The sequence below is a fragment of the Dendrobium catenatum genome, unplaced genomic scaffold (genome assembly GCF_001605985.2).
Source record: "Dendrobium catenatum unplaced genomic scaffold, ASM160598v2 fragScaff_scaffold_542, whole genome shotgun sequence".
Classification (NCBI taxonomy): Eukaryota; Viridiplantae; Streptophyta; class Magnoliopsida; order Asparagales; family Orchidaceae; genus Dendrobium; species Dendrobium catenatum.
Window position 1 is genome coordinate 976034 of NW_021319004.1, and position 72089 is coordinate 1048122.

General features: G+C 34.5%; 1 protein-coding gene across 2 annotated transcripts; it reads left to right on the forward strand.

Moving 5' to 3' along the window:
• The first annotated feature begins 33258 nt into the window (after positions 1-33258).
• Positions 33259-57026, forward strand: LOC110097382 (homogentisate 1,2-dioxygenase). Of its 2 annotated transcripts, XM_020823739.2 has the most exons (10): positions 33259-33559; positions 33917-34147; positions 43343-43422; positions 44018-44185; positions 44275-44450; positions 55462-55531; positions 55720-55874; positions 56362-56445; positions 56527-56704; positions 56774-57026. In XM_020823739.2, the coding sequence occupies exons 1-10, from the start codon at positions 33330-33332 to the stop codon at positions 56788-56790; spliced, it is 1389 nt and encodes a 462-aa protein (XP_020679398.1). In that variant the 5' UTR covers positions 33259-33329; the 3' UTR covers positions 56791-57026. The 2 variants fall into 2 exon arrangements, with proteins under 2 accessions (XP_020679398.1, XP_020679396.1); XM_020823737.2 differs by having other exon boundaries at positions 33260-33559; positions 56527-57015.
• Positions 57027-72089: the final 15063 nt, after the last annotated feature.

Here is a 72089-nt window from a genome sequence, read left to right on the forward strand (position 1 = left end):
AGCACAAGTCCCAGGTTATCTACCTTCTCCAGGAGGGGGAAAAAGGAGTCTTGGTTTTATGGCATCTTTAGGAGGGAGAAAAGGGTTTTAGGTTCTCTGCCTTCACTTGTATGGTGAAAAAGGAATTCAGGTTCTCTGCCTCCATTAGGAGATTGAAAAAGGATTCCAGGTTCTCTACCTTCACCAAGAGGGGAAAAATAGATTTTAGGTTATATGCCTTCATCGGGTTGGTGAAAAAGATTTTGTAAGGGCTTCTCTTCCTTGCTGTAGGGGAAAAAGATGACACACTACTTTTACAGTAATACCTAATAAAAGAGGTTTCTTGGGAGTGGACATAGTTCAAGTTGAACCTAACCACTATTAATTTTTATGTGTTTCATTCATATTATTTTGCACTTTTTTTTGAATTTACTATATAGTTGACAAACTCTGGTTTTCTATTATTATGAAATTAATCTGCTTCAGCATCAGGGGATTAAGATGCTTATTTTCATATATTAAAAATGCTACAAAAAAATTCTTTTTTTTAATAACTAATTCACCCCCCTCCCCTCTTGGCTAGCCTCGGAATGTTTCTTTGAGGTTTAACAACCTTCATGAACTTTCAAGTGGTATCCAAGAAGGATTCAAAAGCAAAGTTTTTAAAAACATTTAAAAAATGATCAACGGATAATTTTAATAATCGTAATACTGAGAAAGTGATATTTTAATTTTCATAGATTATAGAATTTATTATAGCTTTATTATAATTTAATTTAGATTTTTAGGAGTTTTTTGTGAGCTATTATGGCTCTTAATAAAATTAGCCTCAATGTTGAGGCAAATTTTAGGCTTGTTTGATTAAGCATATAAATGAATTCTAATTGTTGAGAAATTAATTCCTAGGGTGTACAATGTCACTAATGGTACTATGTTTGGGTTTCATCTCTATTGGATGTTAGAGGATTTTCCTTGAATTTTTTTATGTTGTATAGATCATACCCTAAATGATTTTACCTAGATGTCTCTAATGTTCATCAAGGTTTGCAAATCAATGTATCACCAAGGTTATAATTTAATGATAACAAATTATGTTGTATTATGTTTAATTTCTTTTATAATTTTTTACTGCATATATTTTATCTGTGTACAAACATTTCATATTATGCATATACCAATCACTGCCAAAGGATCTGAGCTTAAAACTAACTAGTTTAAGATTGATGTTTGCAAGAGTCAGTATTTGTATCTTCTCTTAAGTTAATGTATTTTAAATAGTGTTTTGTAGCTTAACAACAATGCACACACATAGGGGGAGTGAAAATATAAAAAAAAAATTATAAATTATGTTATATGATTTTGACAGTATTATATGATCGGTTGCTACAAAAATTGATTAAAATATTTTATTTTAAATAAGAAAAATAAATTAAAATATAACTAATCATATAATTCTAACATCATATTGTACTGGATGATCAACCATAATTATAAATTCCACCTTTAAATCTAACTAACCTAAAATAGGCATATTTTAGTTTTGAAAATTGAACTATTGGCATTATACAAATCAATTTATACTATAGAAATCAATTCATATTATACAATCTTTTAAATAATTACCTAATTAGTTTGGTTAATTAAGCAATCAAATCAAATCTAATTGATTATGAATTGTATAGTATGATGCATGTATCATATTGTATGATTCAACCAAGGAGTCTCTGGATGAAGTTTTGTTCATCTAGTATGATCAAAAAATAATACTGTCTAAATTACTCGAGGACTCTCTAGTTGACTTTTATTCATATTATACAATTCAATCTTGAGTTGAACTAATTGTACTATATTATTATTCATCCATATAGTATGATCAATGAAGAATTGAACTAATTGTACAACACAAACTAGTAATCATACAGTACCAATTGGTCAAAAATGTATTAATTATTGTATGATCAATAGATCATATTGTATGAACTGTGATAGCTAAACTAAAAATTAGGGTTTTCTTAGTGTCTTTTATTTAAATAAATTTTCCTTCATTTTGAAGTGTCTTTTGGCAATTATTGGATTGTATCTTCTATGAAATAGTGTTGAAGAGAGGGCCTAGAGCTTGGGAGAGAAAGAGTAAAGTTTATGAGAGAGGGAGAAGATCCTTGTGGGTTCAAGGGAGAGTGAGAGGGAGCTTCATATAGTTGCTCCAATAAACTTTCAAGTTCATTTCTCTATGTATCAAGGATCACCTTGAGGGAAGCTTTGGGAAGAAAACCCCTTTAGTGTCAAAGGGACCAGCTACTACATCGTACTTGGGAAGGTAAAAGTGTTTTTGTTCTCCTCTACACCAGAGCAAGGTGAATGTGATTTGGTTCTCCATCTCACCATTGGTGAAAAGGATTCATCTACTCCATTGTATTGTAAATGAAAGAGATTTTGCTACTCTTCCACACTAGGTTGGTGGAAGATATGTCACAAGAGCCTCTTAGCCTTGTTGTGGGGGTAAAAGGAGAGACACTAAAGGTTAGTGTAGTATTGAGAGTGGTGGAATACAAAGAATGGACATAGGTTAAGGTTTACCAAACCACTATAAATCTTTGATGTGATTGTTCTTTTTTCTTGCATTTTAATTTATATGATTTATTATCTTGCATACTTATTTTTGTGCAATCTAGTTTGTGTTGAGAATTGTAATTGATTAAGATGATTTCTTAGCTGGAAAAGAATAAAAAATATTTTTGTGTGCCTTTCATAGTTTAAGTGGTCTAACATCCAAAATTTAAACTTTTAATCAATATTAGAGTAGGTTCTTTATAATTATTAGTTTAAAAATCTTTAGTAGATCCAATGGCTAAATTCAATGGTAATCATAATAGTACTAGAGGATACATAATTACTCGCCCACTAATATTTCATATTATTCCTTTAATTTTTTGGAAAATTCATATGTCTACTTTCCTGTAGTCAATTGACTATCGTATATGGCACATGACACAAGAAGAATATACTACTCCATATAACATAATTAATGGAAACAAAGAAGAAATTCCTTTTACTAAATGTATCTTTGAGGATAGAAACTTTGCTCAACTTAATGAAAGATACTAAAACTATTTTTTCTATGTTTTAAAGTTTGAAGATTATATGTGTGTTTCTTCATGTGCAACGGGCAAAAAAATTTGGTATCGATTATTATCACATATGAAGGAACCAGCAAAGTCAAACAACCCCGTCTGAACTTATAGCTGCAAGACTACGAACTCTTCTACATGAATCCTAGTGGCAATAACTAACATATACTGTAAGTTTACCAAGATAACAACCTCATTACGTGTAAAGAATTATCTAACTCTTAAAAGGTTAACAAGATCTTATGTTGCTGCTTACCTGATAATTTTGATGCTAAAGTCAATTAAATTTGTGAATCAAAATATTTGAATAGTTACTCTATTGACAATTTACTGTGCTAACTCATTTCTTATTAGTAAAATGTAGTCAAATATTATTAGTTGTAGGTGCATTAGAAAAGAGAATACCATGGTGTTGAAGGCTGATGAGATGGGCAACATAAGCTCTGGAGCATATATAAGAATTAGCAGACTTCTAATAATAAGAAAATTCAAGAGCTTCTTGAAGTGCAAGCACAAGCATCATTTAAATAGGAGAAAAAATAAATGGTTAAAGTAAAAAATCTTCTCCTAACATAGTTTACTATGAGTGCACGAAGCTTGGAAATCAAATATTTGAATTCCCCAATATTAAGAGCCAATTCATGAAACAAAATGGTAAAGACATGCCTAATTAAGAAGGATAAAGAAAAAAATCTCATGGGCAAACTTAGCCTCAAACTCATCTGAACAAGAACCTGAGGAGGAGCAAATAAATTTATGCTTCATGGAAAATGATTCAATTGTAAACTTTGATCAAGATGAGATAGTCAAGCTATCTTATAATGAACTAATTTCTATTTTTGAACAAATTCATAATTCACATAGGAAGCTAGAAAAGCAGCATATAACTCTTAAAAAGAAAATTTTAATTTTAAAAAATAAAGAAGATATTTTATTTAAAGAGCATTCTACTTTTAAAGTTGATCACATTTCATTAGATAAGGAGAATGCATCATTATAAGATAAATTTGATGATTTAGAAAAGACTCATATTAATTTAACCAAGTCACATGACTTCTTGCAAGCTGGGCATATTGAATTAGAGAAAATAAGCAATGAACTAGAAACTGGCATTAAAATTAGATAGTAAGGAGAATGAGCTATTACTTAAATTACCTACTAAGAAAACTACATCTGATTATTTATTAAACAAAATGAGTGAACTTCAATAGAACACTCATGAGTCTATGAATTCATAGCCATATCCTAAGACACAACAAGCATCACATATCCTTAGGAAGAGGCACAACCACTCAGATAGGTTAGTAAACCCATTGCCAGGTGTTATGTGCTAATCCTATGGAATTATAGGATATATTGCCTAAACTCGCACTTTAAACTTTAGATCATTCCTAGTTTGGAGGGACAAAGTAGCATAACAACATGGCATGCATACCCTTAAGCATAAGATGTGACCCATAGCCACTTGGGTTCGCAAATCGGATGTTTGATTAAGTGTGAAGGTATGCTCTCACAAGAGGTCTAGTGAGAGCAAAAAAAAACTTGGACAGCAAATGCATCGCTTAACTAGAGATCTAAAACACTTAATGTTGCTTAAGATCAGGAATAAAGGTGATGCTATAATAGGAGATTGAACTTCCAAAAAGGTAGCACATGTAGGTTTATTTGATGGTGCAATTTCGTTTCCCATGGGTGCAAGCCCTTGTGTTAATTATAGCTCGAGCATGGGCCCGAGAATACTCTCGATTAAGGATCTGATATTCTTCTTGAAAGCTCGTTAGGGATGTTAAGCCCTATAGAACTGGCCCAAGGCTAACCAAGAGGGGGGTGAATTGATATTTAAAATTTTCTTTAAGCAAAGCACGAATACAAACCAAATCACCACAAAAATAAGTGCGGAAGAAAATAAATGCGGAAGCAGTAAAAAATAAGAACACAAGGGTTGTGTTTATAGTGGTTTGGTCAACTCGACCTACGTCCACTCCCCAGAGGCGCCCTCCGAGTATTGCACTATAAACGTGACTCTCCTTTAGCCCCCACAGCTAGGCGGAGAAGCCTTTACAAACCTCTTTTTGCCACACCCGGCAAGGCAAAGAACCTTCCTCCTTTTGCTTCCTCCTGAAGAGGGAAAAGAACCTCGATTACTTGCTGAAACTTACCTCTCCCAACCCTACTAAGGACAAGAGACTCTAGGGAAGAAGAAGTGGAACAATGCTTGGAGCAACCCTTGTGAATCCCCTCACAAGCTCCCCCTCACAAGATCCTCTCTCTCTCTCCCTCTCTCTCTCTCTCTCCTTTAGGTTTTATCAGGTCAAGACAACAGCCAAGGATCTTCAAAAAGATGTTGAACAAGAGCTCTTAAATAGAAGAGCTTCAAAGGAGCTCATTAATTACAAGTTACTGACTATCTCGTCCAGGATGATATATAAATCGTCCTGGCTGATCAGTACAAATCCCATGAGATCGGCTAGAGCATCGCCCTGAATACAAACTAGACGATTAAAAATTGGCTTAATCGTCCCGGCCGATCAGTTCAAATCAGAGAAAAATTGTCCAGAGCATCGTCCTGAATTCAAGCTGTCCGATCCAGATCATCCAGCACAACGCCCTGAATTTGTGCTGGCCGATATTTATAGTCCAGGAGAAACTAAGGATTTTAGAATAGATCATCCTGGATGATCTTGAGATCGTCCAGGATGATGTGATCGTATCAATCATCCTTAATTACTTCCTTGATTCCTGGATTAATTTAGACATAATTGTGTGTTATCATCCTGGCCGATCTTACGATCGTCCTGGACGATTTCCAAAAATATAGAATACCTAAATTGATTATGTCAGCAAATTCTTTCTATATTAACCCTATCGTCCTGGCCGATAAAAGTATCATCCATGCTGATCAGTTAATTACGGCTGCCTTAACAAGAAATCCTGTTTAGAACTTCTGTTTTGAACTCGATCGTCCAGGATGATATTAATATCGTCCTGACCGATGTGAGTAAAAACAGAGATTCTAAATCTCTCAAGAGTGTGTAGAGTTACTTAATATCAGTCACTTCAAATATTTACAATTGACTCAAGAAAAGAAAAAAAGAAGATTACAGACTGACTCAACCCTAATCTACCCAATCTGTAGATGATTCTGATTTCCGTCCAATCTTTGGGTCTTTAAAAGTCAATAGAGAAAAAGGCAGTTGTAGTGAAACAAGATTCGTTTGCAATCATCAAAATCATAATCCAAAAACAGGTTTGTAATAATCTCCCCCTTTTTGATGATGGCAAACATATCAAAAATTAATTCTAAAATAGTAATGCAAAAACTAAACATGCTTTTAAATTTTTACCATAACATACTAAACAAGTACAAAGATATTACTCCCCCTTTTGACATCTCAAAAAGGAGGAGGAAACTTTAAACTAAAGAAACCAACTAAAAAAAACATAAAAGAAAGTAATCTAAAAAAAGGAACTAAAACTAAAAGAACGAGGGATCATAATCATCAGATGGAGGTGGAGGTGGTGGAGCCTGCTGAAAGTAGCCAGCTAGCGTAGTAAATTGAGCATTGAACCAGGCTATGTCATGGTCGTGCTGCTGCTGCTGGTGAGTAATATAGCTATCAAAATGGGCTAAGTCCTCTGTGCGGTGCTGCTCGTAGCGGGCCATGTCCTCAGAATGTTACTACTCCTGTGCGGCAACATAAGCATCAAAATGGGTCTCCCAATGATCAAATCTCTCCACTAACTGGTCAAACTATGAGTGCTGGTGAAGAGGAGCATGATCAAGAATGGGAGCAAGAGCCTCCTCCTCCTCGTCCCCCTGAGGTTTCCCATCCCCTGGGTGGAGACGAGTACTATGAAGGATATTGAAAGAGCTGTTTGAGTAGCAAGGAGGTTGAAGGTCATGACGAGCAAGATATTGGAGATTGTATTTAGTTTCAAGAATATAGGCTATGAGATGTCCTAAAGCAAGGTTGGGTTTCCTCCTATGGCCTGGATCACGAATAGTTGTTAAATGATCAATATATCAAAAGATTAGATCAGTAGCATTAAATTCTCTCTAGGCCATGATGAAAAAGGTAGTCAGAGAAAGCAGAGGAGTGATGTAGATTCGGTCCTCGGCTTTTGGAATAATGGAGGTGCGAAGGACATGCTGAATTATCCTAGCATCTTTCACTAAAGAGCTAGTCTCTCCAACATGAAAGGGTGTGTTGGTCTGACGAAGAAAATGGTTTTCTATAGACCAGTCAAAATTAGGATCTGAGACGATTATATGAAGCTTATCCCCGGTGGTGGATAGCTGCAATAGTTCAGCACAGTCTTGATATGTGATCTCGACCGGGCGTCGATTCACATAGGAGGTCAGGGCTATGAAAGTATAATTTATATGAATATTTGCATAAAATTCTAGCAGAAGTTTTGAGGAGAAAGGGACAGCGAGGGTAAGAATGAAACATAGAGAAGTGTGAGCAAAGAGATCCATTACCGGATATGAAAGGTGGGCAGGATTGATGGTTCTGGAAAGGGTGATGACACATTCTTTGTAACGACGATAAGCTGCTTGATCCTCCACTTCCCTGAATCGAGAGTCCAGAGTGGACCTCGAGGAACTTCCAGAAGCTTGTCGGACTCACTTCCCACCATCCATAGTAAGAAATCAGAAAGTAAACACAAGAGAAGAAGAAGGTTTAGGTGAAAATAATGGCTGGAATGGCCTGTATTTAAAGAAACGGTCATATTGTCCAGGACGATCTCAGAATCGTCTAGGACGATTAGGTTCAATAATTGCGTACAATCCGATTGGTCAAAAAGGTGATCTGATCGACCGGGCCGATTAGATATCGGCCAAGACGATTAGACACAAGCGATCATCCCAAGGAGTCAAGCCGGACGACCGTTGAAAAAGTAGATCGTCCGGGCCAATTAGGTGTATCATCCAGAATGATGCACAATAATTGATCGTATCGGCCGAAGTTAAAACATTTTAAATCTGTGCCACGTGTATCGTCCAAGATGAACAGTGGGTCGGCCAGGACGATTGTCCAATAATGGATTGTTCGGAGCCGATTTTAAGGATTTAAACGTACTAACACGTGGATCGTCCAGAACAATCTAGTGTATCGGCTAGGACGATGACCATAAATGCATCAGTCAGGATGAAAATTGTAATGGCCAAGACCATCAAAAAAGATTGTAGTAGAGTTCGATCATATCGGCCAGGATGATAAGTGATCGTCCGGGAAGATGAGTTATAGAAAGCTCAGAAAAGGTTCAGCATATGGAATTTTGAAGAGGAATTATCATATCGTCCAGGACAATAAAGGTATCGGCCAGGACGATGTGACAAAAAATTAAAAATCAAGGAAAGATGGAGATGATCATAGAAAACCCCTAACGAAAATGAATACAAACTAAAAATAGCAAAAACAGATAAAAACAAGAAAAAAATAAACAAAGTTTTTGGTTTTTTTTAATTTTCTATATATATATTTTTTGTTTTTAGCAAAGCAAGCATATGACAATTTTCCCAAATAATTAAATTTTAAAGATTTGAAAGATCAATGAGTTAACAATGTCACAATCTGAAAATGGTAGAAAATCCAATCAAGTTTACCCTAGCTCGGACTTCTTTTAGGATAAAAATTATCTTTTGAAAATAAGAGGTCTAACTCAGAATAAATTGGATAAAAAGAATATCCGTTCAAAACTTGGTTACAAATAAAATATCTTATAAAATAGTATACCAAAGTAATTTGTCTCTATCATGAAATTTGAAATCAAGCCTTTGAAAATATCAAATAACTCATGAGTCCTTCTAAGTTTTTAATGTTTTGAAAAGAGAGGATAGCTTGCATTTAGTGGGCTCATTTTATGCCTCTTGTCACTTTGATTGGCTCTTTTAATTTTTTGATACACTTTCGTGTATATAGATTTCTTTTTAATTTGGCGTCATTGGCCTCTCCCCCTTTTTTTATATTTTGCAAGCAAAAAAAAACTCTTTAACAAACCCTTTAAAAAAGTTCTTAGTTGTGATTATATCTTCTAGATATTAGAGAAGATGGGTTCTCTTTCTAACATAGAGAAGAACAAGCCACAAAACAAAAATCAAAGTCTTATGATAAGTGCAACGGCAAGAACGGCAAGATTTCTATTAACTTGAAAGATATATAAGAACTTTGGATCATATATATAAGATAGACTATTGTAGTAAGAAAAAGGATCTTAATTTCAAAAACCATTTGTTAAAATGAGACAGACTTTTTGTTTAGAAAAGAAAACTATATCACCAAAAGTGGTTAGAGGGAGGGAAACCATCAACGGTGTTTTCTCCCTTTAATCGATTTAGAAATGCTTATCATTGGCCATAAATCTCCAAAGTTTAAGAACAAGGAAAATCATCATAAGGAAAATAAAAGTAAAAATGATTAGAACAACTAAACAAAAATTATCTCAAAAATAAAAACATAACAATACTCAAAATGCAATTCAAGAATTTGTTTAAGCAGCAAATTTAAGCAGTTATGAGTTGTGAGCCTCCATTTATCCAAGTATCATATGCTCTCACGAGGTCTTTGATGAGAGCAATCCTGCAAGAATCAACAACTGTTAGACTTAGGAACCCAAATAGGTTTGGGTCCCTTCTCATAAAAAGTAGAGTGTAATGCATGTGTGCTATGCTGTGAATTATGCAATTTTAGTCTCCACACCCAATGTGTACTACGGTGAACAGTGCAAGTGTGTGAGATGTGTCCTAGCATGCCACATGAAAAACATCTAACTCCAGGAAAATGATTTCATAAATGACTTGGGTTATAATGCATCTTCCTAGGTTTTGGCTTTGGATTCAAAGTGGGAGTCTTCCGATTTCCCTTAAGTGAGTCCAAATCATTTTTAAGCCTCAAGTTATTATTTTTAAAGACATCATTATCAACCCTCAAATCTTTTTCTATCTCTTTAGATTTCTTAAAATCAGATTTAAGAGAGGTGTGTGAAACTTTAAATGCATCATGCTCATCAATTAATTCCAAATGCTTTTTGTTTAAATCATCAAATTCATCAAGTAGAGCCATGTGATTTGAATCAATCATAGAATGATCTTTGAGAATAATTTCATATTTTTTTGTAAATTTAGAAGCTCTAACTTTAAACTGCATGATTCATCTTGAGTTTTTTGTATGATGCATGAATTTTCTCACAAATTTCAAACAATTGATCATAAGTTGGTTTACATACCTCTTCATAATCTCTTTGCTCAAGATGATCTTCCCCCATTAAGCACATGTTTGTTGTCTCTTCCTCAAATTCAGTCTAAAAGGAATCTGATGCAGATTCTGCCCAGAACGCTTTTTGAATTTTTTTCTTGTCCTTCCTGAATTTGGATTTCTCCTCACCCTTTTCCTTTTCTTTGCTTGAGTGATCTTAAAGTGTAGGACAATCCGCTTTCACATGTCCAGGCTTCCTACATTCATAACAAACAACATCAAAAGATCCTTTAGAATATTTGTTATCCTTACCTTTTCTCCAATGATGCTTTTGCTTCTTCCTTAGAAAGCTTTTGAATTGCCTTGAGATGAAGGCAACTTCATCGCGCTCAGACCCGGAAAAATCAGAGTCAGATTTTTGTGCCTTTAGTGCCACTGTTTTCTCTTTTTTTTTTACATGCATCAAGATTTCTTTGATTCACCCCTTACTCGTAAGCAATGAGTGAGCCAAGTAAGTTGTCAATCGAATATGTGTTCAAATTCTTAGATTCAATTATAGCAGTGATTTTAGCATCAAAAGAGGAAGGCAAGCATCGTAAAATCTTGTTTACTTTTCCAAAGTTCGAAAGTTTTCTTCCTAAGGCATGCAAAGAAGTAACAATTTGAGTAAATCTCATATACATTTCTGAAATTGATTCATGAGGTTTCATACAAAAACGTTCGTAGTCATGCAAGAGAATGTTCAAACGGGATTGTTTAACTTCATTAGTGCCTTCATAAGTGATACACAATTTATCCCAAATTTTGTTACCAGTTTTGCAAACAGAAACACGCATGTAGTCTTCTGATTTTAAAGCATAGAAAAAGCAATTAAGATATTTTGCATTCAATTGAGCCAAATCCCTGCCATCTAAAGTCCATTCAGTAAAAGGAAGTGGAACAGTAATATCGTTAAGTTTTCCAGTTGGAGGTGTGTAACCATCCGTAACAAGCATCCACATGCGATAATCAGTAGATTATAAAAACGTAGACATGCGAGTTTTCCAAAAATCAAATGGGATATTATCAAACAGAGGTGGTCGGGTAATAAAGTACCCTTCCGGTGTATTACGAATCTTAAAGTTAGCTATGGATCAAAATTCAAAAAGTTTTCAAACTTAGTTTTTATAAATCCCGCTCTGATATCACTTGAAAGTTTGTTAGGGATGCTAAGCCCTATAGAACTGGCCCAAGGCTAACCAAGAGGGGGATGAATTGGTACTTAAAATTTTCTTTAAGCAAAGCACGAATACAAACCAAATCACCATAAAAATAAGTGCGGAAGAAAATAAATACGGAAGAAGTAAAAAATAAGAACACAAGGGTTCATAGTGGTTCGGTCATACTCGACCTACGTCCACTCCCCGAAGGCGCCCTCTGAGTATTGCACTACAAACGTGACTCTCCTTTAGCCCCACAGCTAGGCGGAGAAGCCTTTACAAACACCTCTTTTTGCCACACCCGGCAAGGCAAAGAACCTTCCTCCTTTTGCTTCCTCCTGAAACAGACAGAGAACTTCGATCACTTGTTGAAACTTACCTCTCCCAACCCTTCCAAGGACAAGAGACTCTAGGGAATAAGAAGTGGAACAATGCTTGGAGCAATCCTTGTGAATCCCCTTTACAAGCTCCCCCTCACAAGATCCTCTCTCTCTCTCCCTCTCTCTCTCTCTCCTTTAGGTTTTCTCAGGTAAAGACAGCAGCCAAGGATGTTCAAAAAAATATTAAACAAGAGCTCTTAAATAGAAGAGCTTCAAAGGAGCTCATTAATTGCAAGTTGTCGACTACATTGTCTAAGGCGATATATAAATCATCCTGGCCGATCAGTACAAATCCCATGTGATCGGTCAGAGCATCGACCTGAATGCAAACTGGACGATTGAAAATTGGCTTGATCATCCAGGAAGATCTCACGATCATCCCGGCCGATCAGTTCAAATCAGATAAAAATCATCCAAAGCATCGCCCTGAATTTAAGCTGTCCGATCCAGATCATCCAGCACATCGCCCTGAATTTGTGCTGGCCGATATTTATCATCCAGGAGCAACTAAAGATTTTAGAATAGTTCGTCCTGGCCGATCCTGAGATTGTCCAGGATGATGTGATCGTATCAATTATCCTTAATTACTTCCTTGATTCCTGGATTAATTTAGGCATAATTGTGTGTTATCATCCTGGCCGATCTTACGATCGTCCTTGACGATTTACAAAAATACAGAATACCTAAATTGATTATGTCGACAAATTCTTTCTATATTAACCCTATCGTCCTGGCCGATAAAAGTATCGTCTAGTCCGATTAGTTAATTATGGCTTCCTTAACAATAAATCCTGTTTAGAACTTATGTTTTAAACTTGATTATCCAGGACGATATTAATATCATCATAGCCGATGTGAGTAAAAATAGAGATTTTAAATCTCTCAAGTGTGTGTGTGTGTAGGGTTACTTAATATCAGTCACTTCAAACATTTACAATTGACTCAAGAAAAGGAAAAAAGAAGATTACTGACTGACTCAACCCTAATCTACCCAATCTGTAGCTAATTCTGATATCCGTCCGATCTTTGGGTCCTGAAAAGTCAATAGAGAAAAAGGCAGTTGTAGTGAAATAAGATTAGTTTGCTATCATCAAAATCATAATCCAAATATAGGTTTGTAACAATTCTTTCAAAAAAGGTGAATTGGCACACAAAAGGGTTACTAGGAAATCCTACTAAAAGGGAAAGAAATTGTACAAATGGGCTTAGTCAACATGCACAGTTCATTTTAGCATCCGAAGGGACTAAGGTAGTAAGGAGATAAAGCAAATTACTCACTCAAAGCATCCAGAGAGAAAAGATCGAAGTGGCATCATCTATGCGATGCAGATAGGTAGGATTTATATCTCCCAAACATAAAGAGACTTACCCACCGAAGAGGCATACTATAAGACCCGAAAATAGTAGCCTTGAACCATAAATCTAAGGTGGGTTTAATGTTCTACCCAACAATAACACCCTTATCCTAGCTAATGCACCTGGGTTTATATCCTGCTTGAAAGGAAAGCCAGCTAACCACCTAGGCACTTCAAATCTATGTTATTCAGTCTTTATGAATGATAGGTAGGTAGTTTACTCTTTTGGAAGTAGGGTCAACATCTAGAGAGTTTTCTATTTAGCCTTGAACTTATATATAATGAATGCTCCTAGAGATAATGTAATTAAAGTCTTAATTAATAAGTTTATAATATAATGCATACTAGTTAAAAGGTACAAATCATGTATGTACAAGATTTTAAAAATATAGGCTTATAGAAATTAATTTTTAGAAAAGACTGGACCTCCCTAGGCCCGGTACTTCATCTTCATAGGCCAGATTATCCAGACTCTACCTATAGGCGGGGAGGTGTATTATAGCAATGAGAAAGAAAAATACATTAATATGCAAGTGACCCTAGATGATTCCGGGTAATCTCTAGGTTGTTAAGTTTTTATATTATTTAATTCTTAAAATTTTAGAATTTGATTACGAGTAGAAAAAATTGTTATCCTAAAGAGCCTAGCAAAAATAGATCACACACATATAAGAAATAAACCTAAAACAAATAGGTAATTTCTAATGCGTAATCAATAGTAAACATATCAATATAAATCTAGAAAACATAATAAAGTAAAGTCCACGGGAAGCTCCATATAAGTATAACCTAATATATGCAGAAAAGTAATGGTGGCCAGGCCCCACCAACAATAACTTGGATTCTAATCGTAATAAATGTTGCAAGTCTTAAAAGCTTGGCATTTCCACTTCAAGTTTCTATCTTTGAGTGGATCATACTTCTCCAGATCATCTCCCTTTGGATCGTCTCCTTCGGGCTCCGTACGGTTCTTCCTCCAAGAGAGTACCCAAATGACTAAGAAATTCTATGATAGGGGGCCTTTCTTATTCTCTTTGGGTACCGAGTGCTTAAAATGCCAGACTTTTACTAACTTTTACAACTCATTGCTTATTATAAATTACATTACATTTGAAAAAGAAAAATTAGACCCGGACTCCTGCATGGTTATCCTAATAAAAATCATCCCAAACAGTTCAATATTTCACATCACAAGCAGTTTATATATATACAAAAAAATAAACATACTTGTCCACACTCTTTTAATTTTAAAGGGGGCTAAGTAGTCTTTGGAGCATTTATAGAAAACATTGTTAGTATTTAAAGCTTAATTATGACTACCTCCTTTATTTTAACACTATATGAGCATGACCACCTATATAAGACTAAATTATTATAAAATCATCCCTAGCCCATGGGCAGTCTAACACACACATCACATTATAGAGAGAATGTATAATAATAAAATAAACATCACAATAATAATAACATAGTAAAGCAAAATAAGTCAATCAACATTATGTGTCACATATAGAACATCACAACATAGAAAGCAAATAAAGAAAATCACCATCCCTAATCCTAGAACTAGAAGTGGTGCACTAGCAAATATACGTGTGTAGTAGGCTTGTGTGGCTTTGGATAGGTCCTATGTCGGGTAGTTAATTCAAGTTGCCAAGAGTTCAAGTTTGTTGAATGTTTGAAAATGAAACTTTAATTAATGTTTAAATATTAATGAACTAGGATCACTTTTAGGTAATTTAGTTTTTGGATTAGTTTTAATGCTTAGGATAGTATTCTTAAAAGTTTAAGTTATATTAATCAGTTTTGGAGGGTCACGGATCCTCCTATGTGCTAGTCTAAGGGGGTCCAAAAGGTCACTATTAGAAACAAGCTAGGTTTGGAGGTTCTAGCATTTTAACTAGATATTAGGGCTTATAAGGAGTATTTAGGCTTTGAGTTTACTAGATTGGAGTTTTTTAGGTGAAGTTATGAATTTTAGAAGTTTTGGTCAATTAATAAATTATCAAAAATTATTTAATAAAGGGGCATTTTAGGAGTTTCAATCCAAATTAACTCCAAACTAATTGGAATCACTCCAAAGGTTATAGATGACTTAAAGAAGTGTTCCCAAGTGTTTGGGGAAAATTTTGAGTTTTTTAAATAATTTTTAATAATTTAATAAGGACAAAAAAATAATTTTTAATTAAAGTTAAATTAAAGTCTAGATTAAAGTCTAATTAAGGGGCCCTAATTATATAAAATTAAGGGATAAATTCTAAAGGGTTTGAGGCTTTACGGGGAATTTTCTTATTTAAAATAAATTTATTATAATTTTTTGAAGTTATTGGGCCTAATTAACTGGTAAATTATAATTTATTAATTAAGGGGTCTAAAGGCTCCTAAAAAATTCTAGGAGGTTTAAGATGTCACTAAGTTTCAATGTTTGAAGTTTCATGTCAATCAAGAATTTATCTTAGCTCCTAGAATTTTTTTAAGTTTGCTAGATGGGTCTTTAATTATTATCCTTAGGGTGTCACTATGTTGAATGAGTTTAAATTAAATGTCCAAGACTAACCCTTAGGATAACAAGCAAGGAATGCATAAAAATAGTAAACACACCAAAACCTAAGATCTAGGAGGGCCTAGGCTAAGTGCTCGTGCATCCTATATATGGAAGAGATGATAAAATAAAAAAGTAAGCGTGCTTAACGAAGCGATTAGTGAATGATTGGACCTCAATCAGCTACTAATGCTCTCCCCATGAATGATATTTGTATGCATAGCCTATGTTTAAAACTTCAAAGGGTAGCTCTCTCAAAAGGGTGATTTAAAATATAAGTAATTTCAAAATATTTTAAAATACATATAATAAATATACATGTTTTAGAAAATAGTGTATTTAAAAACAGTTCAATGTATAAGAATATATAACTATATGAGAGAACGATAGGCCACCCAATAGATTTAAAATAATTTGAAAATAATTTTAATATTAAAATAATTAAGCTATTAATTATTTAAATAATAGCTAAATAATCAAAGTAACTAATCAACATAGAAATAGGCGCGAAAAATAAATTTTGGTTATTAAAAATAGATTTAAAATAAAAATTCATAATTTTTTGAGATTTTTTAGATATTATACGTAAAAATCCGATTTGATATGAAATTACTATGAATTTTCAAAGTTTAACGTATTAAAAGGATAATTTAAAATAATTTAAAGCAATTAATAAAAAATAATCATTAAATTAAGATAAATTAAGAATTAAAATTTTAGTAATTTAGAATAATTTAATAAAAGTAATTTTGTAGTTTTAGAAAGTAGTTAAATTTAATTAATTTATAAGCAAGATAATTTAAGTAATTGGAATTTAAGGAAAACTTTTAAAATAAGTATAATAAATTAATTAGATTTAAATAATTAAAATAATTTCTATTTTTTGTTAAATAATATAATAAGAAAAGTAACTTTAAATGAATTTTAGAAAATAATTAAATATTTAAACCAATTAATTAATTATTAAATAATTTAGGAAACTAATTAGTAAAATTAGCTTAAAATTGGAAAACATTTAATAATTTAAAGTTAAATAGCTAAAGTAATTTTCTAATATTTTAAAATAATTTAAAATATAGTATTAGAATTATTTGAAAATACCATAAACTTAAGTATTAAAATATTTATTTAATTAAATAATTTAAACAAATTAAGTAAATATAATTCCAAAATTAAAATATCTTAAAATAAAGTTATCTGATTTTTAATAAAAATAAACATATTTTTAAGTAATAGTAAAATAATAATATAATAATAAATAGTAATAATAAAAATTCCAAAATTAATAGATAATAAATAATTATAATAAAAATATTAATAATAAAAATAGTAACAAAATAATAATGATGAAACTAATTATGATTTAAATAATGATAACTAAAATAATTACAATTAAAATAATAATAATAATAATAATCATAATACAATTTTAATATTATTTTAAAAGATATATAATATTTTTAATTAAAATTAATTTTAAATTAAGGAGCATTAAAATATGATCAGTTTAATATATTATACATATTTTTAGGATTTAAATTGAATTTTTTTATATTTTTTGAAGTAAAACAACTTTGAAACTAATTAAAATAAATAAAAAAAGAAAAAAAATGCCTTGGGATGACACTTGGCAGCTAGGAATTGGTCCCGCAGTCCATAAGCAATCATTGCATAGCGGCATAATAATTACAACAATCATCTCGCCATCCCGCAGATCCACTTCTCCACATAGGCAGCGGCTTGGAGCCATCCAATCTTGCACGGTTTGAGACGAATGGATCTGATTGTGCCAGATGTCAATTTGGATCGCCGGATCAATCATGCAGTTCGAACGAAACCACAAAACAGCTGGATCTTTGTCGACGATCATATAATCAATGGTATATATCACGTATCATCAGGGCTTTGGGCGAACCTAAAGGAAAAAACAAAAATTCATCTCATTTTCACAACGACGTGATGGAATTCGATGAAATTTTAAACCTAGATACTAGATATGAATAGCATTCATGGGGAATACTTTATTTGGCCTAAAATGCTTTTTCCAAAAGCTAATTAACCCTAAGTGTCCTAGATTAAGGTTAGCTATTTCACCTCAGTTTATAGATGGATTAATCTATAAAAGGACTTCTTACTCTTGTAGACTATCCATGCTCCTAAAGGTAGAAGAAATCTTGATCTCAAATGCCTTGGATCAACATGGATTTGTCTAGGAAGAGTTTGATCTTAGGTTCACCGGAGGATCATCTCCGACGAGCTTTCATCAATGGATTTGAGTTGGGAAGTGTGGAATGAGATGGGAGGAGCTCACAAACTAAATCTCTCGGCTTAGGAGCACCTAGGGAAAAAGATATGAGCATAAAAAAGGTCCTAAAAAAACCCTAATTTCTCTTATTTATGGCCTTAGGGTTACAACTAATAGACAAGATCGATTCTTTGATCAATTAGGAGGGAAATAGGGTTGATTAGCACAGGATTTATATTGGAGAGGATTATGAAACCAATTAGGGCATTAAATGGGCTCCAATCGGGTTTGAATAGGTTAAATTGACCTATTTAGACTTGGGTTAACCAAGTCAAGGCTTGACTTGGTCAACTTGGTCAATTAAGTCAAAGGTGATGAGGGATTGAGCCAAAGAAAGTGATTGAATTAGGTTTGAACTTGATTTGACCAAATAGGGCTAATTTGGTCAAATTAGGTTAACCTAGTCAACCAGGTTGACCTAGGTTACAAGTATGGGTCCAATGGATTGGTTCTTACCCACTGAGTCCAGGGGAGGAGAGAATTGGGCTTGAGAATCACTAAAATTGATTTGAAACTAAATAGAAAGAGTTTGGATCAATTTAGGTTAACCTAGGTTGACCTGGTCAACCAGGTTGACTTAGGGCCTGGGCCTGGGTTCAGAAGGCCTGGTTTGACCCACTAAATACAAGGGATAGGGTCTTGGGGCTTAGCCTAGTCAATTTGACCAGGTCAACCCTTTGACCCAAGGATCTGGGGAAAAATAAGGTCAACAATAATAATTATATTTTTGAAAATATTTTTTAATGAATGATGGTTTTTTTTTTTTAAATTGATTTATAATTGATGGGTTCATCATACAATGCCATCTTAAGGTCAGTTAGGAAAATCACCTAGTAATAGATAGTTATAAGTATGCTTAAATTATAAGTTAGAACCCTTCAAAGAACACATTTGTGGAGCATGGAGATCCCTCATTCAGTTAAATTGAGAATGTTGGCACCATTAGGAACATTTATAAATATTATCAAAGGATGGATTCATACTGATAAGCATAGTAAGTCTAGAAAGTAAATATTTTGAACTGGTCTTGATACACTAAGTACACCTAGAGATATCTTATAAGAACTTATTTGAACTTATTGATATAGTAAGTCTATGAAGATAAAATTTTATCTTTGTACTGTTTTGATGTTAACACTAAATATTATTGGATATATTTAGACCTATTAATAAGAGAGTATAAAAAGAATATAAGTTGGATTTGTGATATTTTGATTATTACACATAGGTGAAATTATTGGGATAATAGTGGATCATGTGAAAAGTATAGCACCTTTATTTTGGAGAAAAATAGAATTTTTAAAATTTTATAATACATAGAGACCAAGTAGCTAAGGAGAGTTATAGAATTATTGTATATTATTATTGGACTTTAAATTGGAAGACATATTTACCAAACCCCTAAATTATGAGATATTTAGCAAACTTAGGACTAAACTACGTGTTATTAACATCCATACATAGAGAAATTGAGGTAAAGGTAAGTTAAAGTGTGCTCATTTTTTTTGTTTATTTTGTTCATTGTGTTTATATTTTGTTTATGGCTTATGCATGATTATGTGTTTTAGTTCCTATATGTAGGTACATTTGATTGTATTATTTTTTTTCCTACTTTCACTATTTTTTTTTTTTTTTTATTTTATTTCCTATATGTAGGTACATTTGATTGTATTATTTTTTTTCCTACTTTCACTATTTTTTTTTTTTTTTTTTTTGTTATTTTATTTCCATGCTTTGTAGTATATTTTTTCCTTATTATGTGCATATATTTTAAATTTCTTTGTAGTGTTGTTCTGTTAATGTTTGATATAGTTGAAACTTAGTTCTTGATTGTTGATATTCTTGCAACATGTATGTTTTTTATGATTCCAATTATTATTTCTCCTAACATATTTTGGATGCATTATTTTGTTGTTGGTGTGTACTAACATTTCAAGGAAATCATACTCCAGATTATTGAAGACTTCAAATCAGATCAGTTTATGATTTATTGTAAATAAAGTCTGTAATTTTTCATTTTATTGAGTCTAAGAGAGTGTGATTGTAATTGAGTAACTGTGCACACACACACACTGGGGGAGTCAAAATTTCTGTAATTGAGTTTAAAATTTACAAAATTTTAAACTAATCATAATGTACGAAGTCATTTCATACAGGACGATTTGTTTAGTTATTTTCCTCGACGGGCAGTCAAACAAACAGATTAATAGAAAAAATTTCAAAGTATGAATCGTACTGTATGATATACCATTCATACATACCTTCGAGAGTACGAATTGGAAGGGTCCCTTTTTGTCTAGATGAATAGAAAATTTTTCTAAGTATGGATCGTATTGTACGATATACCATTCGTATATACCTTCTAGAGTAGAAATTGGACGGGTCCCTTTTTGTCCAAATGAATAAAAAAATTTTCTAAGTATGGATCGTACTATACAATATATTATTCGTATATACATTCTAGAGTATGAATTGAACGGGTCCCTTTTCATCCAGACGAACTTGAAAAATTTCTGAATGATTCTTACCATACGATGTCCTCATCATACATACACCATCCAAGGAATGAATTAGACGAGCCCCTTTTCATCTAGATGGACTTGAAATTTTTTAAACAATTTGTACCATACAATGTCATCATCGTACGTACATCGTCAAGGGTATGCCTTTTCGTCCCAATGAAGTTGAAAATTTTTCTAATTGTTTGTATTGTACAAACTAGATTCGTACCGGATAATCATCATGTATGAAATTCTTTTGTACTGATTCACATAAGGTTTGTACACAACAATTTTTGAACTGTTCGTACATACGAACATACGATCATACAGTACAATCGTGTATGCTCAAAATGGAAAATTTCAATTTTCCTGATGGTTTTTCATGTCTTTGATATAAAAGGTCCTCTAAAACTGACATGAAAATGTCTTGTCTTTGTGATTTTTCAAGAGCAAGTGGAAGAGAGAGTGTGGGAGAGTATTTAAGAGAGATTTCTTGCAAGTGGAGTGTGAAGGGTTCACAAGGTTACTCAAAGGTAAGGATTTCTTTATGATTTTGGTGATTACTCTTTTTCTCTTCTTTCTAGTTGCTCGTGAGAAGATATTTGAAGAAGATCCAGTTCTCTACCGACACTTGGAGGGTGTGAAAGGACGATGGTTCTTTGCCGACACTTGGAGGGTGTGAAAAGACGACAGTTCTTTACCGACACTTGGAGAGTGTGAACAGACGACAATTCTCTACCGACACTTGGAGGGTGTGAAAGGATGATGGTTCTCTACCGCACCGGGGATTGGTGGAAGAGAGGTTTTGTAAAGGCTCTCTGCATTGCTGTAGGGGAAAAAGGAGAGACACTTTGTTAATAGTGCAATACCTGAATAGGAAGTCTTCGGGAGTGGATGTAGGTCTTGTTTGATCGAACCACTATAAATCTTTATGCCTTCTAAATTTCTACATATTTATTTACTAAAAGCTATTTTATTATGGTTGTAAAGCTTTATTTTGAAACTTAAATTAACTTTCTATGAGTTTTTTCAAATGGTTTCTATTTAAAAATTCAAGAGAATTTTTTAAATTACCAATTCACCCAACCCCACGCCCCCCCCCCCCCCCCCCCCCCCCCTCTTATTAGCCTTAAGACAATAGCTTAGGTTTAACAACCTATACATAATCAACAATCAATACATAGAACTCCTTTTTGGTGATAGAAAAAGGGGGAGTAGGATGTTGTTGGTTGTCCCATTATTTTCATTTCTACTTGTATATGCCATGTTTTTGGTTCTTAATATTGTGTGTCTGTTAAATTAAAAAGAAATAAAATAAAATAAAAATAAAACAATAATAATATATATCCCTATTTTTTTAAGAGATCACTTAATAAGGAGGAGAACTTATGTAGAAAATAGAATCAACATGTAATTCAACCAATAATATTTGTCATTATCAAAAAGGTGGAGATTTTTGAAATCCTAAAGCACGAGCTTATGTTTTGATGAAAATAAACATTATTAGATTATATTTAGTTTTTCTTATGATTTATTATTACATATATGTTCTATGTGCACTAATATTTTAGGTTAAGCATACACTAAGCTTCGCCAAAGGAATAGAGCTCAAGACTAGAGAGTATAGGATTGATGTATGTAATAGTCTTTATTTATATATTTTCTTGATTTAATGGATCATAAATGGTGTTTGGTAGCTTAGCAATTGTACACACACATAAGGGGAGTGAAAAAAAATTTAAATCATATTGTATGATCTGTTGCTACATAAATAAATTAAAATGTTTTATTATAAATGAGAAAATAAATTTCAAATATAACTAATCATACAATATGAACATCACATTATACTAGATGATCAGTAATAATCAAAAACCCCACCATCAAATCTAACTTACCTTAAATAGGCAATTTTTTATTTTGAAATTTAACTTATTCATATTGTATAAATCAATTCATACTATATAATCCTTTAAATAATTGTTTAATTTTGTTATTTAATAAAGCAATCAAATTGCATGTGATTGATTATGGATCATATTATATGATACATTTATCGTACATTTATCGTACTATATGAATCACCGAAGGAGCCTTTGGATAAAGTTTTGTTCATCTAGTATGTTCAAAAAGTTATATTGTCTGAATCACCTAAGGACTCTCTAGATGACTTTTATTCATCTTGTATGATATGATCTTGAGTTGAACTAATCATAATGTACTTTTATTCATTTGTATAATACGTCTAGTAAGGAATTAAATTGATTGTATTGCACTATCTAGTAATCATATTGTACCATCAAGTCAAAAACATAATAATCATATTGTATGATCAATAAATTGTATTATACAAATAGTGATGGCAGAATTAAAAATTAGGGTTTTCTTGGTGCCTTATATTTAAAAAACTCTTATTTCATTTTGAAGTTCCTTTTGGTAGTTATTGGGTTGTGTATTTTGTGCGAAAGTGTTGAAGAGATAGCTTAGAGCTTGGGAGAGAAAGGGTGAAGTTATTTAGAAAGAGAAATGATCCTTGTGGGTTCAAGAGCGTGTCAGTGGGAGTTTTCCTACCAGGGGGGTTCACATGATTGCTCTGGAAAACTTGCACCTAAGTTCCTCCATGCACTAAAGTTCAACTTGAGGGAAACTTCTTAAGACTTGAATTAAACTAATTAACATTAAGTATGTTGAATGTATGAATAAAACTAGAATTGTAAAGGAATATGAATAAAGTAACAACATGATGATTTTTATCATACCCAAAAGAAAAATCTCCAATTTTAAAAAGCTTCATCAAATGGAATCTATCATATTTAAAATTCTCAAAAAATTTAGACCTAATCCATAGTTTCTTGAATTGCCACATAACATGCATAAAAGCCATATCTTTAAAAGTCCAACCTTCTTAAAGCAATTTTAACACCCAGATAATCCATTTCACTTACAACCTTGAACCCCAACAACTTTAAAAAAAATCTTCACTTTTCATCGCTTTACCGATTTCCCAAAAAGAATAGAAGTTTTCAGCATATTAATCTTTTGTTCAGACCATCTACAAGAATGTTCTTCACTTTCTTCACACTTCTATAATTGACCTAAAAAAATGATAGTATTGTCAGTATATAATAAATGAGATATTTTAAGAGCATTCAGAGCCACCTTAATACCAACATTCCTCCCTCTTTGAGCAAAAGCATTAGCTAATAATTGTGAGCACATTATGAAAAGGTAAGGAGATAAAGGACAACCTTATCTAAAACCTTTCAATAGAATTTTATTTAGATTTTAAGAATTTTAGTTTGTGTAATTTCCTTTTTTCATGAGGAAATGCACTAAACAATTTTATTTAAAACAACTCATTATAACCACATTCCTCCTTTAACAAAGAAATAAATGAAGGATGAATATTACTACACCTAATATCATCCCAAAAAAAATCTGAAAAAAGAGCCAAGTTAGCACAAAAATTAGCTAACTAATTACATTCCCTATTGGAGAAGAAATAAAACTTGCTTAAAATCACTAAGAAAAACTAAATCCTTAAGATTTAAAAATCCCTCCTTGTCTCACCTTATTCAGCATACTCTGAAAAAATTTGATAACATTATATTTATCACCTTCTATAATGATACCTTAGCATCAAACATCCATTCTTGAAGAAAAAACTTCAAGGAAAGAATAGATAAAAGCTCCACTTATGAACAATCCTAATGAAGATAACTAAATCCAAAATCACCTAAGAACCTTCCTTTATCATCTCTAAAAATGCCACCTATGCCAGTTTTATTTGAACTCAACAATGAAGCATCCACATTAACCTTAATCTAACCAAGAGGAGGAGGATGCCACGAACATCAAAATAGCTGACCCAGCTGATTAACACTCCAATTCTCCAAAATTTGATTAGATCAAAAGGAAGTAACAACATAACTGATAGAATTGGCTGTTGTGTAAGCGGAACTATCATCTGATCCACCATGATTGATCATGTTCATACTTTTCCTAAAAAAAAAAACAACTGAATAATACAAATTACCAGTAATTAGATTAGAAGTTGCAAGGTATAAATACAGTCTTCAAGAGAATAAAAGCTTGGAATAAAAAAACCCCATTTTCCAAGAAAAATAAACACTTAAGAAAACTTAAAACATTTAACCGTAACATGTTCTGAATCTTCAACAACTTGACAACCTCTTGGACATCCATTACACTCCACTAACCTCCTATACATTAGAAAATAATTTCAAGGGATAGCATTCATGTTTAAATGCCTCCAAAATAGCTCAATATGAGGCCTTAATTTAAGTTTCTTGATCCAGCTCCAATTATTCTCCTCTCCTCCCCGCCATCTTCATATGATTTCTCCAATGCTAGAGTAGAAATGGTTTCACCCGAACAGTTAAATAACAGATCCAAAAGATCATTCTATAAATCTGGCTGTATAGGGATGGACATAACTAGCTCAACCAACTACTGTCCAAAAAACTGCTTCAGCTGAGACTCATTACAATTCCTTTCTATGATGAAACCCACAAGGTATTCAGTGTCTTCATTCATATTTGCAACATATGTAGGCCATTTCTAAATGCTCTCATTCAAAATCCATGTATCTCTAGTAGTATTGATATCAGAACCCGTGGAAATCTTCCATCTAACAATCAGATGAATAAACTTTGCTCCATTCAAAATAATCTTCCAAGTAGATGAAGAATAGCTTTTACTTTCAGAATTCCAAATATTACTACCATACTTAGACACCAAGGTTCTATTAAGAAGAGAGTTAGGCTTTAAAATAAAGTTCCAAGCAAATTTATCCCTCAAAGGACACATTTTACCAGGTTTCAAAGGACTTTTCACTTTTGGAATCAACGCCACAATAAATTCCTTCCACTTAGGCACATTTTACCAGAAGTGAAAAATAAAATAATGGCCATCTAAATATCTTCCTTAATAATAGACGAATAAGCTTTAATAAAGGATTAAGTAACTCCATCATTACTTGGTGACTTAGTTGCCTCCAACTATTTTACCACTTACTCTAGCTCATCTTTAGAGAAATCATTATCTAGAAACTTTCTTTCACCATCTTCAAGCACTGTCAAAGGAGAAGGCCAACCACTCAAAATGCACCTCTGCTCCCTCCATTTATCTTTAAATAATTCATTAAAAATTTCTTCCATATGGTTTTGGTCTTCAATCAACACGCCATTACTATTTTTCACTTTACTAATCCAATTTCCATTTCTTCTAGCCGTTGCATAAGCATGAAAGAATTTTGAATTAGAATCACCTTCTTCCATCCATTGGACTTTTGCTCTTTGTTTCCACCATGTACTATGCTGATCAAGGGTAGAGTTGAGCTTATTTACCTTAGATTTTAACATAAATAGCTTCTAGTCTAAAATTCCTCAATAATTAGCTTCCTCTTCTTATAATTCCAGAATTTCTCATTTTAGACGATCCTTTAAATCATAAAGGTGTTTGTGTTTAACTTTATTCCAAGAGAATAAAGCCTTCCAAGCTCTTCTAAATTTTTTATTAAGAATACCAACAACATCTCCCTGAACACTTTTCTTCCAAGAATGAAAAGCAATTGTAGAAGAAGCCGGATAAGATGCCCAAGCATCTTCAAAATTCATTACTCTACTTTTCCAAAAACCAAAAGAAAAAATGTTGAGCAGGATGGGACAATAGTTCGATGCCACTCTAGCAAGATGTCTAACAACTGCCAACTTGATAGTTTCTAATGTAGCAAAGTTAAGAATGCGCGGATCAAACATTTCTAAAATATGAGCCCTACCACTTTTGTTGTTACACCAAGTGAATTTAGGACCAACCATCCGCACCTCATGATAGTCACAATTTCTTATAAATGAATACATATCTTGAGGCCCTTGAGAGATGACAAACTTCTTCCCTCTTCTTTTATCATCTTGAGACAAAATACAATTAAAGTCACTTCCCACAACATTAAGGAATATGTCTACTCGAAAGCCCCTCCAAGCTACTCCACAGACTCCTCTTGTAAATGTCCTTACTACCATAAACCATGGCTACAATCCACACACCATTGTTAACAATATTAAGTTCACCCACAACAACTTGAAAAGATTCTTCTATAACTGAAAAAGAAGCAATATCCATCCTCTAACAAACCATGATACCACCAGATAAACCATCATCAGGAAAACGTAAGAAATCCCAATTATCACCAATAAATACATTAAACTCAAACCTATCAATAGAAGAAATTTTTGTTTCAACAATCCCCAAAAAAAATGTATCAAAATATTTCACAATCTCCTTTAAATACCGAGAGGCATCACTTTTCCTAGCCTCCCTACAGTTCAAAAAAACTATGAAAGTCATTTAAGATTAAAAGTGGGATTACTCCCACTAATATATTTCTTTAACAACAAATTTTTCTACTTCGAGAAAGAAAATTAACTTTACCAAGTGATTTAAGTTCTTTTTGGAGTTTAAATTTAGCCATTCCTGAATTAACCCCATCCAATCCTTCAGCTGATACATCATTACCCTCCTCAACTTCAACCAATTCTCCATCTTCTCTAACATATATACTAGAATCATCAAAATCATTCTTAGCCATCATCTTCTCATCATCACAATTTGTATCTAGTAATTTGTTCACATCTGTTGGTATTTTTGAGTCAAGAGAAAAAGATTCCTTACCCCCGACATCATGGTTAAGCATCTACATCACTTGATCACCTGAATTCCCATGAACCGTATCATCTATATCCAGATCTTTATCACCATTATCTTCTTCTTGCTAAGAAATTAAATTTTCTTATTCAATAATCACTATCAAAATAGAATCGACTTCATCAACAACATTTGACAAACTCTAATATTTATCCTTCACTTCTGATCCAGTCACTCTCGTGTCTTTTGGCTGAAATTTTTTGAAATACATAAGAGCATTTTTAATAGAAATTTCCATCTTTTGATCACCTCTGAGAGTAGGAGAAAACAAATTCCTTCTTCTTCCATAATTGACATGCACCCAAGGACCATAAGAAGATCCTTTATCATCTTGCAACGGTATAAACTTCTCAACAATAAAACCTTATGAAGCTGTCTTAATAGCACCTTCCTTAGAACCTACAATTTTCTCCAAATTATAGTCAATGATCAAATGACCAATCTTCCCACACTTATAGAAAAATGTGGAAATTTTCTCACACTCCAACTTTTGAAAGAACCAACCATCCAACCCTTCCACCCACACTCCCATAGTGAGTTATTTGTCTAGTGCAATACAGACACACACCCTAGCATACTATCTTCTTCCCCACTGGAACATGTTGTCATCTATCACAAGTGGTGACTCTGCAAAAGAAATAATTCTAGATACAATAATCTAATCCCAGTATTGTAGTGGTATATGTGGCATTCTAACCCAAATAGGAGATGACAAGCATTTTAATGATGTAGGTGAAAATTTTGGATTCCACTTATCAAGACCTACTATATGACCATTCACATACCACAGACCTCCTGATAAAACATTCTCCATAGCTTTAGAACAGAAAAAGAGCATAAGACCCAACCTGAACCAATAATAGTTAGGTGGAACTTCCCAAATTACATCCATTGAAAATACAACTCCTCCACAATCACCTGGACTAGAATTTCCTTCCCAAAAACATTAACTACTATAAAAAATTGAAGTTTTTAAAAATTAGCATTAACACTTGGCTCTTGCAATTTAATAGCCACCCCATCATCTGATAGAAATGATTCATCTTTTGAAAAATTAACTTTAATATTCAAACATCTAGCCCAAGGAATAGCAGGTGCTTTCACATCCAATCCAAAAATTTCATTCTAAACTTGCATTGAATAATTCCCTTCATAATTTCTTTCTTAAGCATTAGCACAAATGGCTAGAGATTCATCCGAAGCCCTTAAACTAGAATAATTTCCTTTAGCATTGACATTACCAAATCTGTTGACAAAAAGCTTCATACCTGAAAATGAAGATGCTTCAAAATCATTTGGTCTATTCAAAAAGAGATACTATCAGTGGGACGAGGTGTTTCCACCACCATTCCATCATCAACCTATTTTCCTTTACTAATCACCAAGGATGTAGTCTTAGCAGGAACAACTATGGGCTCACTACTCACCAATGGGCCATACTTGAAATTCTTCTTTTGATTAGCTTGAATGCAAGCTTGAGATGAAACATTTTATCCAGCTCAAATACGAGAATTGGGTGGAGTAACAAAGACAGAATTTCGATGACCAGAATCGCCAAAGGCTCTATCGCAATGAGTGGAAGATTCACCAAAGAAGAAGGATGAAGAAATTTGAAAAAATGGGATTTTTCTCTCACTAGAATACGGGAGTTTCTCTCACATCACATTGTTAGACTTCATGTATGTTTTATTTTTATGAGACAATATAGAGAAATGATATTTTAAAATTTAAATTCAATGGAGTTTAAAATTTCAATTGCATACAAAAAGATATAAAAAATGTTTGGAAATTTTGTTAATTATAATAAAAATAATTAATAAGCTTTTTATTAATTTGTTCAATAAAATTAATTTTTACTTCCAATGTCATTATGTATGGTAAATGGGAGGGAAATTTTTAGTGGCAATTATTTCCCTTTTTTTACTATGGGAATCATTATCTACCATAGCTCCACCTCCACACAAAATTTCTTAAAAGCCTAACATAAAACAATCTTTAAGTGGTCGGCTAAACCATTATTCAAACAAGACTAAGTCTTTTTCGACAAGCCTTTTAGTCAATCAAAACCCTTCAAAAATTGATAAAAAACTCTAAATAAATTATAAACACATCCCTCTACTAATTAAATGCATTTTCTTATTTTTTCTAACACTTAAGCTCCTTTTCCAAAGCCAAAAATCTCACTCACAATTACAAGTAATATTGATTTTTTATTAGCATAGCCTTGATGTAAATCTTATAAAAATTTTAGAAGGTCACCAAAAATCATGATTCACTAAATATGTCTAATCAATTTCAATCCCTAAAACTACATACATCATCCACATTAAAGGCTAAAAAATAAGATTTAGAATTTTATATTCTATGCCCATTGTTAACTTGGCTGACCCCAATCTTTTTTTTCCTACCCAAAATCCACTCATCCGAAAATCTTTTTGACATCTTCTAAACTTTAATTACATCCTTTGAAGCCCCAAAAATAATTTTACCCCTCACGAAGTGACTAATCCTCATTATACCTTCACCATTAAACTGATGCCAATGTAGAGGAAATAGGACTAGGCAATCGTCTTACTTAGTTTATCTAATAACTACATATGGGGTTTTGTATTTATTGTGAAGCTATGGTTGGAGTGGTGGTTTATCTTATAGGAGGATTAAGATATGGAGGTAGATTTTAGAATGATTTGAAATAGGTACTTAAGGATGCTTAAGCTGCTTAAGCTCATTACAAAAATCAACCAAAGGATGCCCAATACATTTAGAAGAAAAAATGAACATCAAAGCTATCCAAAATTGATCAATTTTTGCCCAATAGTTCTTATAAAGAAATCTGTGAGGGGTGGAAGGTTTTTCACCAGGAAGAAGCACAATTGGACAATGATCAAAGTAAGAGGGGCTTTTTACCACATAGTGAGAGTTGGGAAAAGAAGCCAACCAATCATCATTCACCAGCATTCTATCAAGCTTAATATGACTAGGCTTATCTAGTCTCTAGTTAAACCAAGTATAAGGATTTCCCATAGAAGCAAGGTCATTAAGCTTCATAGTGAAGATGATATCATTGAAATCATGCAGCTAACTTTGAATTAGAGCATTACCCCCAAGCTTATCGGAAGGGAATCTACAACAGTTAAAATCCCCCATTAAAATCCAAGGGAGCTCCTCCAACGGTTCAATAGAAATAATATCCTCCCAAAGCCCCTTCCTCTCATCCAAATTGTTGGAGGCATATATAACAGATAAAAGAAAAGGCTTAGAAGAACTAAAAACAACCAAACCAGATATCATCTGAGAATATATGAAAAAGGGGTTGAAGGAAATCCTATAAGGGGACCACTTAATCCAAATTCTTCTAGAATTGGAGTAATGAAAATTGTTGTAGCTTTCTTCATCAAAAACCAAGTGGTTGTTACAGAAAAGGGAATCAGACAAAGCAAAGAGGTGAATCTTGTTTTCCAGAACACATAACATATCTAACCTCAAAGATTGGGCAAGTTTCCTGCAGCAGAAAACCTTGTCAAAGGAGGAAAAACCTCTGACATTCTAAGCTACGATGGAAGGACTAATAATTTATTTTTGGCGTTTGGAGTTTTTTTGGCTCGCCCCCTAGAGGATTTTGTTTGGGAAGAAGTGGTGGTTTTGCTAGTAGAATTGTTATGATGCTCTTCATTGTATGATGAGGAATTATCTGAAGAGAGAGTGTCCTACTCATTGCTGCAACTCTGAAGAACATTGAATTTATTTTTTGAGGAGACTATAGTGGTCATCAGAGAAAAAGAGGGAGCCTCCTCCTGAACCTCCTCCGTCTGCCCAAGGGATGGATCTATGGGTGAGTTGAGGTTTGTAATGGTGGGGTTGTTATGGGATGGTTGAACCACTAGTTCTGAAATGGGGCATGTGGAGGTTGCTGTTATGGGAGGGTTTGAGGAACAACTAGGAATGGAGGGAGGATCATCTGTTGGGTTCAGGTGAGAAGAAGGAGTGTTTAGGATAACTTGTGGTTGGGTGAGGGTGTTAGAAGAAGTGGGATGAGAGAAAGTCAAGCCCGCCTTAGTTTGGGTGGAGGGGGTATATTGTTTGGGGCTTTAATGGCATGTGGAGAGGGGAGTTGGCAAGAGTTGGGAAGATTATTGCCTTTAGGAGCAGGTGGGAGAGATTGGAATTTGTTTCGAGGTGATCTGGATAAGCTGAGCCCACGGGTTCGAGGCTTAGAAGGAGGTTTTGGGTTAGGGTTTGATGGACAAGCAACTGCGAAATGAGCCAATGTATTATAGTGAGACCATAAGTCCAGTTTCCACTCATATTGCACCTTAAGGTGAATAACGTTTTCTTCCAAAGAAATAGGGATGGAATCTTGGAATTTTGAAGTTGCGGACACTTGAATACAAATGTGGGCATAGGTCAGTCTAGTTTTTGTAGTAGTTAGAGCATCAACCGTTATCGGGATACCAATTTTTGAAGCAATTTGTGAAATACCTTCTCTGTTCTAGCACACGAGGTGAAGGTCAATGATCTTCACCCAAATGGGAACTGAGGAAAAATTTTCCCTAATCGGTTGAAAGAGAGGGAACCTTTTTTTCGAAAATGAAGGGTTTAGCTAAGAAATGCCATGCTCCTTTCGACCAAACCATGTCGAGATCTTTCGCAACCGAAAATTTGAACAAGAAAAAACTATCACTGAGGGCTATGAGTTGAAATGTACCTGTAAGTTTCAACACTCTTTTGCCGCTGATAGAAGAGATTCGTAGTAAGGCCTCTTACTGAGAGAGTATCCGACCAGACAAAGATCCCATTCAGGTGTAGCCGCCGCTATCTTTTCTTTGTTGAAAGGCACTATCTCTTCGGGAGTATCCAAGAAGGAGATAAGAAGGGAGGAGGTGGTAGTTTCGGGTATGGCCACCATGTTGGACCGAAGCCGATCCAAAGCTTTAGGAGAAGGTGGAGTAGTGGTCGAGGGAAGTGGGGGGAAATCCTGTGGGGAGAGGAGGGGTCCATGTGGAGGGAATAAAAATTGGCCACCGGCGGATGTCAGAGCCCTTCTCGGAGGCGGAAACTTCAAGGTCGACGAAGAGCGGTTGGGATTTCCCGAATCGCCATACCTAGCAGAGGAATTTTTATTTGGTCCGGACACCTGACGTAGCTCTACATCCGAACGCCAATAAAATCTTGCCACGTGCTCTTACTCTTTACCACGCGGCCCGACGACTCGACCCGGAACGGAAACCCGATATTGCTATGTTAGTGTATTGCTAGGTATTGCTCGGTATTGTTGGGTATTGCTTGGCAATAACAAGAAATACCGCTCTGTCAAGACCAATACCGAGCAATACTGAACAATACCTAGCAATACCTAGCAAAACCGGGGTATTGCTCGGTATTGTTCGGTATTGCTAGGTATTGCTCGGTATTACTAGGTATTGGTCTTGACAGAATGATATTTCTCGTTACCGAGTAATACCGAGCAAAACCTAGCAATACCCTGGTCTGTACAAATCAGCTAATACATTGCAATATTGGGTTCCGGTCCGGATTGGGTCGTCTGGCCGCACGATAAAGAGTAAGAGCATGTGGTGACATTTTATTAACGTCTGGATGTAGAGCTACGTCAGGTATCCAGACCTAATAAAAATTCCTACCCCGAGTCTTTGCTACGAGCTACTTTGGACCAATAATCATTGAGCATCTTTGCTGTGCCTCTATTTTAATGGTACTTACTTCTGCGGGTTTATCACTTTACCTGCATCGATTTTATTTTTATTAAAAAATGTTTTTGTAAAAATTTTATCAATAAAAGCTGTAAGGCCAGGCCAAGGGATCCGTCAAGAAAATTGTTTTCGTCCCGCACGCTGGCTCACCTTCATATTTTATTTTATTTTATTTTATTTTTCTGGGTGAAAAGCGCTCGCTAACTAGTGCGCGCTCATCTCCGCTTAGTATATAGTGCCTTGCTCAGTATTGTCACCACCCCCAACCACTCTATCACTTCCCTGTTGCCGTAGAACAACTCAGGGCATGTCGCACAGCGAAGACGGCGGCTGCGTAGCTATCACTAAAACCGGTTCACTGGAATGGCCGGAAGATCTCGAGTACATGACCGGATTTGGAAACAGCTTTTCATCCGAAGCGCTTGCTGGTGCTTTGCCTGAGGGACAGAACAACCCCCTTTTTTGCCCATTTGGCCTTTACGCGGAGCAGATCTCCGGTACGGCCTTCACTTCTCCACGACGCCTAAATCAGAGGAGGTTAACTCGTTGGCGCATATCTCTCATCCTATCTTCTATGTCAGTTTTGATGATGTGTTATTAATGCTTCTTCCTGATAAAAGTTTGGATCAGGTTGTTGGTGTGTTTATACATGAGTAGTGGGATTTGTTATTTGTTTTGATTGATTTACAAACATCTGGCCTTCTGGGACGGAATATTAACTTGAGGGTTTGTTTTTGGAAAATTGAATTGACGACGATAACTTCTTTTTTTTTTTTGTTTCCTTTTGGTTCTAATGAAGGATGGGTGCTTGCAGCTTGCTGATCTTTAAAATTTAATTTTGAATTTGTTGTTTTGCTTTGTTTTTTTATTGACTTCCATTTTTTTTTTTGGCAGCTGGTTTTATCGGATAAGGCCTTCTGTTACACATGAGCCGTTTCAAGCTCGTAAACCTCGCCATGATAAAATACTCAGCGAGTTTAATCAGGATAATTGTTCTTTCACGCCTAATCAGCTGAGGTGGAGGCCCGTTGATTTCCCTGAGTCTCCCACTGATTTTATCGACGGGATGTACACCATGTGCGGAGCGGGAAGCTCTTTTCTTAGACATGGTTTTGCTATTCACATGTAAGGATTGACTCGTTGAAGTATATTTATGCTTGAAGTTGCAATGTCCTGTTTCTGTCAGTGTTGAAGTATCCCAAATTTATTTAATTTCATGACGCATAATAGTTTAATTATGTTATATAGTCTAAGCTAGTGAATATAAATTATTTGGAGTCTTCTATTGATTTTGTTTTATGTATTCTATATGCTTGATACGTCATCAAATATTACTTTGATCCAACACGATTCTCAAGGCATATTCTAGTTGAAAACTTCTGAAATTAAATGTGAAACCATCCAAACTCCAATTTCAGCAAATTTTCAGTCAAACTGAATGTGTCAAAGAGATGAACCCAACGACATCAAAATCGGTCCAATCCGAACCAAAATGGGGCTAAATTAAGAGTTCAAAGCATATTTGGAAGGTTCAAATCATTAATTAGATGACAAAATTATATCTAAATATGGCATGCTTATAGTCGAATTTAGCGGCTAGGCGAGACTTATCCAACGAGCCCAGGATCGTTGAATTCCGACATTATTAAGGCACTTAAACACTTGAAAAATGCTCTATAATCGGGGAAATCAATACGGGTCATTCGATGGAGCACTCAGAAAGTGTCCCCGGATCTTCTCTATATTTATAGGGTGTGTCACTACAACCTCCGTCGCCCGCCGACTATAGATCGTCTGTCCACCGTCGCCCACAAACTATGGTCCGTTCAACCTCCGTCGCCTGCCGACTACGGTCCTTACAATCTTCGTTGCCCACCGACTACGGTACCTCCGATCTCCTACGCCCGCCGACTACGATCCCTTCGACCATCGTCATGCGGCGACTATGGTCTCTCCGACCACCGTTGCCCGCCAACTACGGTCCCTCTAACCTCCATCGCTCTCCAACTACAATCACTCTGATCTCTATTGACTACCGACTACGGTGTGTCCGACCTCCATCACACACCGACTATGATGTCTTCGACCACCGTCGCCACTAACTATGGTCCCTTCAACCTTCATCGCATGTCGACTATAGTCCCTCTAACCTCCATCATCCTATCAACCAAATGAACAAGTCAACTTTCTCTTGAGAATTGCTCCCTTATCATTGGATTCTTCCAACCTAAACTATGTAATGTGCTCTATATGATACAATGAGCCAATGCCTTTCCCATGAGGAAGGGCACCATTTGTAATTGACTATAAGCACTAGTGGAATCATTTCAATCGGGCCAGGCTACGCAGTTTTTCCCTTTTTAAAGATTTTTCACATAAAAATATTGATGTCTCTTATGACTATTGCATACAACTTTTTTATCAGTGTGTTTGTTGGATCTTTGTTCAAAGTTAAGACATTAAGCTCTTTATCTCTCTATCACCTTGAATGTTCCAGTCCGTAACAACTTTTTGTGGGAAACGATTCCTTAGGGGCAACTTTTGCTCCAACCTTGAAAGGCCGGTCACGTCAACGTCCTAGACTTGGTTAAAGAAAGGTAGTCTCTTTACCATGCCTCATTATTCTTGGACCAAAGGAAGTCCATCAATATTAAGGAAATCTTAATCACAATGAGCAGATATTATTCTATCACATTTCAACCATCAACCATCCCTACATCAATTTTATGGGAAGCAGATTTTGATTAGGGGGGCAACCTTAATTGTAATTCCGAATATGTTTTTAATCAAGCAGGTCCTTCCAGTATTTTACTTGTCCAAAAATAATCTTACTAGAAACTATTTATCATAAAGCTTCTCAGGCTTCAAATGAATCTTAAACTCTATAAAGTTCGCTGCTGGACTTTTACTCCTTGGTTAAGGTAAGTCTCGACCTCAAAAAGGCAGTAATAATCTAAAGATAGATTATTCTTCACCTTCAATTTGGGATACACACGGCATTCACCCCTCCAATCAAGGTATAATTGATCTCAAAGGGATTTGATTCGACTTCTCTCACACAGGTTAACATTATCGAGCAATGCTCTGATAAACAACGTCATATAGGTCAAACAGATAGGTCAAACATTCTTGGTGGATTTTCGTCAACCTCTTCCACGCAGGTTAGCACCATCAAGAAATATTTTAGCAAATAATCACGGATAGGTCAAACATCCTTGGTGTATTCTCTTAACATCTTCAACATAAGTTAACATCATCAAGTAATGCTTTGGCAAGCAACCTTGGATAGATCAAACATGTTGTGTAGATCTCTCTCGATATCTTCCATTCAAATTAACGTCATCGAGCAGCCCTCTGACGAATAATCTCAGAAAGATCAGAGCTCTAACAAGCCTTCGCTCATTTGGCACTATTAGTATGCCACCAGATTACTTCCATCAATGTACCACCTAATCACCTCCGTTAGGCTATTCATAGTCTTCCCCTATAAGCATGGATGCTAACTATCAATAGAATACAGCTTAGCCACCACCATCATCAGCTCTTCACTTGATCTCTACTGTCGGTATTTAAACTATTACAGGACAATTTTTCCCCCATCAGGAGTAAATTGGAGCCTGCGTAAGAGTAGGGGTGTCAATATTTGATAGGACCCGAGAACTTAACTCGAACCCGACCCGAAAATTTCGGGTTAGGGTCAACCCAAACCCGAAACGGGTCAGGTTCGGGTTCAACATTTCGACCCGTTTCAAAATTCAGGTCGGGTTTGGTTTAACCCTTTGACCCGAGATTGACCCAAAAGTGACCTGTTTTTAACCTAAAAACCCGATTTTGACCCGACAAACCGAGATTGACCCGATTTTGACCCATTTTTTACATGAAGGAGATTGACCCATTTTTACCTGAAAATTAGCTATTTTTTTCGTTGGAAACCGATCATTTGGGGCTTGTCGGGTTGATCCTGACACGAAGCGGGTTGGGTTTGGGTCCGAAAAATCTACCCATTTTTTAAAACAAGTCGGGTTCGGGTTGAGTCGAATAGTGCCAGGTTAGTTTCGAGTTCGATCCGAACCCGACCGGTGACCCGAAATTGACACCCCTACGTAAGAGTATTGGGCTTTCATCACCACTGTCGATATTTAAACTCTTACTGAATAAGCATGAGTGAATTGGAGCCTGCATAAGAGTATCGCACTTTGATTATTGCTGTTGGTATTGAAACTCTTGTTGGATAATTTTTCCTTAATCGAGAGTGAATTGGAGTCTGCGTAAGAGTACCGGGCTTTGATTGCCGTTGCTAGTATTTAAAGTCTTGCCGGATAATTTTTCCCCCTTCGGGAGTGAATTAGAGCCCACGTAAGAGTATAGGGCTTTGATCGCTGTTACCAGTATAGGGCAAATTTTTGAATTTTTTATTAATTTTAAAAAAATTTTAATACCTAAAAAAGAATTAATCCCTATTTTTGAAAAAATAAAATAGGAAGTTATTTAAAAATATTAATGTTAAAAAATAAATTAAATATGCAGGAAATTTATTATTTCCTTTCTAGAAAAATTTTTGGATTCCTTAGGATTTTCTAAAAAGTTTTCAAAAATTTTTGGGGCAAAAAATATTATTTGTCTATTAAGTGTTTTATTAATTAAATATTAAAAAAATCCCCACCAACTTATTGGTGCGGCTATTGTAGCCCTACCTGCCTTCCTTAGAGAAAAAAATAAAATAAAATATGTATTAATGATAAATATATATAAATATGAGTATATATAAATTGATTATTTATAATTGGTTGTTATAGATATTTTTGTTGTTCATTTATATTATATCTCGTTATTTTAATATTTTTTATGTCCGCGGAACCGTTTTTCGATGTTCCAGATTTAATTTTGATAGTTTTGAAACACAAAAGAGCCTCGATGATAAGTTTTGTGCTATTTGAAAAGATTTGGAGTAAAATTTTTTGACATTTTTTGCACTGATTAACGCTCTGACTTGGCAGAATACTAAAATTGTAGATATATTTTTTGACTTTATAAGTTTCAACATTCAAAAATAGGGGGCAATTAATACATCATCTATATTGCTTTGATCGAACATAAATCTCGACGCATATTCAAGTTGGAAACTTCTAAAATTAAATTTGAAAGCATTTGAACTCCAATTTCAGCAAACTTATAATCAAACTAAATGTATCGAAGAGACTAATCCAACGACACCAAAATTGGTTCAATCTGAGCCCAAATGGGGTTGAATTAAGAGTATGAAGCATATTTGGAAGGTTCTAAGCGTTAGTTGGATGACAAAATTATATCCAAATATAACATTCTTATAGTAAAATTGAGCGGCTCGGCGAGACGAATCCAACGAGCCCATGATCGTTGAATTCAACATCATTAAGGCACTTAAACACTTGAAAAATGCTCTATGATAGGGGGAATCAATGTGGGCCATCCGATAAAGCACTCCGAACCTGCACCGGATCTTCTCTATATTTACGGGATGCGCTACTCATGAAAATCTATAAATTGATCACCACTCTCTACATGAGATGGACATTTGGCCATAGTTTAGAGAAAGCATTGAAGCTTCAAGAACTCCAGCACCATCACTGGCTAACCTCTGTGGACCATCGCCGAACCATGCCCTGGCCGGCCACCACCGCTGGACTTCAACCTTGTTGCCGACTACCGTCGGACTTCCATCTGAGCATTGTTGGATCACCGCTTGGCCGCCAATTGCCGCTAGACTTCCACCCGGCTGTCGATCGCTGCTTGACTTCCATTTGGTTGATGGTCACCGCCAAACTTCTACCCGACCATCGTCGGACCACCGCTCGGCCACCAACCACCGCTCGGCCCATCAACTACAATTCGTTCGACCACGGTCGCCCGTTGACTACAGTCCCTTCGACCACAGTCTCATGCCGACTACAGTCCCTTTGACCTCAGTGGCATGCGGACTACGGTCCCTCCATCCTCTGTTGTCCTGCCAATCAAATGAATAAGCCAACTTTCTCTTGAAAATAGCTCCCTTATCATTGGTTTCTTACAACCCCAACTATGTAATGTGCTATATATAATATAATGAGCCAAAGATTTTCCCTCGAGGAAGGGTACCATTTGTAATCGACTACGAACACTAGTGGAATCATTTCAACTGAGCTAGGCTCTATAATTTTTTTTCCTTTTTAGGATTTTCCACGTAAAAATCCTGGTCTCTTATGACTATTGCACAACTCTCTTTTATTTGTATACTTTATGGATCTTCGTTCAAAACTAAGGCATTAAGCTCTTTATCTCTCTAACATCACAAATGTTCTAGTCCATAACAATGCTAAAAAATATTGGAATAGATTAGTTTGTTTTCTACTTTCTCCATACCAGTAAGAAGCATGTAGTGTTTGGTATTCTAGTTTTCTTAATGTGTGTTTGCTTTGATTCTTACTTCTTACTTAGCAACCATGTTTATGCCCTTGCAGTGTAAAAAGTATCATTTATATACGTAGGCTCGGAGTCTAATTTAATGGTTCTGATTAGAATATTTCTTTTTCTTAATTCAAAGATATGCTGGTTTTACCAAAACCTTAGCGTAGTGCATTTCTCCTTTCCAACATTCTTTTGGCAAATAATTTAATAAATATGATATATATATATATATATATTGCATATGTTTGATAGATAAAATTTCGATTCGAGCGAATGAGATTAATTAAACTTTAAAGAAAATTTTTTAATTTATACTTGATTTAATTTTAATTCAAAATTAAAATTAATTTGAATAAATATGAAATCATTAAAATTGAGTCATCGTGAACTTGATTGAGTCTAATCAAATTCATTATAGTCCTAGGCGTGACTTTCTCAAGTAATATTTATATTTAAAGTAAAATAGATTTTTAAAAAAATGTATTTGCTAATTTAAAAAATAATAATTATAATTTTTATTGTTTGCTACCAAAGTTGTTATGATGGTGTCTGCGTGGCAGCTAGCTAGCCTAGTCTTCTTCCCCTTATGAGGTGTTTATGGCTGTTTTGAAATTGTTATATTTTTGTATATTTTTTTTGTTAAATTAATTTGTAAGTCTGATTGTTTTGAAAAGTTTACCTTAAATATTCTCCATGAAGAGTAGTACCTAGGCAAGTAATTCTGATTTAGTCATCCTTGATGATGGTGGAGAATGTGTGTTAATTCCTATCTTTAAGAACAAAGGTGTTGCGCAAAATTGTGCAAATTATAGAAGAATTAAATTGATGCGTCATACTTTAAAGCTATGGGAGAGAGTTATTAGAGCATAGGTTACGACATGATAGTAACATTTCTCAAAATTAATTTGGATTCATGCCGGGTAGGTCTACTATGGAAGTCATATATTTATTGAGAGGTTTGATGGAGAAGTGTAGAGAGAAAAAGGAAGATCATCATATGATTTTTATTGATCTAGAGAAAGCATATGATAAAGTTTCAAGAGAAGTGTTTTGGAGAGTTCTAAAGAATAAAGGGATAATGCTTATATTAAAGTCATTAGGGATATGTATGTTCGAGCTGCTATTGGTGTTCAAACACAGGTGGTTTGACCAAGTATTTTTCAATTTCAGTTGGATTACATCAAGAATTAGTCTTAAGCCCATATCTTTTTGCTTTAGTCATGGATGTTCTTACTAGAGATTCGCAAGAGGATGTTCCTTGGTGCTAACGATATTCTTCTTGTTAATAATACTAAAGAGGGAGTTGAAGGTAAACTTGAATTATGTAGGTCAACCTTAGAGTCTAAAGGTTTTCGTTTAAGTAGATCTAAAACCGAATACATTGAGTGTAATTTTAATAGTAATAGTTCTAGTGGGTGATTTGTGACTTTTCGTGATCAAGTCATTAATAAGAGTACACGTTTTAGATATCTTAGGGCCTATTGGTCAAAGTGAAGGTGAAATAGATGGGGATATTATTAGTATAATTCAAGTTGGATGGATGAAGTGGAGGAATGTATCGGGCTTATTGTGTGATAGAAACGTACCACTCAAACTTAAGGGAAAATTCTATAAGATGGTGGTTAGACCTGCAATGCTTTATGGCGCATAATGTTGGCCCTTAAAAGAGAAGCATACTATTAAGCTAAGTGTTGCAGAGATGAGGATGCTCAAGTGTATGAGTTGCTTTACTGTTAGAGACAGGGTACAAAATGAGCATATATGTGAAAAGGTTGGAGTAGCTCCTATGGCAGATAATATTAGAGAAAGTCGCCTTAGATGGTTTGGTCACATAAAATGGCAGCCTTCTGATAACCCGGTTAGGAGAGTAGATGTATTATATTTTGAAAGTTCGTATAGGTTGTTAGACCTAAGTCAATTGTCCCAATCCTAACCAAGAACGAGATGAATTGGTAATTTAAAAAACTCTTGAAAATTTTATAGAAAACTATTTTTATTAATTTTAAGCACAATGAAAGTTTTAACACAATAAAAATTTTTCAACCACAAAATTAAAATTACAGAAATTAAAAATGCGGTAAATTAAAAACACAGAAATTTATAGCGGTTCGGTTCAACTTGACCTACGTCCACTCCCTGAAGACTCCCTCTTCAGATATTGCACTATTATCAAAGCGACTCTCTTTTTGCTCCGACAGAAGACGGAGAATCCTTTAAATTACCCTCTCTTCCACCAATTCCCGGTGCGGCAGAGTACCGTTGTCCTTTCACACCCTCCATGTGTCAGTAGAGTACCGTCATCCTTTCACACCCTCCAAGTGTCGTCAGAAAGTCGGCGTCCTTTCACACCCTTCAAGTGTCGGTAGAGAACCGACGTCCTTTCACACACTCCTGGTGTCGGTAGAGAACCGACGTCCTTTTTCACCCTCTCGGTGAAGACAGAGAACCCGCGACCAATGTTGAAGAACTTCACTTAAGAGCCTCAATATGAGATGGGCAGAAACTTGAAGGAGATAAAGAGATCCTTGTTTTGGGCAACCTTGTGAATCCCTAACAACTCCCCTCACTTGTTCTCTCACACTTCATTCTCACATTCTTTCCCAAACACTCACACTCAATGACCACTCTCAAGAGAAATTCACAACAAAGGTGTTTAGTGACAATTTTTCGGACTCCTTATATAGAAAAGACATGAAAAATCGTCCAAAATCTTAAAATTACAAGAAAATTGTCCTACGATCGTACTGTTCGATCGTATATTGTCCCGTACGAACACATAGTGTCCCATACGAATTGCCCGTATGAACGCATAGTGTCCCATATGAATCGTTCGTATGAACGCATAGTGTCTCGTACAAACAATTCAAATTTATCTGTGCGAATTGGTACGAATTCAATTTCATCAATCCGTATGAACGCATAGTGTCCCGTATAAACAGTTCAAATTCATTTGTATGAACTGACATCGTATTGTACTAGCAGTTCAAAAACTGAACAAGTTCGGCCGGTACGATTGTGTGCGAACCTATTTCGTGCTTTGGTCGTCGTCTGTACGAACCCTACATCGTACAGTACGAACTAGTTAAATCAAATCATGTTTCGTATGGTACGAACATGGACAAGCCCATTTGTACTCTGGAAGTCGTCTGTACGAACCCATGTTCGTACAATACGAATAGTTCAAAAAAAAATTCAAAGGCATGATTCGATTAACTGCTTTCTAGAGGAACACTCAGATCAAATAGTCCAGTACGATCCCAAAATCTTATATTACGATTAGTTTAAAAATATAAGTTTTTACACTCCTCCAGTGTGTGTGCACGGCTACCCAATTACAATCACACTTTCTCAGACTCAAGAAAAATAAAAAAATTATAGACTTCATTACAAGAAACCCTAATCTAATATGTCTTGAAGTCTTTGGCAGTCTGGAGTATGATTTTCCTGAAATGATAGTATATACACAAAACAAATATAGCATGAAAAATACTATGAAACATAAAGATGTGAGCCATAATGTTTGTTATCATTAAAAATATAAACTCATGAGCAATGAGTCGCAACAGATTTAACCGATGTTAAGAGAGATAGAGGTAGACCTAAAAGACTTGATTAGAAAATATTAGAAATGATATTTCCTTATTAGATCCAAATGAGAATTTGACTTTTTATTAGACACAATGGAGAAAAAGGATTCATGTTGCCGACCCCACGTAGTGGGATAAAGACTTGATGTTATTGTTGTTGTTGTTTGTTGACAGTTTTATTAATGTATAAAAAGTAATGGTTAAAGTAGTTTTAACACAGAAGGTCTTTGCTCTTTAGTTTTGATACTAGGTTAGCACATTCATACATCATGGTAAATTATTACCATATTCAAATTGCTATTTTGTGTAGGTATGCTGCAAACAAGTCCATGGAGGGTTGTGCCTTTTGCAATGCTGATGGGGATTTCTTATTAGTTCCACAAACAGGAAGTATTGATTTTTTACTCTTTGGTGCACATTGTTTTGTTGATTTGTAGCATAAATAATGTATTCAACTAAATTTTGGCCTTATCTTTTTCTCCTTAAGATGACTCATCTATGATGTGATAGAAATTAACCTACTACTGGATTTAAACTCGATAAACTGTGCCATAGTTTAACTAACATGGACAAGTTAACATGAAATGGGTTAATTTTAGAATATGCCTAATTTCAGATTACTAGGTAAACTGTGCAATGCTAGTGTGTATCTGTTAATGGAAAGGGAACTTCAAGGTGGCATGGGTTTCTCATACTTCTCTTGAAGCTTCTATAGTTTCAGTTAAAATGCGACTGTTGTGTCCTTAAAGGTTGTAAAATAGTGTGAAGGTAAAAGTAGCACCTAGCAAAGATAAGGCAACAAAAAGGTTAAAAAAAAAGAACTTAGGTTTTCTATGTATATTTAAAGAATTGCTAAAAGATACATACATCGATTAGAAAACTTTATAGTCTGTTGTATGTAGTTCATCGTACAGAGTTTTTTTTTAATAAATTGCATGTATCTTTTCTCTCCTTATCCAATCATTTGTCTTACGATGATGTCCAGGATTGTGGATTACAACTGAATGTGGGAGGCTGCAAGTCTCTCCTGGTGAAATAGTAGTTGTTCCTCAAGGTTTCCGATTTTCTGTGGGCTTGCCTGATGGTCCGTCTCGTGGTTATGTTGCTGAAGTTTTTGGAACTCACTTTCAACTCCCTGATCTTGGTCCTATTGGTACAGTTTTTTATTAGCTTTTGCTACATTTCTCAACCTTTCAATTTCCCTTCAAATGGAGTTAAATATTTTTCTAAATGCTATTGTAGGTGCAAATGGCCTAGCCTCTCCAAGGGACTTTTACGTCCCCACAGCTTGGTATGAAGATGAAGCTCACATTGGTTATACAATTGTCCAAAAGTTTGGTGGAGATCTTTTCACTGCAAAACAAGATTTTTCTCCGTTTAATGTGGTTGCTTGGCATGGGAATTATGTGCCTTATAAGGTATTAGTTATGTTTATGCTGATCAATGTATGTTCTTAGATTCTTTTATTCCAATAAAATCATGCAGTCTTTGTAGACTGCTAATCCATCCATGAGATTCATTGGAGATTTTTTTCGTTATCGAGCGCAGATCATCATTGTTAACAAAATCTGTCTAGTGGAGCTTAAATCAAATACATAAGTTCATACTATGTTTCCACTAAGGTATCCTTTTCCCTTCTTGCATTGTCAAAGGGTACTGGAGAAATAATGGAGAATTGTGGGCTGAAAATTCTTACTTAGCTTTGTTGAAATATGCAAGTGATTGAGTTAATTTTAAGAAGGTATGTGAATTTTAGATAAAACATTGTCCAGATATTTAGTCCTTATGTGAGAATTTTATGATTTGACTTGAGGTTTCTCACAGGCATAATGCGCTAGTATTATCTCTTTTGATAACAAGGGTTAAATTTCTATTAAGGGGTTAGTGTATAAGCTCTATGGTGCTTTGTTTTTGTAGAAACCAATTGGATTCGAGCAAAAATACACAACTATTAGTTTAATGGATGGTGAGGAAATGATTATGAACGGGAGATGAAGATTTTATAATTCTATCATCTTGAGTTATCATAAGCCTTGGTCAGCTTGGTCAATGGGGCTAGTTGACCTAATTTGATTATTGGATTTTATCAGCAACCATCTGTTATATTGTTAAATAGAGCTTTGTTGGATTAGGAGGAAATGTTATTGAATCGGGCTCATTTTAAATCGACTTTTGCTAAAATGGGACTTTATTCTCTGTCAAGGGCACATTATAATTCACGACTCATTGGCTTAGATATTGGAGAATATATGGGATTAGGCTGTAATTGTAGTCTAGTGGAGTTATCACAATCAAGTAACCACCGAGTCAATAGTCACGAGTCACATTTTTACAGGTGTAAGATTTTCAGTGTCAGCATAAAATTGTTTTTGAGATGACATTGGTTTCTTAATCTTTTGTCAAAATTAAAATTTTCATCCTTAACAAATAAATGCTGAAGATGAATGGATTTTTATTATTAGTATGACGCAGCTATAGATTTTTTAGTGTGCATATATATATTCTTTGGAGAACTAGATGAAATTACTTTTGGTTATGCTTTTTCTTTGAATATGCCCATCATTGAGGAAAAAGCCTGAAGTGTATTTATCTTAGATTTTAAAAGAGTATTTTTATGATGAGGATACTCTCTAGTCTGATTGGTGATAAACATGCTCAACATGAAGTATGAGTGATGTGGACATCCGACGATGGACGTTAATCAAAGGAAGAGACGAAGATCGACGGCCGAGATCCCTTCATTTTATCTTAGTTTATTAATTGTATTTTTTATTTAATTATACATTTTTCATTTTTACCCTTAAGAGTCTTATCTTATGTAAGCCCAAGGGGCAAAGTTGTTTTTTAGTTTCTTTTAAGGCCTATATATAGAGGCCCCTTGCTCTTGTATTAGACGATGATGGATTATTAAAAAAAATTTGTCTGCACTCTTGTTCTTTGGGAAGAACTTTGGTGAGATTCCTATATGAGGGAAGCGTAATACCCACCAGCCGCAGGATGTGTTCAGGCTCATGGTTTATCTTCTTTTCATATCTTCTTCCCTCTCTCTTTCTCCACCGGCCATCTTCTTCCATTATTCCTCTCTCTAAATCCCCCACCCTCCTCCTTTAACTGCCGGTTTTCTACCACCCTTCCACCCCACCACCACCTCCTAGCCGGCAACCCCTTCCCCACAACCCTCCCCTTCCCCACCGAAATCCACACCTCCTTTTTCTTCCCTTGGCTCCACCAATTCAAATCTTGCATTCAAAACCTTCCAATTTGAACCATTCTTACTTTGGGAACAATTTAATTTCATATTCAAATAAATTTGAATTTTGAATTTGTTTCCTAAAATGAGAATCCCTATTTTAAGAAAGTTCCTAAATTCACGCCCATTTGCATTTTTAAATAGGGTTGGAATTAAATCAATCCTTCCTAATTTAAAATTCTAATTCAAGCAAGCATTAATTTCCCTCTTTTAAACCTTTCCCCTCCTTGAAGCCGCTATCCCCTCATCATCCACAAGTTTGAATTTCAAATCCAATTAGCCTCTTGATTACTTTTCTAAATTAGTTAATTGTTAACTTGGAAAGCTTCTTAAATTGAATTCAAATAGATTTGAATTTCAAAAATCTTTTCGGATTAATAAATCTATTTTAGGATGCTCCTTCAATTCCTACAAATCTGAAATTAATTTCAGATTTAATTCTCAATCCCAATTAATGCTTGATTCACATTCATTGAACCTAGACTCCTCATCATTCCCTCTCACTTGGCTGGCCCCTCTCTCCCCTCTATCGTAATGATTTCCTTCCTAATTAAAGGCCCTAATTAAGGAGATAATTAATTCTTCTCTTCCCTTCCTTCTTTCCCATTAATTAAGGGAAATTTGATATGGAATTTTAGATCTTTAGATTTTATCACTCCTTTCATTCTACATCAGTTTGGTATCAGAGCATGGTTGTACAACCAGGATGCGTACTCGACGGAGTCGAGCTTTCTCCCACCCCGGAAGAATGATGCAGACATCTGACCGTGGACGTTAATCAAAGGAAGATATGAAGATCGATGGTCGAGATCCATCCATTTTATCTTAGTTTATTAATTGAATTTTTGATTTATTTATGCATTTTTCGTTTTTACCCTTACTTAAGGGTCTTGTCTTATGTTAAGCCCAAGGGACAAAGTTTTTTTTTTAAGTTTCTTTTAAGGCCTATATATAGAGGCCCTTGCTCTTATATTAGACGATGATGGATTATTAGAAAAAAATTGTCTGCACTCTTATTCTTTGGGAAGAATTTTTGTGAGATCTCTATGTGAGGGAAGCGTAATGCCCACCAGCCGTAGGATGTGTCCGGTCTCGTGGTTAAAGTCCCTAGGTAAGGGCATCGCATCACCCGTCTGCCGCAAGATGTGTCCAAGCTCATGGTTTATCTTTTTTCCCCATCTCTCTTTCTCCACCGGCCATCTTCTTCCATTATTCCTCTCTCTAAATCCCCCACCCTCCTTTAACCGCCAGTTTTCTACCACCCTTCCACCCCACCACCACCTCATAGCTGGCAACCCCTTCCCCACAACCCCCATTCCCCACTGAAATCCACACCTCCTCGCTCTTCCCCTATGATGCACCGACACTCTGCTTAAAGAGGGTATGCAGTGTCGAACATGACACGACATGGACACGTGTGCGACGCGGTATTGAAGTGTCGCAATTTAAAAAATTAAAATTAAAATCGGACACGAGTGTCTGGTTATTAAATGATAAAATCGTTCTGTTCTATTTAGCCTTTTCCGCGAACGAGAAGCCCTATTTTTTCGATCCACGAAAGAAATCTTCTAGGGCGGACCGGGAGAGCTCGCAGTCGACTCCAAACAGAGCTGGCTGCCTTCGCCTCCCGTTCCTTCGTCATTTCTTCTCGAGTCGAGGCCAAGCAGAGCTCGTCTTTCCCATTCCTTCGTTCTTGCGTGATTTCTGTGGTCATCCGAGGCAAAGTTCGCAATCAAGGCCAAGCAAAGCACCTTCTGCGCACAAGAGAGCCAAGACCTATAAGTGAATTTCGCTATTTTTTCTCTTCATTGTTGAAAAACCTAATGTACATGCTCGGTACCGCTAGGTATCGATAGGTACATGCTCGGTATCGCTAGGTACAAGCTCGGTACCGCTCAGTACATGCTCGGTGCCACTAGGTACATGTTCGGTACTGCTAGGTACATGCTTGGTACTGTTAGGTACATGCTCGGTACCACTCAGTATCTTCCCATATAAATAACTTACGAACTTTAAAAACAAGCAGGTCGAACCCCACCAGGGGGCAGCGCCCCCTTAGACCCTCGGCAGATCGGTATATTGTTGTATTCATGTTGTCTTATTATTGGGATATTTTGATTTCACTTCATATCAATTTAATTTGATGTATTTATATGTATGATTGGTTTGTTAGCAAAATGAGCTCTGCTGCTGGCGGGAGTGGATTAGGTGAAGGTTCAAAAGAGCCATCTGTAGAAACTGATAAGCCGTTATGATTTCATTTTACAAAGTTAGGAAAAACATTTTAAGGAGGTAATGTGTCATTCAAATACAATTATTGTGGTAGCACCTACAAATGCAATTATTGTGGTGAATCTAATTCTATCATTCCCTCTATTGCGTAGTTGGACCTTCATGTTGTACTCAATAATTTTTTGCTTATATTTTTGTGGTTGTACTATACATTTTGTACTAAACATCTTTATGTTATAAGTTAAACAAGTTATCATGAAATTGATTTATTATTGCTTGTCATTTTTACTATAATGTCACCTTAATTTCTATATATTATATTAAAAAATTATTATGTCGTGTCCACGCCACACCCATATCCTATGTTTTTAAAAATTGCCGTGACCCGTGTCCGTGTCGTGTCGTGTCCGTGTCGGTGCATCATAGCTCTTTCCTTGACTCCACCCATTCAAATCTTGCATTCAAAACCTTCCAATTTGAGCCCTTCTTATTTTGGGAACAATTTAATTTCATATTCAAATAAATTTGACTTTTGAATTTGTTTCCTAAAATGAGAATCCCTATTTTAAGAAAGTTCCTAAATTCATGCCCATTTGCTTTTTTAAATAGGGTTGGAATTAAATCAATCATTCATAATTTAAAATACTAATTCAAGTAAGCATTAATTTCCCTCTCTTAAACCTCTCACCTCCTTGAAGCCGCTAGCCCCTCCTCATCCACAAGTTTGAATTTCATATTCAATTAGCCTCTTGATTACTTTCCTAAATTAGTCAAGTTATATTGGAAAGCTTCTTAAATTGAATTCAAATAGATTTGAATTTCAAAAATTTTTCCGAATTAATAAATCCATTTTAGGATGCTCCTCCAATTCCTACAAATTTGAAATTAATTTCAGATTTAATTCTCAATCCCAATTAATGCTTGTTTCACATTCATTGAACCTAGACTCCTCATCATTCCCTCTCACTTGGCCGGCCCTTCTCTCCCCTCTATCCTAATGATTTCCTTCCTAATTAAAGGCCCTAATTAATGAGATAATTAATTCTTCTCTTCCCTCCCTTCTTTCCCATTAATTAAGGGAAATCTAATATGGAATTTTTTATCTTTAATTTTTATCACCCCCCTTCGTTCTACATCAGTTTGGTATCAGAGCATGATTGTGCAATCAGGATGCGTACTCGACGGAGTCGAGCTTTCTCCCACCTCAGAAGAATGATGCGGACATCTGACCATGGACATTAATTAAAGGAAGATATGAAGATCGATGGTCGAGATCCATCCATTTTATCTTAGTTTATTAATTGAATTTTTTATTTATTTATGCATTTTTCATTTTTACCCTTACTTAAGGGTCTTGTCTTATGTAAGCCCAAGGGATTTTTTTTTTTAATTTCTTTTAAGGCCTATATATAGAGGCCTTTGCTCTTGTATTGGACGATGATGGATTATTAAAAAAAAATTGTTTGCACTCTTGTCTTTGCGAAGAATTTTGGTGAGATCCCTATGTGTGGGAAGCGTAATACCCACTAGCCGTACGATGTGTCCGGGCTCATGGTTAAAGTCCCTAGGTGAGGACATCGCATCACCCGTCAGCCGCAGGATGTGTTCAGGCTCATGGTTTATCTTTTTTCTCTATCTCCTTCCCTCTCTTTTTCTCCACCGGCCATCTTCTTCCATTATTCCTCTCTCTAAATCCCTCACCCTCCTCCTTTAACCACTGGTTTTTCTACCACCCTTCCACCCCACCACCACCTCCTAGCCGGCAACCCCTTCACCACCTAAATCCACACCTCCTCCCTCTTGGCTCCATCCATTCAAATCTTGCCTTCAAAACTTTCCAATTTCAGCCATTCTTATTTTGGGAACAATTTAATTTCATATTCAAATAAATTTGAATTTTAAATTTGTTTCCTAAAATGAGAAACCCTATTTATGCAAAGTTTTTAAATTCATGCTCATTTGAATTTTAAATAAAGTTTGAATTAAATTAATCATTCCTAATTTAAAATTCTAATTCAAGCAAGTATTAATTTCTCTCTTAAAACACTCCCCTCTTTGAAGCCACCGGCCCCTCATCTACAAGTTTGAATTTCAAATTCAAATATCCTCTTGATTACTTTTCTAAATTAGTCCATTGTTAATTTGGAAAGCTTCTTAAATTGTATTCAAATAGATTTGAATTTCAAAAACCTTTCCGGATTAATAAATCTAATTTAGTAAGCCCCTCCAATCCCTCCAAATCTGAAATTAATTTCAGATTTAATTCTCAATCCCAATTAATGCTTGATTCACATTCATTGAATCTAGACACCTCATCCTTCCCTCTCACTTGGTCGGTCCCTCTCTCCTCTCTATCCTAATGATTTTCTTCCTAATTAAAGGCTCTAATTAAGGAGATAATTAATTCCTCTATTCCCTCCCTTCTTTCCCATTAATTAAGGGAAATGTGAGATGAAAATTTAGATCTTTAATTTTTACCACCCTATCTATTCTACATAAGTTTGGTAGCAGAGCATTGTTATGCAACCAGAACGCGTACTCGACTGAGTCGAGCTTTCTCCCACCTCGGGAGAATGATGCAGACATCCAACGGTGTATGTTAGTCATCGGAAGAGATGAAGATCGACGGCCGAAATCCCTCCATTTATCTTAGTTTATTAATTGTATTTTTAATTTAATTATGCATTATTCATTTTTACCATTACTTAAGGGTCTTGTCTTATGTTAGCCCAAGGGGAAAAGTTGTCTTTTAGTTTCTTTTAAGGCTTATATATAGAGTCCGTTGCTCTTGTATAAGATGATAATGGATTATTAAAAAAATTTTGTATGCGCTCTTTTTTTTTGAGAACTTTGGTGAGATGCCTATGTGAGGGAAGTGTAATACCCACCAGCCGTAGGATGTGTCCGTGCTCGTGGTTGAAGTCGCTAGGTGAGGGCATCGCATCACCCGTCAGCCACAGGATGTGTTCAGGCTCATGGTTTATCTTTTTTCCTTATCTCCTTCCCTCTCTCTTTCTCCACCGGCCACCTTCTTCCATTATTCCTCTCTCTAAATCCCCCACCCTTCTTTAACCGTCGGTTTTCTACCACCCACCCCACCACCACCTCCTAGCCAACAACCCCTTCCCCACCGAAATCCGCACCTCCTCCCTCTTCCCTTGGCTCCATCCATTCAAATCTTGCGTTCAAGACCTTCCAATTTGAGCCCTTCTTATTTTGTGAAATAATTTAATTTCATATTCAAATAAATTTGAATTTTTAATTTATTTCCTGAAATGAGAATTCCTATTTAGGAAAGCTTCTAAATTCATGCCCATTTGAATTTTAAATAGGATTGGAATTAAATCAATCCTTCCTAATTTAAAATTCTAATTCAAGTAAGCATTAATTTCCGTCTCTTAAACCCCTCCCCTCCTTGAAGTTGCTGGGCCCTCATCCACAAGTTTGAATTTCAAATTAAAATAGCCTCTTGATTACTTTTTTAAATTAGTCAATTGTTAATTTGGAAAGCTTCTTAAATTAAATTCTTCATCAATGAGGTATTTCAAAATATGTGTAGGAACGTTATACTATGGATATTTTTATCTTTTGCTATATAGGATGGCCATTTTAATTAGTTGTGGGTCTCCAAAAGAGAATCTATAAGCAGGTGTTAGAATGCAAAGAGTATAATTGCACTATCCCATAGGACAAAATGGTCACATACCTTTACACTCAACTCAAGCAGGTCAATGAAAGAGCAGATAAAATCATATATATGATTATCCATAGAAAATAGCAGCTCTCGCCTACACATTTCTATGGATGATGATATATATGATTCAATAGTCATAAGATTTTCCTCATTCAATACATTAGTTCGAGTGGGGTTTATTTGATGTAAGTATCAGTTTCTTACAGTCATAAGCCCCCTGTGGTTAATTACATCTTAGGTCTTGACTAAAGAATACTCTCGATTAGGGATGATACTGTATTCTCTCCCTGGTTTGGTGCATAGTGGGATTCCTAAGTTTTTCTATTCCAAGGAGGTAGGCTCAATGGGCTCAAAATAGAGGGCTGTTTTGGTGGGAATAAATGGAGCTTATTTAAGGATTATTCTAGAGTTTATGGGGATTAGGTGATATTTGATTTCTTCTATAGTTTTTTTTCTTTGTTGGCGTCCAGGTGATTTGGGAGAGTCGATGTACCTCTCTAATTGTAGATCATGAAATCTCTCTTTTGTTTTGAAGTATAATAAAAAATATCAGCCATCGTTTCTCAATCTATTGCAGTTTTTATTCTGATTCTCATTGATTTCACTTCCAATGCATATCACTATGATACCAATTGATGGTAATAGCACAATAAGTGCGGGGGTAATGGTGGATCAGTGTTTAAAATTTGTTTGAACTAAAGAGTGAAATGTGTTTACAAGCAAAAAAATATTATAGAGCATAAACAAGATATTACCAGAATTACACAAGTAGTAAGAAAGAGCAAAAAAGAAGAACAATCGTCATTTATGTTGTTTGACCTAGATTTTCACAACAAACACTGTCCCTAGGGGCCCAGTGCATCCCAAATACAAGCACTTTAAGCATTCTAAGCATTTTATATAGAAGGTTGCACAAGTTAAAAAAAAAATGTAACCACACAATAAAATATTCTTTTGGTACTTTATCTCTCTTGAAATAGAGCATTAAAGCTTGTAAAAGATGTAGGTACTTTGGCTCACAAGACATGCATAAGTATACTTTTTTATCTCTTTAGGGCTTTATTTGACATAATATGGTTTTTTGTGAGATTTTTTGAAGCAATTTAATGTATATGTGATGCACTATTTATGTCTAAGATAACTATCTCTAAATAACTTATAACAAAACTAAACTCCTTAAACTTTGTCTAAAAGTTAACATTTTGATTAAAACAAAAAGTAATTGTTAGAGCTCGCTGCACAAATCGATTTGATTTTGAGCCAACTAAGCTTGAATAAGCTTGATTTCATGCTAGCTTGAATTTGAATCCAACGTACATGAAATCAATATATATTCTTTGTTTATTATTCTATATACATATAAAAATATATGGGACGCATGCACACATATGTGTGCATGTACATAATTAACAACACACAATCACTCCCTTTCAATTTGATTTCTAAGCAAAGTGCAAGCTTCAAAAATTTCAAGGTATCTCATGCTGATTTTAATTTGAAGTCTTCGCAGTCTGGAGTTCTTTTTCCCTGTAATGTTAGTACACACAAGAGCAAATACAATTCTTCCAAAAAATGTTAGGAGATAACTACACATTTGAACAATAATGTTTGGAATCATCAAAATTATATAAGTTGCAAGAATGTAAAACATGCAAATAGCAACTTTCCTAACAGGGGTGTTATTTGATAAATAAATATATATGCATATAATAAGTATGAATTTTATGGTAGGGATGAGAATGATTGGAGTTGTTGACATGCTAGAAATGATCTAGTTTTCAATGTGTTTTACTATTTTTTGTGTGATTTACTATATTATTTTCAAACGTTCATATCGATCGTACTCTTGTTGAGTCTCAGATGCCGCCTCTGCCATTCATGGTTGATGCATGAGCCTTCTCTTTTGCACCAAGCATTCATAAAATATTCAATCACACAATTCTGATCAATTTCTCTTAACTTGCCTTCGATGTCTGCCCATACTTTTGCTTACAAGATCTTTCTCCTACCAATAGTTGTATTTTTTATGTCATTTAAATAACTTAAACCCGTTCATATCCTAAGCTCACTAGACTTTGGTTTTTCTTGCTTGCCATCATAGTGAATTTGTGTAATTGCGTTCATCTACATCCATCTGATATGAGACAATATCTACTTGGACTTGCCCTTGGAGGGATCTCCAACTCTACTCATATTCATATCATATTGTGATTGCCTTCAACTGGCAAGATTTGTCTTCGTCTACATTTCCTGACGAGAATCATGGCAACAGATATGATTCTACTATTGCAGCCCCTGACACCGTTACTTCCAACAGATCTAATTACATCCTCCCAAATCTCACCGAGATCTACTTCTTATGTTTGAATTTTCACTAGATATGACCACCTATTCTATCATCGGTTTAGATCTCAATCGTTATCTCCATTTTTAAATTTTCTTGAGCTTGAGGGTGAGGTCGGTGTGAAATGGCAGGTAATGTCATGAATAAATACAACGGGGTTAGTTTCAACGCGGGTTTTAGGTATTTTAATCAGTCATTAGGTGTCATTATATGCATATAAATACTCATGTTGAGTATTAGAGCAATCAAGCAAGATGTAAAATCCCTTGAAGTTTTGGCTCTCTCCCTTTCTCCCCGCAATAGTTGGAGCTACGGACTCATTCAATTGCCCAAAAACCTTTCACCCCCATAAGTAGTTGTAGACATTGTAGAAATTGTCTAGTTATCAATGCATTTTACTATTTATCTGTGTTGTACTGTATTTTATTAAAAGTTCATATCAAAGCATGATATAACGACAACTTTGTATGATATTCAATAACAAACATAGACGCCAATAATTCCATATACTGGAAAAGAATGAAGCCGCACATTATTACTAAACTCCACAGTATCATGTTAGATTTTGACAGTCCACCAGCTGAAAGCTTTTATTAGGTTCAAACTGAGTAGCTAACTTTCTATTCTGACCAATTAATAGATCAATCATTGAAGCTTCTTCTTGCTATATGGTATATGATGCTGCTGAAAGAAAAAATGGGTTCAAAATGTCTTTTCGGATTGGCTTTGGCCAGATTGAACCAATTTCTGAATTGACTGCTCACTCTGAGTGTTATCAACGTCATAAACTATGGCTATGTTGAAATATTGATTGACCTCATTATGATATTTACATGCACAGCTAATGCTGTGATATACTTCTTGAACTGCAATTTCCACGGATCTGACTTTTCATAATATTTGTTCCAGTATGATCTCAGCAAATTTTGTCCGTTCAATACAGTTCTGTTTGATCATGGCGATCCTTCGATTAACACAGGTAGCTCAACTCCAAGTTAACTTCTTATACTTGGCTAATTTGAATTAAAAACCAACTAAAACTGACTAAAAAGCAAAAATATCACAAAGAGTATAATAAATAGAAAGGATAAAGGTCATATTTTTCCAGCTCCCACAATCTTTCTTATTATTGCTCGGACTATTAGCTCATCTATTTTCTCAATGCAGTGCTTACAGCTCCAACTGATAAGCCTGGCGTTGCTTTACTTGATTTTGTCATCTTCCCGTCTCGTTGGGTTGCTGCTGAGCACACATTTTGCCCTCCATATTATCATCGCAATTGCATGAGCGAGTTTATGGGCTTGATAAATGGTAGATATGAGGTAAATTTCTCACTTCCTGCCATAATTCGTATACTCAAGGTCTGCGTTGTTTGTTTGTATTATTATTTATTTGCATTAATGCAATATTAGTACAGAACAATACACGGTAATACAGATCAAATACGGAAAATTATTAGGTCCAGACACCGGATGTAGAGATAGGTCCATTAATCAATAAAATGTCGACACGTGGAGTGGACACGTGGATATTCAATATGTTTTAATGTGTCCGCGGAACTTTAAGCCAAACGCACCAAAAGCGCAACTAAAATGCAGGTAAAGCGCAGTCAAAAAGCACACTTAAAGTGCAACTAAAGCGCAGGTAAAAAGTGCACTACACTTGTCAAATTTTTAGTGGATGTCCGGACGTATCTATACATCCGGTGTCCGGACCTAATAATTTTCCCCAAAATACAATCCTCAGCACACCAAAACTATGAGGACCTATATGTACCTGCTGCTGACATGCTTATAATTTCTTATATAGGCAAAGGCAGAGGGCTTTCTCCCTGGAGGGGCTACCATCCATGCTTGCATGACTCCCCATGGACCTGACAATACGACCTATGAGGTAAAATTCTTTCCGACAAATCTGGAAAGAAAAAGAAATTCCGACAAAAAGTGCTTCTGCATTTCTTTTTCATTGCTACAGAAAGCGATTGAACGTGGTGAGGATGCGGGGCCTTACAAAATAAAGGATGCCCTTGCATTCATGTTCGAGTCTTCACTGCTTCCTCACATCTGCACATGGTCTCTGGAGTCTCCTTATAGGGATGCAGACTACTACCAGTGCTGGATTGGTTTAAAATCTCACTTCTCAACAGAAAATGGTAGGAAACTTGTCCAGTTTTGATACAGCTGGGTTTGGATATGACGCAACTCGTATGGTGTGTGTATAGGTGATTGTAGGCAGTAAAGGGTATGCCCAGTTCTTGGAAAATGATGGTGGATTTCGGACTCCCAGACCTACGAAGCGGAAGAGAATGCTTAGTGGATGTGTGATTGGATTTTAAAATGAAGTTCTGGATGCTCAAGAAGAGCATACTAGAGTTATTGAAAATTGTATTCTTATCAATCTTTATTTTTTTTTGGGAGCTTTTAGAGCAAGAATGGCATAAAAAGCACGAACAATTAACCTAAATATTTCTTCTAGCTAAAGCATCATTAGTTTTTAAACCCCCATGGAGAGCCATCCAAGTGAAAACAGAATACTCAAAGCATGATATTTATGCCAAACAAAATTATGCCAACAACACAATCTCATTCTAGAAGAATTCCATGTAATAAGATTTAAAGGCGTCACTAATAGAGATCCCAATTCAAACTCATGGAATTATGAATTGGGATAAATGATATCATATCACTAATACTTCTAGCAAAAGCAGCATGTGAATTCCAATCATTTCAGCAATCAGAATTTTGAGAGGGACATTACTAAGAAAAAAGATCTAAAATATAATGGTCGAATTGAAAATCTATGATGCAACAGCCCTTGCACTAGTGGTCCCAGAGTAAAGAAATGGGGCTATCAACATTAACCTCAAAAGTAAACTTGTTCTTAACCTTTCCAGAAATGATACAGACATTTTTTTCCAAAAGAGGGAAGAATAGGCCTGATGGTGTTTCCAAGGAGAGATATATTTAACAAAGAGCCGCATATGTAGGGGGCAAGAGCATTGTAAAATCCACTAATCAAGGAGCAGGGTCAAGGAAAATCAAAGAGCATGGAAAGCAGAAATAATTAGATCACCCAAATGTTGTCTTACAAGTATTAAACCAATATATGAGGTATAATTTCTTGTCTTTAGTATCACCATAATATAAAAAGTTAGTATGCAACTTCCCAATGAGTTTGCATGAAGACTTAGAAATAATAGAACCACAAATCTAATAAGTGGTACTTTTCCAAATTGTATATTTAAAAAACTACAACCTACCTACAAAAGAGAGAAGTTTAACTTTCCATCAAGACAAATGATTTGTAATCTTCTCCAGTAAAGATATAAAATAAGGGATATAGGGAGGCCCATATATGTGAAATTTGAAGTAGGTTTTTGAATTATGAAAGTATCACTAATGTCATTTGAGAAGGAAGCATCAGGATAAGATAGGAGAACGTTTGTCTATATTCACATGAAGACTAAAAAAATTTGTAAAGGTGTTTAGTATTCCCATAAGACAATTATAGATAGGGATATTGGCATTGCCAAAGGCCAAAAAAATCTACTGCATGTATTAAGTTAGAGAGTTTAAAACCATTCATATAAAATCCGTCAAATCCATTGGATGAGTCTTTAGAGTCAATAAGGAAAGAGAACCCATCCATGATAACACATAATAGGTAAGGACTTAAAGGGCATTCCTACGTAAGGTCAGAGAAAGAGGGAAAGAACACCTCAAGCGCATTGTTAACATAGAAAAAATAATTGACATCACAAATGAATGCTTTTATCCAACCAAAAAAGGAAGGGGGAAAATCTTTTTTAGCATTTTGAAAAAATGGAATTCCTTTGAAATAGTATCAAATGCCTTGCTAATGTCAAACTTAGTACACATGAATTTTTGTTTAACATGCTTCTTGAAAATCCTTGGTAATTCAGAAGACAGAATGACATTTGTCAATAGAGATGCGATGTTGAATGAAACTAGCCTAGCTCGGATGGATAATACTTTGCATGATGAGTTTTAGCTTAGAAGCCAAGATCATTGAAATAACCTTATAAAAAGTATTACGTAAAGATATCATCATAAAATCAGATAAGTTATTAACATGAGGCTTCTTGGGGATCAAAGCAAGAGTAGTAGCCTTGATACATCGAGGGAGATAACCTTTAAAGAAAAAGGAATTAATAGCCTTGAAAATTGAATGGCCAATAATAAGCCAACCATTTATATAAAAATAAAAATTAAAACCACCAGGGCTAGGGGATGAGGATGAGGAGCAAAAAAAAATCTCTAATTTAATTTCTTCATCAATCACATGCATAATAAGAGATGCAAAGTAGTGGTGGGGGATGGCTAGGCTAGAAGACAGGGAACTAATGTCACACTAAGGGGGAGGGGGAATGTAAAGTTCTTTGAAATGTTGCATAATGTATATATTAGCATCATTCTAGTTAGAAGAAGAACCATCCAAAGCATAATAAATAAAATTCCTGTTGTAGTAACTCCTAGTGCGAATTTTGGAGTAAAGTAACCTAAAATCCTCTTCTCTATTTATGATCCATTTAATTTTGAACTTTTGAATGATCTAAGAGGGCCAAGAAGAAGTACTATCAGTAACTTGATGATTACTAAGCTTGAGATTATCACAAAATATTTTATTCAATGGTTCTAAATCTACTTATATTTGACATGCCTCTTCTTGGGCATGAAGATCAACATGGTTAGAAACAATTATGTTAAAGGAGGCCCAATTCTTAGATTTAATCATAACTATAAGCCTCTCTTACTTTTTTAAAGATCAGCAATGGGGTTGCCTTGAGAGTGCTAAGTAAAATAGATGTGATAGTGACCTAGTCATTAATTTTAGTTTAATAATTTTTATACAAAAACATGTGACTAAATGAAGAGTGAACTTCAATTTGTAAGATAATAGGGCGGTGATCAAAGGAGTAAGGTAAGACTCTATAAAAGGAATAAGGAAAATTTTCCATGCATGGTTCATTGAGCAAAGCCTTATTAAGATTAAGTTGTAAGGGTTGATAACACATTGATTAAACCAAGAGTATAAATTCTCAACAGAAGCATGGTCCTTGAGATTGACATAAAAATAAGAGAATTAAAGTCCTCAAGTTTGATGTTGTGAATTACATTGAAAGTTCAAATGTGGGTTGTTAGAACTACTTCGACTACAAAAGCACACTAAGAGAGAGGGTGAATTGAATTTTAAGATTTCCCTTTTAAATTATCCCTTTTAAAAGATTATAATATTTTGGAAAAATAATATGGACTAGCAAAGAAAATTATTTTTTATTTGATTTTTATAAAAATAAACTTGCAATGAGAAATATTTATTTCTTCTTCTTTTTTTTAATTTTTTTAATTCTCTTTTGGAGCAAAATAAAGATATATTTCTAATGCAAACCAAAACTCATAAATCACAGATTTTGTTGTAAATATAATGTAAGAAATGAAATACAGAAAAGTAAAAGCAAACAAACCAAGAATAAACACACTAGAATTTTTATAGTGGTTTGGTCATCCTTGATCTACATCCACTCCCTGAAAGTTCTTAAAGGTTGTTAAACTTCTAAGAACTAGAGAGGGATGAATTGGCAATTTAAAAACTTCTTAAGCAAAAATAAAATATTTTTACACTTTTTCAAACATTAAATTTAGAAGATTTCAACAATGACTACAGATGCGAATAAATTCATAGTAACAAAACAAATCAGAGTTTTCAACCACATGGTAAATCAGATAAAAGTGCAAAAATTAAAATGCGAAAAAGTAAAAGAACGAACACACCATATTTTATAATGGTTCAATCAAATCAAACATATGTCCACTCCCCGAAAACCTCTGTTCCAAGTATTGCACTAAATCTTTAATGGCTCTCCTTTAGCCCCCTCGCTAGGCAGAGAAGCCCTTATAGAATATCTTCCACCAACCCGGTGCGTTAGAGGACTTGGAATTCTTTTTCACCCTCCTAGTGAAGGTAGAGAACATTGAATCATCATCCTCGATGAGACGGAGTTGCCGGGTCTTTCGACACCAAATATATCTTCTTCTTCCCAAAACCTCCCTCAAGACAAACCTTGACTATGATGATACTTAGGTCCAAGTTCATCTGAGCAATAATTTGAAACACCCTCTCACACTCCCTTGAAATCCACAAAGATCTTCTCCCTCTCTCAAACTCCATCCTTTCCTCTCTCAAGCTTAAGGCTCTCTCTTTAAGTTTTCTCTAGAAGAAAAATAATTTAATGAATGTCAAAAGACAATTACAAAGTCTTATGAGAAAGCTTAAATAAAAGGCTTCAAAAAACCCTAAAATTCAATTTAGCCATCAAAGATCATACAATACGATCTCAGGATCATCTAGTATGATGTGCAAAATTTAACTTATCAGTGTTGTACAATCATACAATGCGATCGTAGGATCATCTAGTACGATGTGCAGAATTTGACCTATCAGTGTTGTATGATCACTAGTTAGTATAATATGAAAAGTTAAAATTTTCTTGTTGTACTATACGATCATTAGTACGAATGACCAATGGTACAGTTTGATTAGTTCAACCAAAATACAGTCTGTCCAGGATGAATCATGGATGACCAAATTTTATGTCTATTGATCATACAATATGATCCAATTCGTATAGTATTTTCAAAATATGAAAATTAAACAGATTTGATTTTTTAATCATAGGATTAAATTAGATAATATTTTAAACATTATATAGTACGATTAGGTTCGTACAGTACAAAAAAATAACTTTTAAAATTTAAAATTTTGCTTAATTTAATGAATAGAGGGCTTTCTAATTATAACATAATATCCAAATATGGTGTTCATACTATATGATTAGTTATTGTTAAAAAATATTTTTTTCAGATAAAGAAAATATTTTAATTAATTTATATAATAATAAATTCTCTAGCATGATATTGATTGTATAGTATGATGTGTAGAAAAATAAAATATTTAAAATTATTTCCCCTTCCCTTATGTGTGTGTGTGTGTACAATCACTAGGCTATCATAGACCCTTATAGGACTTGACTCAAGAATCTCAAACTTTTACAGCATAACCTATTCTACCCAATCTTGAGTTTTGAATTTTCGTTGGATGGTGCATGGTGTTCCTAAAATATTAGCACACACACAAATAAATATAGAATGCAAATACTATGAGACATAAATATATGAGCCACATGTTTATTATCATAAAAAATATAAACTTGTGAGCTCGAGTTACAATAATTTCCTCCTTTTTTATGGTGACAAATATTACTGGTTTAATTTACAAACTAAAAAATATTTTCTCTTGATCTCCTCCTCAATAAGATAATTATATTAAAAATAGTGGAAATCAAAAAGTTTTTTTTTTTAAACTTTTAGAAACTAAATAATAGATAAACTAATGCAAATATAATATAAACATATGAAACTTAAACATAAATACAACCTTCCAAATACATTCACCTCCTCGATATGGCAAAGTAGTTAGATCGTTCCAATGAAGAGTTCATGAAAGTTGTTAAGCCTTTAAAACTAGCTCAAGGCTCAAGAGGGGGATATGAATTGATAATTAAAAAAAAAATCTTTTTAAAATTTTCAAATACTAAAATTAGACAATTTTAACAATGCATGAGGAAGCGAATAAATTCATAATAACAAAAAAATTTAGAGTTTTCAATAGCACAATAAATTACAAAAAAGTGCAAAAATTAAAAGTAAAAAAGTAAAAGAATGAACAAACCATATTTTATAGTGGTTCGATTAAATCTAACATACATCCACTCCTTGGAGCCCTTCACTCCAGGTATTGCACTAAACCTTTTAGTTTCTCTCATTTAGCCCCCACAGCTTGGCGAAGAAGTCCTTACAAAAATTTTTTTACCAACGCATTGCGTCAAAGTAGCTTAAAGCTTTTTCACCCTCTTGGTGAAGGAAGAGAACCTAAAATCCTCTTTTCCCCTCCTAGAGATGGTAGAGAACCAAGAATCTGTTTACTCTCTCCTAGAGTTGACAGAGAACCATGATATAATACTAAAGAGTTTCTCCTTAAAGCCACCCAAAAATTAAAGCACAGACTTAAAGAAGATTGGAAGGAACATTTCTTGGAATAACCTTGTGAAGCTCTCATAACTCCCCCTCATAAGAGCTCTACTTATGTTCACTCTCAAAGCTCTCCTCAACTTTCTCTCTGAGCTCCCTTTCAAGCAAACTCAACATCAAAAAGACGACTTATAAGATAATATAGGAGTTTAAATAGAAAGCCTCCAAAGAAGTCGTAATTTTTAATTTGTCATCGAGGATTGTCCCGTACGGTCATTAGATAATCCTGTATATTTAGTACAAAATAACACTACTAGACAATACAAATTATATTAGTATGTATGATCAGCTTAAGAGATTGTACTGATCGTCTCATACGATCTTGTGATGATCTTGTACGATTAGTTCAAGAGACTGTATTGATCGTCCAGTACAATAAGTGACAATGGGCGATGATTAAATATCACCCAATGCATCTCTTGAGTCATTTAGTACCATTGTCCTGTATGATGTGATTTAGCAATTAAACCATAATTATTCTCCTAATCATAGGATCAATTTAGGTATGATTATCACAAATCATAGGTACGGTGTATATTGTGCTGTACGATTAGAGAAAATTTTGAATATTAAAATATTGTCTAAATTGTTATTAGTGGTTGAATATTATGATTATACTTGATCATCCTATATAATTAGGATCATTTAATATGATTAGTTTAATTAATCTTACTTAATAAAGGGTGACCTAATTAAGGTTTTTTTTGTTAACTTATCGTCCAATATGATATAAATCATATTGTATAATTAGTTTAAAATATAGAATTTTTTCTAACTGTCTAACTTACTCCCTTGAGTGTAGGTGTTCAAGATTACTCAGCTTAGTATCCATCATATACATGACTAGACCCAAAAAAGGTACAATTATATTGGAATTGAAATTACAAATAAACTTAACCCTAGTCTACCCAATCTTGAGCTGATTTATGTTGCAAGTGAACGGTGGACCTAAAATGTTAGTGATAATGCAATAAATAGCAGTAAGAGAATAATAATATTTTTTATCATCAAAATCATAATACTTGAGACCAAATTTATCACAATGTCCCCCTTTTTGATGATGCAAATATTGTTGTTTAAAGATATTTGAATTTTTTTCTATTCTATTATCTCTCCCTTAGAATGTGAATTTTTGAAAGTAAAGAGGGTTAAAAAAAATTAATTTTTTTAATATGAAATGAATACAAGAAATAATTATCAAAAATAAATGTAAGCAAAGTAGTAAACTAGCTTCATTTAAACAAGGGTGGAAACAACTGAATAAGAAACTACTACTCCCCTTTTTGACATCATAAAAAGGAGGACATAACTGAAAAGCAAAAGACATAAAGGAGAAAAAACACACAAATATCACAAAGTATATAAGTAAAGAAAAGTACAATTATAAGAACAAAAACTAGAAAAGGAAGAATCTTGATCAGGTGGAGGTGGTGGTGGTGACTAAATAAAGTAATGAATGGAAACAAATTACTACCTAAACTAAGCCATATCATTGTCATGTTGTTGTTTCTGTTATGCTGCGTAGCTTTCAAAATGAGCCAGATAATTTGCATGCTATTTCTACTTCTTAGCTGCATAGTTTCAAATCATCTAATCAATCTAAGACACTTGATGGATAGGGGCGGGTGTAGGAATAGGTCCTTCCTCTTTTTCCACAGGCTCTTCATGCATAGTGTGAAGAAAAGTACTATGAAGGATGTGGAAAAAGTTATTGGAATAGAATACAGGGAGGTGATCAGGTTGAGCAAGAAATTGAAGATTATATTTGGAATCTAGGACAAAGGAAATTAAATGTCCAAAGGCAAGGTTAGGCATTTGTTTGTGGAGATGATCTTGAATGTAGGTTAGGTTATCAAGATGATGAATGATAAGATCAATTGCATTAAACGCAATATTGGTCATGATATAGTAGGTGGTAAGTGAGAGAATAGGGGTAATGTTAATCCAATTCCCAGCTTTAGAAATGATTGAGTTGTGATGGATGTGCTGAATGATTCAGACATCCTAAACTAAGGTGTTAACTTGGGCTACATGATACTTAACATTGGTTTCCTTAAGAATGGTTTTGGTAGGGGTCTAATTATAGTAAGGATTTGAGGTTAAAATGTAAATTTTGTTTCCCGTAATGGAAAGGCGAAGAAATTCATGATAGTCTTAGTAAGTGATTTCTACAGGCCTTTTATTAACATAAGATTATAGGGCAGTAACCTCATTGTAAATTTGAAGGCTTAAAAAATTTTGAAAAGAAGTTCAGAATTGAATGAAAAGGCAAGGGTGAGGATTAATTCATAAGTTATGCTGGCAAAAAGATCAAGTACTTGAAAGTTCAGAATCTCTTGATTAATAATTTTGGGTGGGGTAATTCTAGCAGTTTTATAATGATTATAAGCCGCTTCATCAGCTTTCTTAGTAAATGTAGGATTGATAGTGTGCCTAGAGGAACTACCCGTAAGTGCTTAGGAAAGTTTTCTACTAGCTATTCCAAGGAATGAGAGTACAAGAGGAAAGTAAAGGATGAGATGATTGAAATTGTGTAAAGAAAGTGAAGAAATTCCTGCTATTTATATAAGAATTTCCATATCATACTGGAATGATCGTGAGATCGTACTAGAAGATCATGTGCAATCAATTCATCTAGATTCAAAAAAGGTGGTCTTATCATACAATATTATCAGACATCATACTAGATGATTAGGGAGAGGGCCTTTGTCTCAAGTAGTCACCTTAAACGATCTTTGAATTATAAGTTCATATAGTATGGATAGGTAGATCATACTATACGATGTGAAGATCATACTAGTTTAATTTAATTCGTCCAATGGTTCCTACCATGTGGATAATATAATACAAAAAGGAATATATACATTATAATCACCAATAATTGATTGATATTAACCATTGGATTTACTGTGATTAGAGATTTAATATTTTGTTCAGATCATACAATACTATTTGAATCATACTAGATGACGTGAATAAAAAATTGAAAAGCTAAAGGATGGAATGTGATGATCAGAAAGGGTCCAAAATAAAAATAACATAAAACAAATAAAAAAATAAGATAAAAATAATCATAAAATAAAATGAAAGTTTTTTTAAGAAATGATCACATGTAGTGAATAAAAATTGTACCTTATGATTGGAGCATAATACTCATTAAAAAATGTATTGACAATACTAAGATCTGGAAAGGTTAGATATTTAAATTTTCTCAACCCTAGCTTAAGCTCCTTACTGGTTAAAGTCATTTTTGAACACAAAATTTAATTCAAAAAATAAATTAGAAAGGAGATGTATTCTTTTCAAACTTCTTTTTATAAACATATCTAAGAGAATAGCAATGCAAAGTGATGAACCAGATATCATGATTTTTAAAATTAGCTGTAAACAATATCAATTTGCACACAAATTTGTCTAAGATTTAAAAATTTGAAAGGAAGGGAAGCTATCACAATGCGGACACATTTTATGCCTCTTTTATCAGTGTTTTTCACACTGTGCATCTTTTGATTTTTGATACACTTTGTGTAGCTTTCAATTTTTGGTGATCATTACGTATTTTTTCAATTTTTGGGTCCATTTTGTGCCTCGTTTTTTCACTTTTACAATCTTAATTCCTTTTTTGGTCTTAAAAGACTCCCAGTTATGTGATTATCTTCCAAATATAAGAGAAGAATGTTGGCCCTAATTTTATGAAACCCTTGACTTGGTCAAATTGACCAAGCCAGGCTCTGAGACCCCTCCCGTTCAATTCCTTGGGTCAAACAAAATCTACTGAGACTAGGCCAGGCTCTGAGACCCATCCCAATCAATTCGGTGGGTCAAGTTGAATTTGCTGAGCCTAGATTTGGGCCCTAGGTCAACTTGGTTGACTAGGTCTACCCAGTTTGACCCAAATTGACCCATACACCATACCTTTTGATTTTAAATCTCTTCCATGGCTCCTCAAGCTTGAATCTTACTTCCCTTGGACTCATTAGGTCAGAACCAACCTATTGGGGCCTATACCCATGCCTTGGGTCAACCTAGTTGACGAGGTCAACCTATATTGACCTAATTAGCCTAAATGGGTCTATTTAAGTTTTAATCCATTTTAAACTCTTCTTGGCTCAAACCCCTTACTCCCTTATACCTATTTGACTAGGTTGACTAGGTCAACCATTAACTTGTTCAACCCAAGTCTTAAATAGGTCAAATTGACCTATTTAGGCCCATTTAAACCTATTAAAGACACTTAAAATCTTTCCTATTGATCTTTGAATCAAGACACGGCTAAGGCTGATGGTTTTCCCTCCTAATTGAATTTAGATTCAATCTTGGCCATCCCTCTTAAGCCTTAACCTTTAAATAGAGATCTTAGGGCTTCATGTGGACCTCTCTAGTAATTACTTCCTCCCTAAGCCCTCCCAAGATGAATATTCTTATGTAAGAGCTCCCCTCATCCCCCTCAACGATTCCAAAGCCAAACCGACCCTCAATACCTCGCCGACAGTGAGCTTTCCGGTGAACCGAGACCAAGGAGCCTCCTAGCGAATCTCGTTCAATCCAAGGTGTTTTGAAGCTCGAGTTCAACTAGAAAAATATACAAGAACAGTCTACAAGCTCAACCATGCCAAAGATTTAAAGATCCTACAGTGAAAATTCCTTAAAACTCTTAGAATAGGACATAACACTTCAGGTTAAATAACTTTTTGAAAAGCACATTTTAGATCAAGAAATAGGTCCCCCATGAATGTTTTTCATGATTAGATCATATGTTTCAAATTTCATGCACCCAATCGAGAGAACGAGTCAAAAAATTATTCTAGGGTTCAGGTTACGCTCCCGTTTCCTCGGGAGAGATCCTGGCCGTTGATCCCGTGATCAACAGTCGTGATCTTGCCATTTTGAAATTTTTCTCAACCGCAAATCTCGATCTCGCGGTTCTGCACTCCGTCTGGTGAGATCAGGGCCACCCGTTCCAAACTAGATAGCATCAGATGATCCCGCATCCGTGCCGACGTGGTTAAGTGGCCGAGTACTGATTCCGACACCACGACAATAATTGCCTATGATTGTGCGACGGAGCAATCATTGGCAATGATTGCAAACCGCGTCTGCTATTTTGAATTGGCCAATCATCGGATGTCACGTAGCCCGCCACCGCTATTTTATTAAATCAATTTCATTATTTTAAAAATCCCTTTATTATTTTATTCAGATTTCTTTAAAAATCATTTTAAAATTATTTAAAAATAAAAAAATACATATAATATATCAAAATTTTTAGAATTTTATTTCCTTTGATTTAAAATTAAAATTACTTTAAAATATTAATTATTCTTCCTATTTTAAATATTTTATGTTATTATTTAATTACTTAATTTATTTAATTAATAATTACTTAATTTTAAAATTCAATTATTTTCAAAAACTACAAAATTATTTTTTTATCAAATTATTTTAAAATTTTAGAAACATTTATCTATTAATTTTAATTTATTGATTTACAAATATTAATTATTTTAAATTATTTTAAAACCCCTTTAATTTCCTTTAGACTTTGAAAATTTATGGTAATTTCATTTTAAATCGTATTTATGCGTATAATACTTTGAAATTTAAAAAAAAAATGTGAATTTTCATTTAAAATTATTTCTAGAAACCAAATTAACTTTTTTTGGCTGACTATTTAAATAATACTTAAATAATTATTACCTTAATTATTATGAAATTACAAAAGTATTTTCAAACCCTTTTTGAAACCTCATTTGGGTGGCCAATAAATCTCCCATCTATGTATGTATTTATTTAAATTGAATTACATTTAATTACCTTATTTTTCAAAATTGCTATATTTATAGGTATTTTAAATATTTTAAAATTACCTATATAATTAAATCATTAACTTTGGGAGATCCATTACATGAAATTTTAAACTTAGATTATACACATGAATAACATTCATGGGGAGATGATTAGTGGGTGATTGAGTCTCATTCATCCACTAATCACATCAATAAACATGCTTAGTTCTTATTTTATCTTATTTTACATGTGTAGGATGCACGAGCACCTAGTTTAGCCCCTCCTAGATCCTAAGAATTGGTGTGTTTCATGTTTTTATGCATTTACCCTCATGTTATCCTAAGGGTTAGTCCAAAACTTACTTTAAACTCATTTAACGTAGTGACACCCTAAAAATAATAATTAAGGACCTGTCTCAAGAACTTAGAAAAATTCTAGAAGCTAGGATAGATCCCCAATTGATATGAAACTTTTAACACTTAATTTTAATGACATCCTAAAGCTCCCAGAATTTTCTAGGAATTTATAAGAATTTTTAAACCTCTTAATTAACAAACCCTAATTCAACCCGATAATTAGGCCCCGATAACGTTAGAAAATTCTAATAAATTTATTTTTAACTTAGAAAATTACCTATTATACCTCAAACTCTTTAGAATTCATCCCTTAAACTTAGATAATTAGGGCCCTTTAATTGGACTTTAATCTAAGCCTTAATTTAACTTTAATTAAAATTCACCTTTTTGCCTTAATTAAATATTTAAAAATTATTAAAAATTCCAAATTTTTTCCAAACATATGGGAACATGTTTTTAGGTCATTCCAGACCTTTGGGGGTTATGCCAATTAGTTTGGAGCTGATTTGCATCAAAACCATAAATTGCCCCTTTATTAAATAATTTTCATAATTCAATAATTCCCCAAAATTTCAGAAATTCATAACTTTGCCTAAGAAACTCCAAATCTAGAAAAATCAAAGTCTAATTACTCCTTATAAGGCATAATATTTAATTAGAATGCAAGAACTCCCAAACCTAGCCTTTTTCCTATATTGACCTTTCGACCCCCTTAGCCAAGTATATAGGAGGACCCCGGGACTTTTCAAAATTAGCTAAAATAACTTAAATTTCAAAGATCACTATCATAAGTATTAAAATAGATCAACAAACTAAAATTAATTAAAACTGATTCCAATTCATTAATATTTAAACATTAAATAAAGTTCCCTTTCAAACCTTTAATAAATCTGAATTTTAGGCAAATTGAACTAACTACCCTACATAGGATCTATCCAAAACCCACATACGCCTATTACAAACATATATAATTGTTTGCTAGGGTACCACTTCTAGCTTTAGGATTAAGGTCAATTCTTTACTTTACCTTTCTGCTTTCTACGTTGTGATGCTGTGTGTGGCACATATGATTGTTTGATTTGCTCTGGTTTAATTTATTGTGGTTGTTGTGATGTTTATTTTGTTAATGTACTCTGTTATGATGTGATTTGTGTATTAGATTGCCCATGGGCTAGAGTCGCTTTTATACTAATCCAGTCTTATACAAGTGGTCACGCTCATATAACGATAAATAAAGGGGTATAATCATAATGATTTAAATACTAACACTATTTTCTACAGCTGCTCTAGAAATTGCTTCGCCCCCTTTAAAATTAAAAAAGCATGGCCAAGCATGTTTACCTTTTTTGTACATATATAACGGCTTGTGATGTACTATAATTGCTTGTGATTTTTATTAGGATACCCCTGCAGGAGTCCAGGTCTAGATTTTCTTCCAAAATGTAATATAATTTATTGTTATCGAGTTGTGAAAGTCTTCAAAAGTCTAGCATTTCAAATATTCGGTACCCAAAGAGAATAATAAAGGTCCCTTCTTAGGGAATTTCTTAGTCATTTGGGTACCACTCTGGAGGATGAACTAGATGGAGCCAGAAGGAGATGATCCAAAGGGAGATGATCCACCTGAAGATGGAGACTTGAAGACAAAATGCCCTGCTTTTAAGACTTGTGTCATTCATTAGGATTAGAATCCAGGTTATTATCAGTGGGGCTTGACCTCCATTACTTTTTTGTAGACCATAGGTTATATTTATATAACACTTGCCATGGACTTTATTGTATTTTTCTAGATTTATTTATATTGATGTGTTTACATTATGTGCACATTAGAACTTTCCTGCCTTTTTTAGGTTTATTTCTTGCATGTGCTTGACCTTATTTTTGTTAGGTTCCCTAGGATAAAAAATATTGTCTACTCATAATTAATATTCAAAATTTTAAAAATTAAATAACTTAGAAACTTACCGATATGGGGAATAGCCAGAATTATCTGGGGTCACATGCATACTGTTTCATTATTCTCTCTCCTTCTAATAAGATACCTCCCCGCCTGCTGGTAGTGTCTGGGTAATCTGGCCTATGAGGATGAAGTGTTGGACCTGGGGAGGCTCAGTCTTTTCTAAAAATTATTTTTATATAAGCCTATTTTTAAAATCTCATACATACCTGATTTAGCCTTTTTAACCAGCATGCATTGCATTAGAAACCAATTAAACTAAAATTTTAATCATATTAGCTCTATGATCATTCACCCTACAAAAGTTTAGGACCAATTAGGAAACTCTCCAGACATCGGCCCTACTTCTAAAACATTAAACTATCGACTTATCTTTCATAAATACTAGACAATATGGATTTGAAGCGCTTATATGGTTAGCTGACATTCCTTTTTAAGCAGGATATAAGCCTAGGTGCATTAGCTAGGACACAAGTGTTAGTGATGGGTAGAACACTAAACCCACCTTAGATCAAGGATTCAAGACTACTATGTTGCGGATCTGTTTTCATGGTTTATGATTTTGATGATAGCAAACATTTTTATTTCTTTACGACTACCTTATATACTTATATTTCAGGTTTACACGATCGGACTGCAATTTGGAATCAGCTCAAGATTGAGTAGACTAGGTCTGAGTCAGTTTTACACTTTTTCCTTTCTTGAGTCTATTATATTTAGTGTGGCTCCTGATGTTTTGTAACTTCAAAGATTTTCTGTTGCTCCCTAAAGATTTCTATTTTTGGTAACATCATCCAGGATGATATTTATATCATCCGAGATGATCTGTCCAAAAGCAAAAACCCTAATTAGGACATCCTCATTAAGGCAGCCATCATGAGCTGATCGGCCTAGACGATACCTGTATCGGCCAGGACGATAGTCTTAATTCAGAAAGAATCAACCACCATAATCAGTTTAGGAATTCTTTGTTTTAGGAAATCGGCCAGGATGATATTTATATCGTCCAGGCAGATCTAACTTAATTATGCCTAAATTGATCTGGATCTTTGGAAAGCATTAATGGTTGATTGATACGATCACATCATTCAGGACAATCGCAGGATCGGCCGGGATGATGTCCTGGACGATCTACATCGGACAGCTCGAATTCAGGATGATGATAAGGATGATTGAAATCAGTTTTAAACTAATCGGCCTGGACGATCATGATATCGGCCAGGACGATGTAACCAATTTTCTTCTGATCGTCCCAAATCGTCCCGGGCTGATGAACTGAAATTGTACTGATCGTACAAGACGATATGGATATCGTCCTGGACGATTATG

Excerpts from the sequence above, each read along its gene's own strand:
- LOC110097382 (XM_020823737.2), top strand. The coding sequence starts at position 33,330 with ATGTCGCACAGCGAAGACGGCGGCTGCGTAGCTATCACTAAAACCGGT. Across the intron at positions 44,186-44,274 it reads CCCTGATCTTGGTCCTATTG|GTGCAAATGGCCTAGCCTCT; the intron begins GTACAGTTTTTT and ends ATGCTATTGTAG. Across the intron at positions 55,875-56,361 it reads TGATAAATGGTAGATATGAG|GCAAAGGCAGAGGGCTTTCT; the intron begins GTAAATTTCTCA and ends TTTCTTATATAG.